This window comes from Xenopus laevis, chromosome 4L (genome assembly GCF_017654675.1).
Source record: "Xenopus laevis strain J_2021 chromosome 4L, Xenopus_laevis_v10.1, whole genome shotgun sequence".
Classification (NCBI taxonomy): domain Eukaryota; kingdom Metazoa; phylum Chordata; class Amphibia; order Anura; family Pipidae; genus Xenopus; species Xenopus laevis.
In genome coordinates this window covers 132,073,623-132,145,003 of record NC_054377.1, presented here as the reverse complement: position 1 = coordinate 132,145,003, position 71,381 = coordinate 132,073,623, and the positions used below count along the sequence as shown (strand labels likewise).

Genomic DNA, 71,381 nt, shown 5'->3' with positions numbered 1-71,381 from the left:
ATCAACGTTGTATTAGGCTGTTTATCTGGACACTTTCTATAGCATCCAGGCAGAGGTTAAAATGATATACTACATTATTTACTGTAAAGGAGAGGCTGTGAATAGAAATAGAAAAGTAATAAAAATACTATTAGCATTATTAATGTAGCCCAGTGTTTTCCAGTGGTGGGCTCAAACTGAAGGTTAATTCAGGTAAGATCTTGGAATAATGCAAGATAGATCAGAAGATCAGAATCCCCTTGACAAAGGCTTACGCCGAAACGTTGGGGCCATTCTCATACTGGTGGTAGGTGTATCTGCTCCTTGCTGTATAATTGTAATACTTACTGTTTACTGTTATGTAATTGTGGCTATGTTTAAACGTTAGGTATATACCATGTAAGCTTATGTATTGTATTATACAGGCCTACTATTGTGGCTTTGTGTGTATTATTTGCATAAACAAGTAAAACTTTATTTTAAATATACCATACTTGCCTTCTTTTGAGTGTGCATACCTATCTATATATTGTTACGTTGTGGGGTACCCATTGTAGGGGTACCCTTTTGATGTTTGCACCTCTTGCACTGTTTACCTACAGCATTTGCTGAATTGGTGTGCCCTCCACCCATTACTAAATAATGCAAGATACACCTGAAAGCCCAGCTTGAAGGTCAGTTAGGGTGACATTTTGGTAAAAATGTATTTGTTGTTCTAGATATCCTTGTAATTATGGCTTGGAATTATTGGAAATATATGGAAACACCAATATTTTCCTCAGTAGCGTTCCTAGAGGGGGCGGACCCTGGTGCGTGACACGCAGCCAGGCCCCACCCCCTCGGTACGGCCGAATTTTAGTGGGGATTTCAGTGGAGTGCGGCGCTGCTGGGGGGCCCTGAGGGGGTGCGGGCCCTGGCCTGTTCGCACCCCCTGCTCCCCCGGTAGTTCCGCCACGGATTTTACTGTATCTATAGCTGTGTTATGCGCTATGAGGATTGCTGACCTTGTGAGGGGCTTAAACTGAAAGGGGAAAATGTAATATTGGTGACTAATGCAAAAAACTATCACAATTCGCAATGAAAATTAATGTTCACAAAGTGAAAAATGTTGCCTTTGCGAACACTTTGCCCCTCATGCAATAGTAGGGTAGCAAATGCGAATTCTATAGCTTGCGATACTGCACGGTGTATGCCATAAAATTTTGCATTCGCAAACCGCTCTTTGCATCAAAATATTTAATAAACTCCAAAGCCAGGATTCGGTTTTGGATTCCGCCTTTTTCAGAAGGAATAGGATTCGGCCGAATTTATCTGGCCAGACTTTTTTGGGGCAAAAACTCAAATTTTTTCATGGAAAAAAACTCAATTTTTTCAATACACCGATGCTGCAAAAAGCCCAGATCCGAAAATCTGCCATCTCATCATGTCTAAGTCAATGGATGATGTCCCTATCCTAATTGGAAGATATTGTGGTTTGCACTGGGTTTAGCCAGATATTCTAAAAAAAAATGGAGCAATTCTGAGTAAAATCTGAAAAAATCCTACAATATGGTTTTTCGCTTGATTTTATCGAGGTTTTTACCAGTTTCTTATTTTATTAATAAATAAGGCAAAATCGGGGATGTGAGTTTGGTCAAGCTTTTACATTAATTTATGAGGTTTTTCTTATTCTTTTTAATTTGCCTTTCCAGCCATACTCTCCCTATATGGTTGTCGGGGTTAGCAATGCTTAGCAACCAGAAAGTAAGTCTGCTAAATGTTAACCTTCCAATCTTGAGTACTGTAGAAAAGAACTAGTTAAAACATCACAAACACAGAGGAATACTATTGGCATCTAGATATCAAAAGCATTTTATTTTAAGTTAACTTTGGTGAGTATGTTATAGAATGGACAATTCGAAGCAACTTTTAAATTGGTCTTCATTATTTATTTTTTATAGTTTTGTAATTATTTGCCTACTTCTGCCGACTCTTTCCAGCTTTCAAATAGCCTCATCTAAAAACAAATGCTCTGTAAGGCTACCAACATATTGTTATTGCTATTTTTATTACTCATCCTTCTATTCAGACCCTGTCCTATTCATATCCAAGCCTCTTATTCAAGTCAACGCAAGGTTGCTAGGGTCGGGTAGGGTAGGACCCTGGACTGCTGAAATTGCAAACTGGAGAGCTGCTGAACAAAAAACGAAATAACTCAAAAACCACAAATAGTAAATGAAAGCCGATTGCAAATTGTCTCAGAATATCACTCTCTACATCATACTAAAAGTTAACTCAAAGGTGAACAACCCCTTCAAAATAAGCACCCCATGAAACAAATAAGCAGCCTCCACAATGACAGGGACATTAGTTTCCATGATGTGTCCCACAATCAACCGCAGAGATCCATGGACTGTATTGTATGTTGTCAGTATTTTATGAAATCCAAAGTATATATAACAAATTCCTCTACAAAACAAACTGTACAACCCAGTTACCAAGCCAGTATTAACACAATGCACAATGTGCCCTTTCGCTTGGCAGCCAGACAGATCATTAATACAATATAATATCATGTATAATATCACATCATTAGCAGACTGCAGATTGAATGACCCACAGAATGGCGTGTGAAATGGGAAAGTTGTGTAAGGGACAAGTGATGATCATGTTGAAAATGATGATATTTTGCAAGGCCAAAAGAGCAGGATGAGATAATTGCATTTTGTGCAAGTGGAATGTGGTGAGTGTTGTAGAGCAGACTCTGGGGAATGGGCGACACGTTGGAATAGCAAGACTGCATGGGAAAAGTCAGAATGGGGCAGATACTCTGGAATGGGTTTAAGCAAAAAGGTAAGCCAGTGTCTTAGATAGTCAAGGGGCAACTTTAACACACCATAGCAGAAGAAGAGATGGACGATTGAATTGCGTGCATTAAAGGGATGGTTCCGTTTTAGATTAAATTTTAGTATGTTATAGAATGGTTAAGTCTAAGAAACTTTTCATTAGGTCTTCATTACTTATATTTTATAGGTTTTTAATTATTCTCCTTCTTCTGACTCTTTCCCGGTCAGTCGCCGGGGTCACTGACCTCATCTTAAAATCAAATTCTCTCTAAGGCTGCACATTTATTATTATTGCTACTTTTTATTACTTATCTTTCTATTCAGGCCTCTCCCATTCATATGCCAGTTTGTTATGCAAGTCAGTGCATGGTTGTAAGGGTAATTGGGACCCTAGTAAGCAGACTGCTGAAATGGCAAACTGGAGAGCTGCTGAAAATAAAAGCTGAATAAATCAAAAACCACGTGTAATAAAAAATGAAAACCAATTGCATATAGTCTCAGAATTTCACTCTCTACATCATACTAAAAGTAAACGCTAAGGTGAACAACTCCTTTAAAGGAACAGTTCGATGTAAAAATAAAAACCAGGTAAATAGACAGGCTGGGCAAAATAAAAAATGTTTCTAATACAGTTAGTTAGCCAAAAATGTCATCTATAAAGGCTGGAGTGACTGGATGTCTAATATAATAGCCAGAACCCAACTTCCTGCTTTTCAGCTCTATAACTCTGAGTTTATCAGCGACTTTAAGGGGGGGGCACATGGGACATAACTGTTCAGTGAGTTTGCAACTGATCCTTAGTATGAAGCTCAGATTTAAAAGCAACAGATATGACCCATGTGTCCCCCCCCCTCATGTCACTGATTAGTTACTGCCTGGTAATCAATCAGTGGAAACCAAGATTTACTAAAGTGCGAATTGTCGCCACTTTCGCCAGGTGCAAGTTCGCTACCACTATGCTGATTCACTAATATGCGAAGTTGTACCCTGGACGACGAATGCTGGCGAATTTTCACTAGTGTTACTTCGGCATTGTGAGCATTTCATAGCGAAGATTCGCTAGCGTTCGTTTGTGCCTATCGAAAATTCGCTGGTTATCTTGCTCTTAGGTCAACTTGCATTCGGAGGGTAATTTAAAGTTGTATGGACGTCTTTATTATAAATGTTGGTGCAAATGCTTTAAGTTACCACTTTTTATTACAAATGTCCAGGGAACCTTTATAAATACAAGAGATTTATATAATGCCCTACACATGAGCCCACTGTAAAATGAATGTTCCATATGAAATGTCTGGAGAAAACCAGTTACCCAAAAAAGGACTTTTGCAGGCAATCCTGATTTAAAAAAAGGAAAAGTCGCCAGCGTTTTTTTGAACTTTAATGCATTTTCGACACACAGGATATGATGTAAGTGACTGAAGATTGAAGAAGATCCAGCTGCTTTTAAGCACTTCGCTTGGTCTGAGGTGGCGAAATCAAATCTGGCAATAGAGGTAACGTTCAGTAAAATCCGTACTGAATTTGCGGAGTAACGACCATTCGCCAGAGCGAAAAGTCGCCTGGCGATAGGGTGCGAAGAACGCTAGCAACAGTTTCTTTCACTAGCAAATTGGCGCCTGCACCTGTGAAATGGCAATGTCCCTGCGGATGTGATTTCTGGTGAAAAATGACGCTAGCGTTAGCCACTTCGTCCTTTATTAAATCTGCCCCCAAGAGAACTGCAAACTATGAAGTAGTGTTCTGTTTTGTTATGTTACACATCCAGTCACCCCAGCATTTGTAGCTTACATTTTTGGCTAACTAAATATATTAGAAACATTTTTTATTTTGCACGGGCTATCTATTTGCCCAATTTTTATTTTTATGCTGAACAATTCCTTTAATTCAGAAGAGAAGACACAAAGATGAGGATGTAAATGAGGACATAATGGATGAGCCCTGGAGATGAAACATAGGGCAGCTAGTTGAATAGAAGTTCAATAAGGAGGGTGTGATACAGACAGTAGACTCCTTGGATGCTCAGAAACTATATAAGCTTGCAACATTTTAACTGCAAAATAGGCAGTATAGTTTAGCCATGTGCTCTAGAAAGTATTCAGGTGGTTCCAACAAGAAGCCAGACCACTATCTCATTCTCAGATACAAAAAACATTGACATATTTGTCACCATTCTAGAGCATCCTAAATATATCATTATTATCCTTAAAATGCACCTAGAAGGTGTCTGCAGCTATGGAGCTTTGCTATGCTTGGCACATAGGCCTCCTGTTGATGCACACTGCTCTTGCACAAAGCATGATTTTGCTACCAGTGTGTAGTGGAACACAGATACGTGGGATTTAGCCGGCACTATGAATACAGATGGACAAATCACACAACTGCTGTACTGTCATATTGCTTTCAGATCAATACCTGATGGAGAAAACTGTACCTACGTATAGACAAGCATTGTACATACTGTAGTTGGCTCTCTAAGCTCTGGCATAGTAGGAAAATGATGGTCATATAAGGACGGCCAGCAGCAAGATGGATATCAGGTGAGATAACTACATGTGTCATAGAAAAATCACATGTGTAATAGCAACACAGTTTCCCAGACACTATCCAACTGTTGCTGAACTAACACTTGCCCAGGATCGTTAGCTGTTGGGGGGATGCTGGAAGTTATACTTTAATATATAAACTAAAAGGTAAGCAGTGTCCAAGGACCAACTAAAATCCTGTCCCCGACATCCCTGATATAAAAGGTTGTCCAAAGACCTGCTAATATCCTTTCCCTCTTTTCAAAGTAAAATCAGTATATCATAAAACACAATCACTGTATTTACTGGTTCATTATAATGTAAAACTAGAAAATGCTTAAAAGAAACAATCCAGGGCACAACTCACAGCTAAACAGACACATGCTCATTGGCAGGAGAAGCATGAAGGCTTCCTAGCATCACAAGAGAACGCAGAGAATTCCCAAACAGGCCTTCCATGCTTGAACTGGTTAACTCACCCAATGCCCTCCCACCTTCACACCTGATCATACAGACATGCACACTGGCACAAGCCTGAATACCATTCAGTATAATGCTCAGCAAATATAATTGTCTTACCATCATCCTGCATTCTCTGCAGACAAAGTGAGAGGTTTCTCCTCCAGCCTGGCATCTTGGCACGGCTTGGCACATGTGCTGGGCACAGGCACTATTCACTGAAGCTCAGGGTTGTGCTTGTGCAGTGGGTAGACGGGAGTTCCTTATTAGTGGGCTAAGCATGACCCATCAGTGCAAAGGTTGGCCGGCAGGGTCTGATCCTTGGTTGTTATTCTAGCTGAGAGATCTTCTATCTGTCAGTTTCCCCCACGAGTGCTTCTTTGTGCACAACTGTAATGCCCTTTGCCTTAAGCTCCAGGGTCTGTAACTGTCAGTGCACACTCCAGTGGATCAGATGTCTTCTCATGTAATGCTTGTACTGCCCAGCCGTGCTATTCCCAATGGATTTTTATGTACCTACCAGGCACCCTTTCCCCAAGACCTGGGCTCTGTGTGTATTCTCCCCTTGTCTTGTTCAGTAGCCACCTGAACTGCACATCCCAGACACAGAGGACTGTACTACATGGCAGAGACCTGAGGGGAGTCTGGCAGGGGAAGCCTACAGATATTCCAAGACAGAGATCCAGGGCTAGCTAATGAGATGGAAATTGCATGCTGTTATTTCTCGCTTCATATGAACCCATTCAGAAACAAAGAAGCAGGTGGTAGGGGGTCTGGCTTTTCTTAAGGGTAGGGGGTCTTTTTGCCCTTCGCACAGCAATAGTACAGTCCGCTTCCCAGGAACAGATAGCATTCCTTCTTATTATCTGAGTAGTCAGTGTCAGGAGCTTTCACGTTTACTATAGCGCTGCCGTACACACAGCTCAATGCTTGTGAGAAGGAACAAGCCCAAAGGATACAGTATATGCACAAAGAGCTTACAGTCGATTCTTAGTCTATAGTCGAGAGGGCTATCATTAAAGGGGGGTCAGATGAAATGGATGTGTAGTGTGTAAGCCAAAATATTGTCAGAGAATGGATCATAACTGAAGAATCGTGTGTATGATAAAGCTAGATAGGGGAGGAGGAGGCTATTACTGTGATGCAGCGTGCATAATAAGGCTTTTACCCTGGCATAGTGTGCATAATAAGAAGCAGTAATGCTAGTAACATTATTTAGTACAGCCCTGAGTCCTGCTCTCCCAGAGCATTAACAACTGGATATATAAGTTAATAAAATGAGCTTTAAGTATGATGTAGAGAGTGAAATTCTGAGACAATTCGCAATTGTTATTTAGCTTTTTATTCAGCAACTCTGCAGTTTGCAATTTCAGCAATATGGTTGCTTGGGTCCAAATTAACCTAGCAACCATGCATTGATTTGAATAAGAGACTGGACTATGAATAGGAGAGGGACCAAATGAAAAGATGTGTAATAAAAAAAAGTAGCAATAACTATAAATGTGTAGCTTTATAGAGCATTTGATTTTAAGATGAGGTCAGCAGCCCCCATTTGAAAGCTGGAAAGAATCAGAAGCAAATAATTCAAAAACTATATAAAAAACAAACAATGAAGACCAATTGAAAAGATGCTTAGTATAAGCCATTCTATAACATACTAAAAGCTAATGTAAAGGTGTACCACCTCTGCTGACCCACACAGACTGTTTTCCAGGTCCATGGAGTCAATTAGACTGCTTATGCTTTTAATAAAAGAAGATAATCTCAATATGTGATTAATTATAAACCTGCCATTTGAGTAGCATTGGTTGAAACACCAAAAGGGAGCCCCTGATTCCACAGAAAATGTATGGAAACTCAGTGGGCACCAATGGTAGGATAAAATCAATAGACAGTCCCAGTGAAGACCCCTACTTGCCATTATTTGTAGGCCTAGAAAGAGCCCCTCAAGATCCCAGAGCCCTAAAACTGACAGCACTGTGAATAGTTACACCCATTAGAACTCAGTAGCACTGCACCTGGCACACTGGCTACTTTTGCCCTAGCAATAAAAGGAGCATGCATTTTCTGATTCAATCGAGCTGCATTTCCAGCTTCAGTAAAAAGAACAGGGGCGTAACTACAGATGAAGCAGACCCTGCGGCTGCAGGGGGCCCAGGAGGTTTGGGGGGCTCCATGAGGCCCTACTTAATGAGCAATTTCAATATACTGTATATTGGTAAAACAGGATATTGATATTTTGGGGACCCTAAAATAAATTTGCTGTGGGGACCAGTAACATCTAGTTACGCCACAGTGTGTGAGCCACAATGAGCTAAATGCTTCACTACAAATAACACCTTAAACCAAACTGTTACAAAGATTTTGTCTATAAAGCGTCAGCATTCCATTTTCAATCTGAGATCCTCCCTTGGCTTCTGATCCAGCGCCTACTCACATTTCCTCACTTGATGACTAAGCCCCAAATACTGTTGCTATTACTGGATCTCAGGATCAGATCCAACCATAAGGCTGACTGTGTGTTTTCCAGCATGCTAAGTGCAGCACACACAATGCTGAGTTCTGCTAGTCAAAGAGCTGAAAGATTGGGACATTTAATTGCCTTGATGCAACTGGACTCATCTAAAGGTGCGGGAGGTTTTCCAGCCTGAGTTGTATTTTCTGCCATTGGGTTGTTTTTTCCAATACACTGGACAGAAAAGAGATTAATAGGTAGAAGTTATAGGAGCGCTATGCTGCTTTTGACTAGATATACAGCCTCTTCTAACCTTGGTAAGTAGGGTGTGTGTGTACAAAAGCGTATGATAAGTGTCTGATGGACACGAAACACGTAAGGCTAGAGATGATTGTTTAAATAAAGATTTACTCTACTTTTTAACAAACAATTTTTGTTCTGATCTGCATGTGATTTCGGCCATACGGCCAAACGTTCGAATTACCCCCGATATAGCCATGCCATTAGTGGCATATCGGGGAAAGATCCGCTCATTTGGCGATGTCGCCAAACGAGCGAATCTTTGAGTCTATGGCCACCTTTAGTCAGCAACATATTGGTAAGGGGCAGGAGAGATGTAGGCCTACCCCACCTGCCTTTTAAATTCCACACTGTTCAGATATAGTCCCAGGTATGCAGTATTTGCAACATGAATTCCTTCCTAACACCCCCTCTGCCATACCTGCTTTTAGGGGTCTCTTGGAATCCAGTGAGTCAAAATCTATGTCCTGCCCCATGTAACACACATCCTTTTCAGCTACAAACCAAGTGACAGCGAAAATAGGAAAAGTCAATTTAAAAAAAGTTGAACAAAAATTACAGCAAATGGAAAAAACATCATAAGACAGATATGTCCTTGTAGTTTCCATGACTGCAGGAGCTTGTTTTAAGGGCCTGTGTAACTTAATTGAATATCTTGACATTTTGTACCTTCCTGTAGAATCAAGCTCAACAGAATGGGAAGTACTAATAGGTAAATGGAATGAACTTACTGGCGGTTTAAAACGAATGACCCCAATAGCAAGGAACATCCTCATTATAATCGGAACTACAGAGGCTGGGGCATAGAAAAAGAAGGCATTTCTCATTGAGCAAAGTTCAAGGTAAATTATAAGCACAACCACCAAGACAGTTACTTAATTCCATCTTCAGTCAGTTGGTGTGTCACGGAGGACAAATATCTGTGTCCACTTTCAGAATAAAATGTTTATCCTATCTTGGGTGGCATTTGTATTTTCTGAGCAGTCTAGAATTGGTCAGGTGAACAAACTACCAAGACAAGGTGAAACAAATTAATGTAAAATCACTCAGAATGCTCTTCCAAGTTTTTCCCATAGTTTTGAAGATATTAGCATTATTTTTTACTGGACACAGTTGGTAGAATTTTAGAGGTATACTGTAATGGGAAAACATGTTTTTTTCACAATAGTGCTGCTCCAGCAGACTTCTGTACTGAAATCCATTGTTTTTAATAGAGCAAATAGATTTCTATGTATTTCATTTTGAAATCTGACATGGGGTTAGACATGTTATCAGTTTCCAGGTGCCCTCAGTCATGTGAGGTGCCTTCTGTCAGTCATGTGTTCTAATAAACGTACATCACACTTTACTGCTGCACTGAAAGTTGGAGTAATATAACCCCCCCACCCATCATGCTAACAACAGAACAATAGGAAGATATCAGGATAACAGCTCCCTGGTAGAATCCCTTTAAAATAATGAGAGGAAAGTGATGTTATTCTGCTCAGAATATGTATCCAACAGAAAAGAGTATTCAAGAGTATTTTGAAAACTAGAAAAATAATAATTTTACATGAACTTGTTTCAAGACATTACATTTTCTTTTCAAAGGTTGGAGAATATACCAATGACTAGGGTTATTTTAACCTTTATCTCTGGTGACTCACATTGCTTGGCCAATTTTAGCAAGCTCTAATAGTTAACACTCTGTAAAACTACTGAGACTTTTAGATTCAACCTTTTGGCTGACACAGAGGAATGGTTTGCTCCAAAGTGTAATGTAAGTGCTAAAATCCTTTCTCAACACCAAGGAGCAAGAATAAGAATAAGTGCTGCTGCAAAGAAGTCCTGCCCTGCACTAGATGTAGGGGTACCATTATTTTTGGTGCAGGCTTTCTGCTATTATTATAGGGTAATATACAAACTCAGTGACATATGCAAAGTGCTATTTTTTGGTTGCCAATGAGCCAGGACTTACACAATAGCGCTTAGTGCACTTAAGGGCAGAAGTGCAAGGAGCATGTTTGGACACAAGTTGTGGTGTTCATACAAATGGCCTGTGCACAAGAGTTATACTCTAGCACACACTAAACTAGGGTTGCCAACTTTTATGGAAAAAAACACCAGCCTTCCTACCATCAGACAGCCTAAGATATCTGTCTTGACCAAACAGTAATCAGAGTCACAGTTTGGCTTCAGTGGGGTGTGAGAGTTGTAGCTCAGCAACGTCTGGAGGGAGGCAATTCAGCCACCCCAGTCATAAGACTGGCTAGATTGACTACAAGATGAATGAGAATACAAATAAAAGAGCTAGAGTCCTGGGCTGCCGGTAGCGATGTCACGGGCACTAATATAATTTAGGAGGTCACTGGTGGTGGTCAGGGAAGCACTTGGGATTCACAGGTATCATTGATCTTTATGCTTCATTAAGATTCACAGTAAATAAAAAATAAATCACATCAGGGCATCACACAGAAGGGTACAGCTATACACTGACACCGGCAGCTACCATTCCCAAGGGGCTTAGCTGCAGTTAATATTATTGCTCCATAAGCGGTATTAGGATATTGCATGGGGAGGATTTATGAGTTCGAGATAAACTGTAGCAAACCATAATTTTAGAAGTCTGAACTCTATTTACCCATTGCTGGTAGTTTTTGAAGAAAATGTTTAAATAAAGAGGACATAGGCTTTAGAGGAAGAATCAATGTGTCATATTTTAGTCACAGGGCCAGGGGTCACAACTATTCCCTAAACCTATAACCTTTAGGGTTAAGGTTAATTTGACATTAAAGTACTTAAGGGCCTATGGAGACCTGCCAAGAAAAGGACCAAATCAATGGGATTTGGAGGTATGTATATATATATATATATATATATATATATATATATATATATATATATATATATATATATATATACAGTATCATTTTCTTTATAAAGTGCATGAATATGCAGCACTGTACAATTTTACAAAGTACCCATAGAGAGAACAAAAATAATAATATATACTAAATAAGTAAAAAACATAATAATAATTATAAATATATACAAAATTATAAATGATAAATATACAGAGATGAAGTGCCACTTGCTAAAAGACACAGTAAGAAGAAGGTCCCTGTGCCATAGAGCTTACAATCTAAGCGAGTGGATAAGATAAAGACACAAATTGAAGGGAAAAGTGTAGAGAGGTCATTGGTCCGTAGAGGCCAGGAGTGGAATAGACTAGATAAGATAAGAGAGAGAGACACTGAGAGAATGTTCCCTTTGGAGGAATTCAGTGATAGAAATTTAGAGGTAAGGCAAAATGAGATAGAAATGTATTAGACAAGAGATGGCAGTGGGTGTGGATGGTGTGGAAAGACAGTAGCTTTGAGAGAAGTGGATGTGATGGCCAGGAACATTGTGAGACAGTGAGACAAGCAAAGAGATGTAGCGAGGAGAAGAGGAGGGAAGGGCTTTGAGTGAAGGATTTTATATGCTATCCTTTGATTATCAGGCAGCCATGACAATGGGTGAACAAGTTCCCTCAAGAGCAGGAGGATCGATAAAACTGATTGCAGGGGGGTGGCCATACATGCCATACATACTTCCCAATTTGCCCCCTTGAGGTGGGTGATATCAGGCCGATCCAATCATGGGCCCTAGGGACAATTTTCAGACAGATATCTATTGGGGGAAGCCCCAAAAAGCTGCTGGCTTAGTCTTTTGAAAGGTGGGAAGACCAGTTAGTACGAGATTGCAGTAGTGTATACAGGAAAGAATAAGGGCATGGATTTGTTCCTTTAGAAAGGAAAAAGCAGCAGGTTTTGGCTGTGACATTATTATGGTTAGGAAAGGGACTTGGAATAGTAAAAGGAAAAGGGTCCAAGATGACCACCAGGCAACATGTCTAACTAGCAGGAATAAAGGTGAAGAGTCATGTTTGGTTGGGAAGACCATGATCTCATTTTAGCTAGCTTCACTTTGAGGTGCTGGTGGTTAATGATGGGGTGAATAGATACACTTGGTGTCATCTGCATATATGTGGTTTAAGGCCAAATAAAGAAATAAGGTTTCCTAGAGATAGAGAGTGTGTACAAGGAGAACATTAGAGGCCCGAGTACAGAGCCCTGATGCACCCAATCCCAATATTAAACTGAACCAGAGAAGAAGATTTCTTAGCAAGAGCAACAGAGGAGGATCGTAGGAAAACCAGAAATCAGTGCCCTTGGCCGGTCCCTTGCCACATTATCAGCCATGGTTAACATTTTTTCATATGGTCAACAAAACATGACTACTACAGAGAGGCCAACATTTATACAACAAATTATGGTAAATGTATTGGCCACCACTGAGCGTGCACCATTATGCCCAGTAAAACCCAAGATCCGCCCTAAGTGCAAAGATTATCCAGATGTAGCATGCTAATAGGTTGCTATGGGTTACTAGACCTGAAGCAAACTTTGTACCTTTTATTCCTTTACACCAAATAATGCTGTGAGCATATGCTATACCCACATGTTTTACAGGCTATTACTTCAACCAGAATAAGCTGCGCCTCTATAGCCAGTGTAACAAAATGTACCTATGACCAACAGCCATCAGTAGACTTAGCTGAAAATAAAAATATTTGCTTCTTCACAGACCAGACATAGCTAAAACCAGAGCACTGTAACTGAGGCCAGTTCCACAGACACAGTAGTCTATTGCCGCCCTCTAGTGGAAACCTCAAACAAAGCTTTCCTTGTCTTACCCACTACAGTTTGTGCAGTAAGATGTGATCAGGGTACAGTGTTGACAAAAAACAAAGGGTTTCTTAATATAACACAGAGCCTACAAAGGGCTGAGAGCCTGGTACTAGCAGTCTACAACGGCTAATATCTAAGAAACAAGTAAAACTAGAAACTAGACCTAGAAAATGAATATACAATCTAAGTAATATTGAATAAACGAAGGTGTATGTATTCTGCCCAAATAATGCTGAAATATATCCCATTATTTCCCACCACTCTAGACCAGGCAAACCTTAGAGGGGTCAATAAGACAAATTCAGGCAAAAATAATTACTGGCTTACCCTAACATGAAAGTGGTAGTCCACCTAAGTTTATTTTTTGTATGGTTCATTAGATGGCCTAGTCTTCATTTTAGTTTTTATATAGTTTTTCCACTATTTGCCTGTCTATTTTCTTACTTTTTCCTTCCTTATTTATTTATCATTCTATGCAGGCCACTCCTATTCATTGTCCATTCATATTCCAGTCTCCCAATTCCAGTGTCTCATTCATCATCCAGTCTTCATCCAATATCTTCAGGCCCGGATTTGCGGCAAGGCCGCATAGGGCGGCAAAAAAATAGGGGTGGCATGCCGCCCAGCCGCATTATGGGGACGCGTGCGTCCCCATTCATTTACAGCAGCTGCGCCGGCGTTTTTTCGCCGGCGCGCTGGGAAGGGGAGGTGAGGTGGGCGCTAGGACCGCGCGGCCGCCTGGTCGGACCGCGCGGCCTAGGGTTGCGCCTCATTAAAATCCGGCGCTGAATATCTTATTACCCCCACTACCTGGTTGCTAGGGCAAATTGGACCATTTCATAGTGGAAACTGTCCCTTTAAATACTAGGGACCCAAAGCAAAACAAGCTTAGAGGTCTCAATTGTTTGGTAAAAGAAGATAATCTAATTGATGGCTCTTTAGCTGTTGCTGAGATGCAACTCCCAGCACCATCCAATAACTGAAAGGAGGGATCCCTGAAAATTAACTATTTCAGACCCCCTATGATAGATTTTTTCTTTAAAACCGGATTGCTGTGTTCCTCCAGAAACAAAGTTTCATGAGGATGGGGAAAAGATTATATAGTGTAGTATCTCAGTGTAAACGTATCTCTCCCTTTGTGAGTTAAGTGCCTTAATTATTTAACACCTTGTGAAAAAACACTCCACACCTCTCAATTAACCTCTGGCATGCACGTGTTACACAGACCTCAATATCTATACGTGTTGCCTATTTATAGTGTGGTTACATTTACCACATACTCCAATTGTCCAAAGTCCCCAAATGCAAAACTTCTTTAGACACGTAACTTGTGAATGGGTAAAAGGGAAAATAACATCAAACCGCTGAATTCCTAATGTCTCCAGTGGTATAGAATACTCACAAGACGTGAGTTGAAAGAGGCATAAATAAATGTGAACTCCTTTCCGTACTTGAACTCCTCCTTCTTTACTTGGGTGAAGAGAAAAACAGCGTGTGCAGAAACGCTTAAAAACTTTTTAATAAATAAATAATAAAACACACTCAAAAACGAGTTCTTGATAGATCGCATAAAAAGTTTCAGTGTAAGTCCCCAATGTCGCTATGGCTCCTCGGCGTCCCTCAGAGCTCTATCCGTCTTGCCAAAGGGTGCTTCTGCAACTCACAAGTGTGGTCTCGCTAACGCGTTTCGCCTGAATGGCTATGCCTATTTCAACTCACGTCTTGTGAGTATTCTAAACCACTGGAGACATTAGGGGGCAATTCACTAAGATTCGTAGTTGCGCCAGGCACAACTTCGCCGCACTTCGCCACACTTCGCCAGGCGTAGTTTCGCCAGCGCTCCGCAAATTCACTAAAATCCGAAGTTGCGCACAGGGGTAGCGTAAGATTGCGAAGTTGCGCTAGCGTTGATTCGCTAAGTGAAGTGAAGTTACGCTAGCGAAGGTTAATTTGCATACGGAGCCAAATTCAAATTTCAATGGAGGAATACGTATCAGCACTACAAACGCCTAGAAAACCTTCAAAACATCAAATAAAATTTTCATTTTGCCCTACACATGTGCCCACTGTATAGGTAAGTTGCCATGAGTCAGGAAATATAGGGGGGAAGGAGGGGAGCCCCAAAAAAATTTTCAATCTTTTTCAGCCTATCACCCATAATGTAGAAAACACGCCAGCGTTTTTTGGAACTTAGAAAAAATTTTGACTTTTTTTGAAGCAATCCCTATCTACTCTATTGCGCTTCGCCTGGTCTGAGGTGGCGAAGGAAGTCTAGCGTAAAAGGTAGCGTTCAGTACACTGCGCGCGTTAGTGAATTTGCGTAGATACGTCCGTAGCGAAAATTCGCCAGGCATAAGGGTGCTAAGTAACACTAGCGAATCTACGCCAGCGTTCGTTAGTGAATTTGCGCAGTAACGAAAATGCCAAACGCTAGCGAATTAACGCTAGCGTTCGGCGCTTAGTGAATTTGCCCCTAGGAATTCAGCGGTTTGATGCTATTTTCCCTTTTACCCATTCACATGTTCCATGTCTAAGGAAGTTTTGCATTTGGGGACTTTGGACAATTGGAGTATGTGGTAAATGTAACCACACTATAAATAGGCAACACGTATAGATATTGAGGTCTGTGTAACACGGGCATGCCAGAGGTTAATTGAGAGGTGTGGAGTGTTTTTTCACAATAATTAAGGCACTTAACTCGCAAAGGGTGAGATACTTTTCCACTGAGATACTACACTATATAATCTTTTCTGTTTTCCCCGTCCTCGTGAAACTTTGTTTCTGGAGGAACACAGCAATCCAGATTTAAAGAAAAGAATTTTGATCAGGCAGAGGAGAGCCTAAGATTTGCTGGACTTTGGGGATACCTAATCTTCCTGGGACTCAAACTTATATATTTGGACTTTTATTTCCTTTTCTCCTCGGAATCCTTGGAATTTGTTAACAAACAGAATGTTTTCATTTAGATCACATACAAATTATGATTTCTATGATAGATCCAAGAATATATAGGACAGCAAAAGATTTGACCCTCAATCTCTTATAAAAGGCTTATTGTCCTTCAGGCTGGGACTGTACAGGTATAGGATCTGTTATCTGGATGCCTGTTATTCAGAAAGGTCCGAATTACAGGAAGGCTGTCCCCTATAGACTCCATTTTAATGAAATAATTCAAAATTTTAAAACATATTTCCATTTTCTCTGTAATAATAAAACAGTACCTTGTATTTGATCCCAACTAAGACAGAATTAATCCTTATCGGCGGCAAAACAATTTTAATGTTTTTTTTAAGTGACTTAAAGAAGACTTAGGGGCAAATGTATCAAGGGTCAAATATCGAGGGTTAATTAACCCTCGATATTCGACTGAGGAATTAAAATCCTTCGACTTCGAATATCGAAGTCGAAGGATTTTGCGCAAATAGTTCGATCGAACGATTAAATCCTTCGAATCGAACGATTCGAAGGATTTTAATCCATCGACCAAAAAAAGATAGCCAAGCCTTCCCCATAGGCTAACATTGACTTCGGTAGCTTTTAGGGGGTGAACTAGGGGGTCGAAGTTTTTTCGACAGTACTACGACTATCGAATGGTCGAATAGTGGAACGATTTTTAGTTCGAATTGTTCGATTCGATGTCGAAGTCGTAGTCGAAGGTCGAAGTAGCCCATTCGATGGTCGAAGTAGCCAAAAAAAAACTTCGAAATTGAAGTATTTTTTCTTCTATTCCTTCACTCGAACTTAATGAATGGGCCCCTTAAAGTATTGGACCTAAAGTATGGACATCCAAATTGCGGAAAGACAGATTATCTGGAAAACCCAAGGTTCCCAGCATTCTGGATAACAGACGCAATGCCTGTAACAGTGTAATAGAACCAGAGTTGGGCAAAGTAGCAAATTTTGCCGAAGGCAATCTGCTGTCCTCTAATCCAGACACCCGCAGTCCTGATCCATGCCAACGCTGCCTGATTTCTGCTACACCACACCCTTTCTGGCAGGGACGTGACATGCCACTGAAGATGCCACTGAATATGCCATAGATATCACCAGGCTCTGCAATGGGAATTTCACAGAGGCTGCCAGCAATGTGTGAGATGATTGTAGTTGGCTCTGAAGGAACCAGCTGATCTTATATTTTGCTTTGTTTACTTTTAAAATAATTAGGAAATTGTATTAATTACAGGCTGGGGCTGTTTGTCTTTTTAAAGGCGGAGGAAACTCTGCAATTACATTGTATTTCATTGAGGTGTAAGGCAGAGTGTTCTTCCAACTTGCCTTTTATTTTCATACAGAAAGGCAGTTTTTGAAATATTACATTTTAGAAAGGGAAATCTCCAGAAACAAAGTCCACCAGGCATTTGTCAGAGTCTATAAATTGCTGCTCTGGGCCTGACTTTTATAGTCTGCATATACTGTATATTGTGAGTGGGTCCCTAAGCTCAGTAAGTGACAGCAGCACAGAGCATGTGCAGTGAATCAGCAGAAAAGAAGATAAGGAGCTACTGGGGCATCTTCAGAGGAGCATATAGTCAGTGCTAAAGGGATGTAGTGGCCTTGGGCTCATACATAAGTGCAGTGACATACCTAGACTACATTGGGCCCAAACGGCAAAGGAAGTTCAGAGGGGCCAGGTGTGCACTTCACCATTACAGTCACAGCCACCTTCTCGCCAGCCCATCCTCCCTTCCTCTCAGACCCCCACCCTCTCTGCACCACTTCTGCCTTTTCTACAGCACTTCTGCCCAGTGTCGGACTGGTCCACCGGGATACCAGCATAACTTCTTGCTTCTAACTATTTAGCCTATTTCATGGTCATTCCCTATTTCGTTATGGGGAAAAATACTTAATAATGGTAGAATATACTAAATATATATAAAAGACTAGGAGAATAAAGAGGTAGAGTGTGGAGAGGAGGAATAAGAGTTTGGAAAGTGAGCCTACAGTCTTAGGTTTTTTGGTGGGCCCCTGGCATCCCAGTCCGACACTGCTTCTGCCCTCCCTCTCACCATCCGCCCACCACTCATCCACCCAAGCAAGGCCACAAAGGCCCAGACCTAGGGCAGCGAATTTTAGCGTTCCCCAGCGGGGAAATTTACTAAAGGGCGAAGTGGCTAACGATTGCGAAAATTCGCCAGCGTGATGTCATTTTGGCATTTCACCAATTTACTAATGGTCGGTAGCGTTTTTTCCTATTTAAAGGGTGATAGACTAAAAAAGATCTGAATTTTTTTTGGGGGTACCCTCCTTCTCGCCTACATTTGCTAACATATGGCACCTAAACTATACTGTGGGCACATGTGTAGGGCATTATAACAACTTTATATCATTTTATTAAGGTTCCCTGGGATTGTGTAGTGTAATGTATTTGCTGCAGCATATACGGCCATTGTACTTTAACTGCATGCTGTATGCTAATCAGCCAACGTTAGCGTAACTTCGAACTGCTGAGCGTAATTTCGCCAGATCGTCAGATCTTTGTGAATTAGCGTTGTCCAGGCGAATTTACGCCTGGCAAAGTGCTGCATCCACCCACTGGTAGAAGACCTAGAGGGTGTCACACACCCCAGTCCAATCCTGCACATTACCAGAGCTGTCAACCCCTCCTCTGGAATTACCAGATTTTGGTAACTCCCGAGTGTCCCATCACTCCCATCACAACATTCCCCTGATTTCTGATGATTCTTCACGATTTAGATCGATTTGTGGAGAAAAATGTGCGCATTTCAGTGACGTCAGCAAAAGCAATGTGTGTTTAACACAGAATCTTTGGCTTCTTTGGAAAGTACAGCACATGTGTGTGACAGCACTTTCACCTATGTCACTTCTGGGTAGGGAACATTTTCACATCCACCTAGAAATGCGCAATCAAAGTTGACAGCTCTGATTACACTGGTCTAATATTTAGGCTATGGGCACACAGCGGCTGTTGTTAGCCTGCATATTTTGCAGACTGAGAGAAGCAGATCTGCTCAGTGCCCCTGCTCCTTTGATTTGAATTAGATCAGACTTTGTGCAGTTATACACTGACCTCAGCTTCAGCTCCGCTGTGTGTGACGCACACAGGCTGACCGGATTCAAATCAATGGAGCAGATCTGCTTTTCTCAGCCTGCAAAACATACGCAGGCAAACAACAGACGCTAACAACAGCCTGTGTGCCCATAGCCTTACAGCAGGGAAACCCTCATTTTATTTTGTTTAAATTCAGTTTCTAATACTAACATTACATTCTGACCCAATGTGCACTTTGCAAATAGCCAAGGGGAAGGCAGATGCTAAATATCCTGTGTATTTGTTCACATGTGACTTACGGCTTATGTGAATATGTATGTGGAAGCATTCTATTAAATTAGGTCATTGTGCATTTTTGGGCATTAATCATAGAACTAAAAAGTGGTCTTTGGATAAGGCTGTGCCACATGAAGCTTTTCTCCACTAGTGGAAATAAGCTGATGGAGCAAATGCCATTCACCTCTCAGACTGCCTGCCATAGACTTGAATAGCAACTGCCTGTCATCAGCAATCCTCAAATGCACGATTTCTGGCCAAAATTCATGTTTACAGCTGTCTTTTTCATTCACGTTTACGGCAGACAGCAATGACATATGTTTCTCCACCAAGTAAACCTTATTACAAAAATCCTTTATCTGTTAAAGGGATTGTTCACCTTTGAGTTAACTTTTAGTATGATGTAGAGTGTGATATTCAGAGACAAATTGCAAGTGGTTTTCATTTTATATCATTTGTGCTTTTTATTATTTTATCCAGCAGTTCTCCAGTTTGCAATTTCAGCAATCTGGTACTTAGGGAGCCAATTCCCCTAACAACCATGTACTGATTTGAATAAGAGACTGGAATATGAATGGGACAGGCCTGAAGAGAAACATGAGTAATAAAAAGTAGCAATAACTATAAACTTGAAGCTTTACAGAACAATTGTTTTTCTAGATGGGATCAGTGACCCCCCCCCCCAGTGGAATGCTGAAGTCAGAAGAAGCAGCAAACAATAAAAAAAAACTATAAAAAAAAGTAGACCAATTGAAAAGTTGCTTAGAATTTTTCATTCTATAACATATTAAGGATCTGACCACACGAGCAGATTCGGGGAGATTAGTCGCTAGGTGACAAATCTCCTCTTTTTCACGGTGACTAATCTCCCAGATCTGCCTTCCCCTGCCTTCCGCCGGATAAAATGTAAATCAACTGGGGGCAGGCACACGGAGCGCTTCGTTTTCCAAAGTCTCCCGAAGTTTCCTCATGCCGGCAGAAGGCAGGGGAAGGCAGATCCGGGAGATTAGTCACCGCGACGGAGAGGAGATTTGTCACCTGGCAACTAATTTCCCCAAATCTGCTGTGTGGTCAGACCCTATGGGGTCAAATTCACTAACCTGCGGAGTTGCGCTAGCACAGGCTTCGCCGCACTTCGCCAGGTGAAGTTTCTCCAGAGCGTCGCTAATTCACTAAAATCCGAAGTTGCGCTCAGGGAGCAGAACAGTAGCGAAGTTGCGCTAGCAATAATTCATCAAGCAAAGCGAAGTTACGCTAGCGAAGCCTAATTTGCATACAGCGCCACGTTTAAGTACAATGGACGTATATGTAGCAGCAAGTACATTACACTACACAAGCCTGGGAAAGCTTCATAAAATAAAATAGATTTGTTATTTTTCCATATACATGTGCCCACTGTATAATTTAGGTGCCATATGTTAGGAAATGTAGGGGGGAAGGAGGGTACCCCAAAAAAATTTACGATCTTTTTCAGCCTATCACCCTTAAAAAAAGACACCAGCGATTTTTGGAACTTAGAAAAAAATTCATCTTTTTTTGAAGCAATCCCTATCTGCACTTCGCCTGGTCTGAGGTGGCGAAGGCAAGTCTGGCGCAAGAGGTAACGTTCAGTAAAATGTGTAAGTTAGTGAATTAGCGTAGTTACGTCGTCCCTTCGCCATAGCGCAACTTTGCCTGGCGTAAGGGTGCGAAGTAGTCCTAGAGTAGGTCAACTTCGCTAGCGAATTTACGCCAGCGCCCGTTAGTAAGTCGGCGAAGTAACAAAATGACGTCACACTGGCGAATTTGCGCTAGCGTTAGCCGCTTCGCGCTTTAGTAAATTTGCCCCTAAGAGTTAACTTAAAGGTGAACCATCCCTTTAAATAAACGTAAATTAAAGTAATCCATCTGATACTAGTGATGGGTGAATTTATTCGACAGGCGCAAATTCGCGACGAATTCGTGAAAATTTTGCAGCGTTTTGATCATTTTTTGCCTTTTTGCAAAATTCTGACAAATTCGCCCTTCACTATTTGATACAACATCCCACTGAGCAACATGGGAGAGCCTGGTTCTTCATGCCAACCATATTTACTATACTAATACTGTACCACTTCCATGTACGAAAATGCCCATTAATATCAATGCAGTGAAAAACAAGCTGTTGGATTTAAGTCTAAGTTTCAACTGTGGGAAGCCCAAGCCCAAGCAGCCCAAGGGGAAACTTCAATTCCTGTTTACCAGTAAGTATCTTTGAGTTATACTGTTTTGCTGTTATTAAGGCAAATTACTCAAGTTGTTTATGAAGGTGGATTTATCCTTTTATTCCGGACATGCACAGTCAAGCTGCATGGCCTGTGTTATCTTAAAGCCTGTGGAGTGTGCAATAAATAGTGCATCTACATCACTATACAGTAAAAGAGCTATTGTTGCACAATGAATGTTGACTTTTTACGCTGTCTCTATCTTTCCTTCCATTGATTGAGCATGAATTATTGATACAAGGCAATTACATTATCTATCTGTTTGTACCAATGCTTTAATGTCTTTGATCAGTTTCAGGTAGGAAGAGAAATGCCTGTCCTTGGTGATGGTTACAACTATAAAAATATAAAAGTTGATGCCATATTTACATCTCACACTCATGTCATATTAAGGCTAAGGGGCACGTCACTTTCACAATATCTTTATAACTGGTATATACCCATACTGTATCTGAGTTTCATATGCAGGTATGGGATCTGTTATCCAGAATGCTCGGGACCTGGGGTTTTTCCAATAATGGATCTTTCCGTAATTTGGATCTTCATATCTTAAGTCTACTAGAAAATCATGCAAACATTAAATTAACCCAATGGGCAGATTTTGCTTCCAATAAGGATAAATTATATCTGAGTTTGGATCAAGTACAAGATACTGTTTATTATTACAGAGAAAAAGGAAATCATTTTTAAAAAAATTGGATTATTTGGCTAAAATTAATCTTTCTGAATAACGAGTTTCCAGATTACAAATCCCATACCTGTACCTTAAATCTACTAGAAAATCATGTAAACATAAAATAATCCCAATAGGCTGGTTTTGCTTCCAATAAAGATTAATTCTATATTAGTTTGGATCAATTACAAGTTACTGTTTTATTATTACAGAGAAAAAGGAAATCATTTTTAAAAAAAATTGGATTATTTGGATAAAATGAAGCTTTCTGAATAACGAGTTTCCAGATAACAGATCCCATACCTGTACCTTAAATCTACTAGAAAATCATGTAAACATTAAATAAACCCAATAGTCTGGTTTTGCTTCCAATAAGGATAAATTCTATCTTAGTTTGGATCAAGTACAAGCTACTGTTTTATTATTACAGAGAAAAAGGAAATCATTTTTTTTTTAAAAAATAGATTATTTGGATAAAATGAAGCTTTCTGTATAACTAGTTTCCAGATAACAGATCCCATACCTGTACCTTAAATCTACTAGAAAATCATGTAAACATTAAATAAACCCAAAAGGCTGATTTTGCTTCCAATAAGGATAAAAAAAATCTGGATAATTTGGATAAAATTGAGTCTATGGGAGATGGCGTTCTGTAATTTGGAGCTTTCTGCATAACAGGTTTATGGATAACAGATCCCATACCTGTACTCATAATATCTTCATTCCAGATGTCAAAAATGATGCCAATATTTATAAAAGACAGAAAGACAGAAAATTAATCGTCAAAATGCTTTTTTTTTTTGTTTTGTTTTTTTTGATCTATAAAAATGCTCAATCATTTGAGATGCAATGATTTCTCTGAATGTGTCTGGCCTGACAGTATCATTATACAGCTGACAGAATAATTACACCCTGACAACAGAATCCTTCCTATGAGTGAATAGAAACTCAGTGTGACTGCACATTACCGTAGCCTCATTTTCTTTGTGTGGTTCCACAGCTTCCATATACACTACAGGCACATTGGGAACCACAGGACACTGCAATCATAAGCACACAATTCATTCCAAAACATAATGATTGAAAGGCTAGTACCATGAGTGTCTGCAGAAAATTTTCCGGGGTGGGGAAGGAGGAAGCTAATATGACATAGGGTAGCATCCCACTGAAGATGAACCAATTCATGACAATGCAGAAGATAAGCTAATTAATGCTTTCCTTGGGGTGGGAAGTTTAAAATATGGTTTGTGTTGCTGGGAATTAAATGTATAAAATATTTCTTGGAACTAGCTGGCAACTGCCCCCTCGTGTCCCCTTCTGCAGACACCCATGGCTGACACTCAATGGCCTCAGTGTTTACAGATACTAATTAAGTGGGCGATGATTGGAGCTACACTGCGGGGTCCTGGCTGCCTGTTGATTCCCATAATAACTGGTGGTCATATTCACCTAAAGGAACTCCATAAATATAGCTTAGCTATGCTAAACACGTCTTTCCCTTCCTTACTTATAACAGTCAATCAACATGGAAAATGGCAAGAACCTAAACATAGTGATGGGCAAATTTATTCGACAGGCATGGATTGGCGTTAAATTTCCACTTTTCGTGAAACGGCGGCGAAAATTTGCCGTGGAAAACCCGCTGTGAAAAAAAATTGTTGCACTTAAAAATTGTTGTGCGCATAAAAATTGTCGCGTGTCAACAGTTTCCAGACACCCATTGACTTTAATGCATTTGGACAAAAGAGTTGCATGGGAAAAAATTTAGATTGTGTCAAAATTGTCGCACATCATAATTATTTCAATGCGGTTACTGGATTTTTCGTCGTTTCGGCGAATCGAAGCGGGACAGATTCGCCCATCACTGCTGATAAACTCTACTGCAGGCCTGGCACTTTCCACAGCCCAGGGAAGGTAACAATGGGAATGTGCATGGGAATTAGCTGTTACTCATAAAAACAGCACAAATAACCAGTAAAGAACTATGGTTTTCTCTGCATTAAAGGCATTTCTGGCCTAAATATGGCCATACACTGGCTAATAAAAGCTGCCGACAGACGGAGTAGGCAGCTTATTGGCCCATGTGTGGTGCCCTCCGATGAAAATCAGATCTCAATCAGGGAGGGTTAAAAATCCCGTTGGATCGCGGCCGCATGTGGTTGTTGATGTTCCCGCGATCCGACCACCTGTAGTGCATACATTATGATCTGATCGTTGGGGCCTAGGGCCCCTGATTGGATCAGACCGATATCGCCCCCTCAATGTGGGCATATCGTTGAGAGATCTGCTCGGTTGGCTAAATCGCCAGATGTGGATCGGGCAGGGTTAAAATTCCTGTCGGATCACGGCCCCATCTGGTCGTTGATGCGACCTCCCATAGTGCATACATTATGATCCGATCATTGGGCCCCAAGGGCCCACGATTGGATCAGCCAGATATCACCCATTTCGCCAAACGAGTGGATCTGTATGGGTATGGCCACCTCAAAGTGTCAATGCAGGTGTTAAATTGCTCCAGTAGAGATAAAGGAACAGTAACACTAAAAAATTAAATGTCAGTTGAAGTCAGAGAATGGCATTTTCGGTGCTAATCTGATTTCTACCCACAGAGAAAATGCTATGTGTGCCATAAGCTTAAAGCTATATTAAAACTTCCTTGGCAGACATAACAGTTACTTATAAAAGAGATTAATGCCAATTATGCAATATTCTCTGCTCATTAAAGACAACTCGTTGTCTTTATTTTTAAATGTTCTGGTCTGATGTACCAGTGATGGATAAACATGAACGTCGTGACAAATCCAATTTACTGGGCTGTGTTCAATCAATGTAAATTGTGGAGAATGTTGCTGCTAGGCTGGCACAGTATTTCAGGTTATGTTACTGTGTGCCAGGCTTGGTGGGTCTGCTGGGGAGCCTGATAAACATCAAAATGTTGATTTAATTAGTCTTAAAGGGGAATTTCATCTTTACAAAATGTATTTCAGATAATACTTCACAACTAATAAGCCATTTGGCCTCCATGGGCTATTTCATTCTACTGCGCATGCGTCTACCCTGGGAAATTTGAAAAGCGAAGAAGCGATGAAGAACCCTCCATTGTGCTCGCTGGCAGAACCCTGGGCGGGTGCAGTTTTCTGCTGATAGGAGCACCGGCCGTGTCAGGTAAGTAAATAGTGAAAAGTTAGGCACCCCCAAATATAAATTACGCTCCTTCTTCTTTAAGGAAGCTGAAAACGTTGAAAACTTTATCGCACAGTTCATTCTTCCCAACCCTGATTAGCCTATGTAAATGAGTGTTTGGATTTAGTTCTAGATTCAGCAGAGTCTGTCATAAAAGATTCAGGATTTGGCCAAATCTCGAAATAGTGGATTTGGAGCATCCCTACTGCCATTGTCGGACTGAGGTGTTTGGGGCCCCCCGGGAGCCACAACTTAAGGTTAAGGTCACACTGGGCGTTTTGGGGAGATTTAGTCGCCTAGCGACTAATCACCTCATCTTAGCAGCAACCAATCACCCCAAATACCTTCTCTCACTCTGCACTGGCTAAAATGAAAAATCGCCGGCACTAATCACACGCGGCGACCAATCTCGTCTTTACGGGGACCAATCTCCCCAAACACCTTCCCTCACTCTGCGCTGGCTAAAATGAAAAATCGCCGGCGCTAATCACACACGGCGACCAATCTCCTCTTTGCGGCGACCAATCTCCCCAAGTCGGGTGACTTTGGAAAACGAATCGTCGCGTGTGATTTGCGCCGGAGATTTTTCATTTTAGCCAGCGCAGAGTGAGGGAAGGCGTTTAGGGAGTTTGGGGAGATGGGTCGCCGCAAAGACGAGGCGATTAGTCGCCGACGAAATCTCTCCAAAACGCCCAATGTGACCTTACCCTTAGGGTCTCCTACCTCAGCTGCAAAGGACACTCTCTCACACACCTAGGGGCAAATTTACTTAAGGTCGAATATCGAGGGTTAATTAACCCTCGATATTCAACTGTCGAAGTTAAATCCTTCGACTTCGAATATTGAAGTCAAAGGATTTAGTGCTATTCGTTCGATCGAACGATCGACCGAAAAATCGTTCGATCGAACGATCGACCGAAAAATCGTTCGATTGAACGATTAAATCCTTCGAATCGTTCGATTCAAAGGATTTTAATCCATCGATTGAACGATTTTTGTTCGACCAAAAAAACATTAGAAAGCCTATGGGGACCTTCCTTTGACTTTGGTAGCTTTTAGGTGGCGAACTAGGGGGTCGAATTTTTCTTAAAGAGACAGTACTTCGACTATCGAATGGTCGAATGGTCGAATAGTCGAACGATTTTTAGTTCGAATCAATCGATTCGAAGTCGAAGGTCGAAGTAGCCCATTCGATGGTGGAAGTAGCCAAAAAAAACATTCGGAATTCAAAGTTTTTTTTCTTCTATTCCTTCACTCGAACTAAGTAAATGGGCCCCCTAATCTTTCATGCTGGGGAAAACTTGCAGCTGCCACAAATAAATCCCTGGCCTTGGCCAGGCTTCAGGCCTGGGGAGGAGGGGCCCATCAGCTCAGTCAGACCCTGGTCAGTGCTGAGAAATATTTGTAACTAATGTATTAAATTGCAGCCATTTAAAAAAGTCATCAAACTATCTTACTAAACTGCTCACAGTATAGGGGGGAAACACAAGAGGAAGGGAAGTGACACATTCATTTTAAACCATACATTTTAGAATTTATATTTTTTTATCAGTAATATATCAGCAGGGCAGATAGAAAGGTGACAATCACTGTTATTAATCTCTTTCACTCCTTTATTGATCTATCACTTTCATTTCTCCTCTTTTATCATATGTTCTCAGGCTTTTTCACTGGCTTTCCAACACCCATTGTCCATTGTTCTCTCTCTTCTTTTCTGCCATACTTCTCTTCTGAAAAAAAATCAATTCCCTTGATGCTACTAAAAGCTCAGCTCTATATATATACTGTATAGCACACCGATTAAATGAAACCTTACTGGCTCCCCAGTTTATTTGAACATCAAGCGCTTCTGTGCAAAAGTTAGAATAATTTACTGATTTACAACATTTATCAATTTATTTTGATTTTCATTGAAGTACTAGAATAAGCATTAGTACTTAATTGTTTACACAATATTCAGGCTGACAATATTGGTGCCAGTGGCGTTACTATAGAGGAAGCAGACCCACAGCCTAGGCCCCCTATCTATCACACTACTGTCTATCTAAGACCAGTCACACTACTATTTATCTAGGATCAGTAAGTCTACTTACTATCTAGGACCAGTAATACTACTATCTATCTTGGACCAGTAACACTACTATCTATCTTGAACCAGTCACACTAAGACACTAAGACCATTCACTATTATCTATTTAGGATCAGTCATACTACTATATATCTAGGACCAGTAACACTACTATCTATCTAGGATTTATCACACTACTATCTATCTAGGACCAGTCATACTATTATCTATCTAGGATCAGTCACACTACTATCTATCTAGGACCAGTAACACTACTATCTATCAAGGATTTATCACACTACTATCTATCTAGGACCAGTCACACTACTATATATCTAGGACCAGCAACACTACTATCTATCTAGGACCAGTAACACTACTATCTATTTAGGGTCAGTCATACTACTATCTATCTAGGACCAGTCACACTACTATATATCTAGGATGAGTAACACTACTATCTATCTAGGATTTATCACACTACAATCTATCTAGGACCAGTCACACTACTATCTATCTAGGACCAGACACACTACTATCTATCTAGGATGAGTAACACTACTATCTATCTAGGATTTATCACACTACAATCTATCTAGGACCAGTCACACTATTATCTATCTAGGACCAGTCACATTACTATCTATCTATCTATCTATCTATCTATCTATCATCTATCTATCTATCTATCTATCTATCTATCTATCTATCTATCATCTATCTATCTATCTATCTATCTATCTATCTATCTATCTATCTATCTATCATCTATCTATCTATCTATCTATCTATCATCTATCTATCTATCTATCTAGGATTTATCACACTATATGCACCTAGAATATCTGAGAACTTTTAGAATCTTGACAGAGGATCCCACAATACTATTAATAGCAGTCAGGCTGTAAATAAATGAAAATTGTATCTGCCAATGCCCAAGGATGTGACATCAGTAAGCGTCACAGAGAAAGGAGCTTTGTTCTGGGTCTCAGCATGAGCAAATGGTATTTGGATATCATCATGGATAAACAAAATCCAACTGTTAGGCTACTTGCCAGCTGGCTGGATAAACGTAAGGTTGACCAATGTATGGCACTAGTAATTTTCCGCATTTGTGCTTGTGCATTTCTATGACTGCAGCTGCCATTTGTAGCTCTGCTGCCAGAATGTTTGTCCAGTAGGCTAAAAATAAGAAATATAATACCCAAAGGCTAAATCATAACAAAAACTAAAGCATGTTTAGCTGGAATACAATAAAGTGGTCAAGCAGATCTTTCCTTTCCTGCTCATGGGTTGTGGGCTTGTGTGGTTTCTTTATAATGCATCTAACACCAGCCTTCGTCAATAGGGCCAGCTGTGATGCATTTGGTGCCCACAATGTGAGACAAGAGCAATTTTGTACAGGCTGACATTTCTCTGCAATCTGGGGAAATTTAAAATGCAGTTGCTTCAATCATACGGGGGACATAGGCATTGCTCAGTGGACAGGCTTTGTGCTCTTCTTTTACTGACTTTATAAGCCCCAACAGTTTACTATCTACAATAAAGACAGGGCTGACCAATCCTGAAACCCATTATCCAGAAAGCTTTAAATTACGGGAAGGGCATCTCTCATAGGGGCAAATTTACTAAGCAGTGGAAATTTGCCAGAGACAGCTTCGCAGGCAGTGCAACACTTCGCCAGACGAAAATTCGCTCAGACAACGCTAATTCACTAACATGCGAAGTTGCGTCCAGGGCGCAGAACGTTAGCGAAGTTGCGCTAGCGTAAATTCAGCAAGCAGAGCAATGTTGCGCTAGCATTGGCTAATTTACATACGGCAGGAAGTTAAAGTTGAATGGACGTATATGTTGCAGCAAATACAAATACCGAAATGACATTTTTTCAAATTTTCGCCAGCGTTAATCACTTCGCCCTTTAGTGAATTTGCCCGTTAGACTTCTGTTTAAATAAAATAACTCACATCTTTAAAAATAATTTCTGTTTTCTCTATAATAATAATAAAACAGACCTTGTACGTGATCCTAAATAAGATATAGTTAATCCTTATTGGATACAAAAAAATTCATGTTTAAATGATTTAAAATAAGGAGATCCAAATTAAGGAAAGATCCCTTATCCAGAAAACTCAAGGTCTTGAGCATTCTGGATAATAGGTCCCATACTACGTACAGGTATGGGACCTGTTATCCAGAATGCTTATATCAAATAAATACCGGAGTGCTGCTGCTTTATTTGATATATGCATATTTTGCCCTGGCAGGGGGGTACGGCTTGAACCCGGGGCTGAAATGAGCCTAATCCGCTTTTGAAGCACACTTCAACTACATTTGTTATCCAGAATGCTTGGGACCTGGGAATTTCTGGTTAACAGATCTTTACGTAACTTGGATCCTCATACCATAAGTCTACTAGAAAATCAAGTAAATATTAAATAAACCCAACAGGCTGATTTTGCTTCCAATAAGGATTAATTTATGTTTTATTATTACAGAGAAAAAGGAAATCATTGTTAATTTGGATTATTTGAATAAATTGGCCTTTCCGTAATTCTGAGCTTTCTGGATAAAGGGTTTCCAGATAATGAATCCGATACCTGAGCTTAGATATGAATATAATCAGATTTGTATGCATTTGTTAGATTTAGACGAAACAATCAACATGGACTTGAGCTTCTAAGCACCTCAAAATGCAATATTATGTAATATTTTGTAAATAAAATCTGTTTTCAACACACGTTCAAAGGGCTATAGCCCACACATCATTTTCAATCATCAGTACTAATTCTGCTAATAAAAAGCAATAAGGGGCCACTATTGATCACATCACATTGATAAAGAAGTGTCAGTTTCAGGATATAATCAGAGGTTTAGTAGTGGTTGGAAGTAATCTGAACCATTTTCTCCACTCTCTATAACAGGCATTGACTTCTGGCAACTGTTAAGTCTTTGTGGGTCTTCCAGTATTGAAACAAGCCCTTGTGGGCCAAGGTGGAATAGAAACCAGTTGCCCGATATACATTTACAATTACATACAGTCCCGTGAAAAGCATTGTATTGGCAGCTCCCCAAACAAAAATATTATCCTTCTCCTCCGTTTGTGAGCCATATCCTCAAGGGAAGGGCAAAGACTTTCAGAAATACAGGGAATTTCCCACAATTTAATAACTTCAGACAGAACTCTATAATGATTGTATAGGGGATGAGCCTTCTAAGAGACTTGGCAAGATTTGGAAGAACCACACCAGCACTGAATTACCAAAATGGACAACCACAGAGGGTCACGGGTAACAAACTAAGGTTGCTTTGATCCAAACCTTCCCATAATAATCTCTCAGTTCAAAGGCAAATCATCCAGATCACTGGAGTATCAGTACAGTTCTTGTACTACATAAACAGCAATCTCATTACAAATAAATACAATGAATTACACTTTTAGTTCAAATACCTGTAGCAAGGAATTATCCCTGTTGATCCAGGTTGGGAGAACTACTGTTGTTATGGCGCTACAGCTCCCAGCATTCCCTGACAACCTTTTACTTAAAGTTACACGCCAGCTAGAGTGCCACATTCCAGGCTACTACATACAAATGGCAGTTGCCGTTTACAATACAGTAGAGACCCACAATCTGTGAAATATTCCCCTGGGGATTATAAATAGGAGAAAAGGAATTCTGTAATTTAAACAGTTTAAAAGAGTGTTGAGTGCAACGGATTGTAAATTCCTACAAATCGACAGTAATATTTACCTTTGACTGCCTCTGACAATATATTTAAGTTACTGTACTTTCATTTCTGTCATTTTATTTCTCTCCAGAAATAGACCATATCAAAGCTAGCATCCCTGCTCCAGAAAGGCATTTTTTTGGGATTCCCTGGGCAGTATAAGAACGTACACAGCTAGGTATCTGTCATTAGCCTATATAAAGAAATAGGGAAATCTGTCCTTACCTGCTTCTTCCAGTCTCCGCAAGCAGAGCATCAGACTCCTCCACCAGCTTGGCATGGCAGTGACCAGAGGAGAGCTGTGCAGATGTGCAGCTCAGGGATAGTGGCACGGCAAAGGAGGACGGTGTTAGGCTTCCAGCGTACAGCCCATCTCCTGTCTGCACTGCTAAAGGAGCCCAGACTCACTACTGCACAGCACAAGGGTCTCGCATTTGAACCAGATCTCAGGCACGCAGCCTCCATACATGCTTCCCTGCAGTAAAAGTGCACGGAGGGAGCACACAGATGGCTCTGCTCAGGCCTGTGTGTAGGGTGACTTAATGCTGCATGACAGGAGCACCATTTTCTGTCTGCAAGAAAGAAACCTATTACTATGGATAACCCTTTCCTGCTTGAACCACTACAATAAATGGGTTTTCTTAGGAATTCTACATGGCTGTATAATCTGTAAGTTCTCAGGGCAAGGGACCCCTACATTTCTTTATACCCCCCTCCAAAGAGCACTGGTCTCTATTTTATTATTTGTGCCCAGGAAGGCCACTTACGCAGCCCAAAGACTTGCTGGGTTAGAAGGGGTTTATTCAGCTTGTGTATACAGTTTTCATTTTTCTAGCTTCCCTATTACTCCAGAAAAAGGCAATTACTTTGTGAGTATCACCAATATTTGCATGGGCAAAGATACTCGGGTGTAATTGTGCCACGGCAAAACTCTGAGCGTGCCAATGCATTATTTCTTAAAATGTCATCTTGAAGGTCCAGGTTGATGAGCTTCTATTATAAATATACAGCACTTTAGCATCTCATTATCTATGTCATTTCCTCCATACTAATAGCCAACATGCACCATTGCTTCATGGTTTTTTTTTTTTTTCTCACATATCTATGGATAAAATGCACTGGTGTCATTAAGTATTGACATCAGAAAGATTTCAGCACATTAAGCTTGAAATGCTGTAATCACGATTTTCAGTGTATATGCACCCCCAAAAATACCCCTGACGTATGGAAGCATCAGTTAGAAGAATTAGATGTGACAAATATTCACACTTAATTGTAGTAATTATGCCCTATTGTTGGGGGTTGCACTTCATTTAAAGGGAATAAATATCCTGCTGCTGAAGAGTGACAAGCTGTATGTAGTGCGATAGCTGGGCACACCATTATGTGAACTGAGATTATTAGTGATGGGCGAATACATTATTAGTGATGGCAGACGCAAATTCACTGCAAATTTCCACATTTCACCACCGGCGAATGAATTTGCGAAACTGCAGCGAAAATTCGACAAGGTCAAAAAAAGTATGATGCACGTTGGAAAAGTCGCTTGCGTCAAACCGGTGTGTGTCAACATTATTCGGACAGAATTGACGTAGGCGCCAAAATTTGCGTTTCGCTATTTTTTTGCCCTTTTTTCAGCGAAGCGGGACAAATTTGCCCATCACTAATTATTCCACAGCCGTTTACAGAGATTCTGCACTATTTACTGCTCACAATCCAAGTCTCCCACACTCACATTCACACACTCTGTGGTCTTTTTTTTATTTTTTATTAGGAAGCAATTTAAATGCCTGTATGATTTTGGAGTGTAGGCAGTGTCGGACTGGCCCACTGGGATACCAGGAAAACTCCCGGTGGGCCCAGGTGTCAGGGGGCCCTCGTGCTGCTAAACATTTGACCTATTTCATGGCCATTTCCTATTTCTTTGAGAACAAAGAGGCTAAATAGATGGAAGAATAGATTATAGTATGTAAAGAATAGAGACTAGGAGAATAGAGGTTGAGTGAGGAGAGAAATAATAATAGTACAGAGAGTGGGCCCCTGGTCTATGGTTCTTTGGTAGCCCCTGGTCTAAGGTTTTTGGGTGGGCCCCTGGGGTCCCAGTCCGACATTGAGTGTAGGAGGAAACCTGCATAGAAACAGAAAGGTTTCCGGATACTTCTCTGGCTGGTATTGAACTAGGACCTCAAGGCAGCAGCAGAGGGTCAGACTGGGCCAGTGGGACCCCCTAAGGCAGCAGCCCCAGACCCCACAGTACAATGCTGCAGCAGTGCTAACCAGTGGTGTCAGTGGCGTAACTACCCGGGGTGCGATTGGGCCAGGGCCCGCACCCCCTCAGTGCCCCCCGGCAGCTTGCACGCTACTTATTCCAGTCGGTTCCGGGCATACGGGGGGGGGGCGGCTGCGTGCCCCGTGCCAGGACCTGCCCCCTGTAGTTACGTTGCTAAGTGTAACTATAGAGGAAGCAAACCCAATGGTATTGGGGGGAGTGGAAGACAGGGCAGCCTCGACCATGGGGTTGCCTTCCTCTATAGTCTCCAGCCGCTCTTCTACTTTAAAACTTTACACACGAGAAGGTGTTGGGGGTAGTGTCCAGGTTGGGGGGGTGTGCATTGAAGCTGATGTGTGTGTCGGGCCCCTCCAAAGAGGCAAGGTGTGCTCTTGTTATGCACTGGTGCTAACCTTTGTACCACAATACCGCTGTTTACTTTGAAAATACTTTCTGCCCAAAAGGAGCAATAGTTGGGCACGACCAGCAACTATATATCAGCAACCCTAGCTTCTCTTCCTTGCAAACATGGGAGGGGTAGGGGGGGGGCTTGCAGAGGGCTGTGAGGCACCATCCGTAGATAATATTTCTGTGTTTCCATATGATTGATACATGTAGAGACCTTTATTACTCTGTTGAAAGAAAAAAGTGGTGCTCGGGTAACTGAACCCCTTAATAAAAGCAGAACTATAAGAGAAGCCATTTCATTGTGTGCACAAATAGGATGTAAATAGTGGACACAATTATGAAGAACAGTATAAATGATAGCCCCCCCCCCAATCCTATAGTCTTAACATTTTTTATAAAGATATAATGAAACAGCTTCAGCGTCCCTTTATACCTTCAGCCCCACCCACAGCTGCAGGGTCTGCACATCTCTGGTTAAGGGTTTAGCAGAAGGAATAAAAAAGTTTGTTAATATCAGTATTAAGCACTGTTGCATGCCTCTATTTACAGAATATCTTGGCAAGTGTTTTAGTGCTTGTCAGACTCTCCTGGATTACACCAACATGCTGTAAGGGCTCTTACACACGGCCGTTCCGACCTGCGCTCCCCTGCGTTCCGTTTTTTGGCGTTCAGCCGCAGGGGAGCGCAGGAATAGACGCAAGTCATTATTTGAAATGGGCCTGTACTCGCTAAGGCGCGTGTAGGCGCCGAACGCAGGAAAAATGCAGCATGTTGCGTCTGAACCTGCGTTCGGCGCCTACACGCGCCTTAGTGAGTACAGCCCCATTTGAAATAATGACTTGCGTCTATTCCTGAGCTCCCCTGCGGCTGAACGCCAAAAAACGGAACGCAGGGGAGCGCAGGTCGGAACGGCCGTGTGTAAGAGCCCTAAACCTCTCCTCGCACCCCTCACCGAGTGCCTCCAACCATTTTATCGCTGCTCCTTGTGTCAAATACTATCTCTTCTCTGTATGAAAATGCAAAAGAAAAAAAACACAGAAATGAAAGGGCTGCGTGCTTGTTTCTCCAGCTCAGTGGAAGCAAATGTGATTTCATCTTTTCTGCTTTAATGAACAGCATACTAATGAGCCCTGTACCACTGAATCAATTATTCTCACTCCATTCCCTCCTAACAATGCCGGGCCATGATTATAATCCTGTTTATTTAAACCTTTACTAATTCCTTTGTTGATGTATTAGGCTTCGTGGCACTCTACACAAGAAATACTGAGCACAGACACTGAGAGGAGTGGACGGTACAGGCGCAGGTACTGACAGCGATTAAAGGGTAATTGGAATTGAAAATCGAATTTAAACTGAATTAAAGCCTGTGTTTAACCAGTGTTTGGTTTGTAATGGTGACAATTAACACACACAGATTCTTAAATAAACAAGCTTGCCTACGTGATCCATTGATAACAGCCGGATCAGGATTATTGGTGTATAATGATCAGTGGCGTGACTTGCCGACACTGGGTCCAAAAGCAAAAATATTTTCAGAGGGAATCCCTTTTCCAAGCCCCCCCCTTCCTCTATAGTTACACCAGTGCTAAGTATTGAGAATGTCCCTCTGCTGTCCAAAGGAAACAACTAAAGCCTCTAAAGAGTAAATTAGTGATGTGCAGGACCTTGAAGTCACATATGCAAAAGCAGCCCTTCCCGCTCATTTGGGGAGAATTTGTGCAACCGCCCAACCCCCCCCCCCAACACAAGTGCTGAGGTCAACAACGGCTCTCATAATGCCCCACCTGTGGTCAAAGTGCAAAAAATACCTTTTTTTTCCACACCGAGTGGGGCAACGCACATAACTCTTGGTGATGTAAGGGCTCTTACGGACGAGCGGTTGTAGCTGCGCTTCCCTGAGTTCCATCTTTCTGCGTTCAGCCGCAGGGGAGAGCGCAGGAATAGACGCATTACATTTTTTCCAATGGGGCTGTACTCACACAGGCGCGTGTAGGCGCCGACCGCAGGTTGAGACGCAACATGCTGCATTTTTCCTACGTTTGACGCCTACACGCGCCTGTGTGAGTACAGCCCCATTGGAAAAAATGTAATGCGTCTATTCCTGCGCTCCCCTGCGGCTGAACGCAGAAAAACGGAACGCAGGAGAGCGCAGCTACAACCGCTCGTCAGTAAGAGCCCTTAAAGAGGGGGAACGACCTGCCAATCACCATCAATCAAGGCTCACTGGAAATTCCCACTCATGGGCTCAAGGGAGCTGGTTGGGCAATAATAAAAGCTTGACCCACCTCCACTGAAACCCACACCAGCAGGGTCAGACGAGGCCGGCGGGACACTGGGAACAAATCCAGCTCTCATGGGCCCAGTCGGCCTAGTCCAGCTTTCTGCCTGAATCCATTGTCACTGCCCCTGACCTCCCTCTCTGGTCCAGGTTGCGGCAAGGGCGGCTGGAGTTCATTTGTGGCTGGGGCAGGGGGCCCAGAATGGGCTTTGCAGCAGGGGTGCTGTGTGAAGAAAATGGTGGGGGCACCTGAGACAGCAGCCCTGATGCCAAACACAATTATCCAGTAGTGATGGGCGAATTAATTTGAGAATTTGCAGCGAATTTCACAGCGGGCAAATAAATTCGTGAAATTGCAGCGAAAATTCTGACGTCCTCGACAATTCCAACGCCGGTGTAAAAATTTGTGTTTCGTGAATTTTTCGACCGTTTCAAATAGTAGCATTGGAACTGTCGATGGAGTCAGAATTTTTGAAGCATTTTCGCCAATTTATTTGCCAATTGCAAAACACGGAAATTTGCAGCGAATTCGCACCTGGCGAATAAATTCACCCATCACTACTGGATAGTTGTGTTTGGCAAAGAACAGAGTTGTGTTTGCTCTGTGATGAGTGGTTATATCCAATGGCAGTGAGTTGGATCACAAAGTGGGGTTGCTGATGGGCCATCTTGAACTGAGGCCTGGGCTCATCGGGGCTGCTGTCTCAGGGGCCCCCCACCATTTTCTGCACCCCTGCTGCAAAGCCCACTCTGGGCCCCCCAGCCTTTTTCGCTTTTCATCCGAATTTCGAGGCGAATCGAAACAGGACAAATTCACCAATCACTACTATACAGTGCATGTAATTTACTAAGCACAGACTCAGACAATGGAACTGGACATTTTCAGGAACAACTGTAAGGTAAGTGGATAAATAAACCCTATGGGGCAAATTCACTAAGCGCCGAAGCGCCTAACGCTAGCGTCAATTCGCTAGCGTTGGGCATTTTCGTTACTTCGCAAATTCACTAACGAACGTTGGCGTAACTTCGCTAGTGTTACTTCGCACCCTTACGCCTGGCAAATTTGCGCAACGGACGTAACTATGCAAATTCACTAACACGCGCATTGTACTGAACGCTACCTTTTACGCTAGACTTCCTTCGCCACCTCAGACCAGGCGAAGCGCAATAGAGTAGATAGGGATTGCTTCAAAAAAAGTTCCAATTTTTTCTAAGTCCCAAAAAACGCTGGCGTTTTTTCTATATTATGGGTGATAGGCTGAAAAAAGGGCTCCCCTCCTTCCCCCCTACATTTCCAGACTCATGGCAACTTAACTATACAGTGGGCACATGTGTAGGGCAAAATAAAAATTTTATTTGATGTTTTGAAGGTTTACCAGGCATTTGTAGTGCTGCTACATATTCCTCCATTGAAATTTGGCGCCGTATGCAAATGTACCATCGCTAGCGTAACTTCACTTTGCTTAGCGAATCAACGCTAGCGCAACTTCGCAACCTTACGCTACCCCTGAGCGCAACTTCGGATTTTAGTGAATTTGCGGAGCGCTGTCGAAACTACGCCTGGCGAAGTGTGGCGAAGTGCAGCAACGTGCGGCGGAGTTACGCCTGGCGCAACTATGAATCTTAGTGAATTTGCCCCCATGTGTTCCTTTCCAGAATGGTGGCTTCCATGTCCCCTTACCCTGCAGTGGGGCATCAGCAGCTTGAAGTCATTCTACGTCAGGAAAAAAAATTGTAATACTATCTAATGAAGCTTTAAGCATGGCTCTGACTTCTGAGATGATCCAGTGCAATTGCTTTAGTTCTACTTTCATACATGAATAAGAATGCAAATATTCTCCCACTGGCGGCATTAGCAGAGATAAGGAGTCATTAATAATCTGCTGTGTGCAGAAAATGAAACTTTAGGCTTGGTGACGTACGGATGATTTACACGTGGTATAAATTACTGTGTGCCCCAATAAAGTGAATTAACATTCAGTGGATGTACCATATCCTACAGCAAAGAAGATCATTTTTGCTATGTACAAATACACATTTTGACACTTCATGGAACCAGGGTTCTTCTTTTCTGGGAAGGGCTCACAGGATAATGATCAGAGTTAGGTAAGATGTTGTCATGTTTATGTTAACATATTTTTGTGTGTAAAAATATGATAAATGACGCATATCCGTTTTTAGGGCCGTAATTACGTTGCATATTGACGATCATTCCTTCTCCATTTTGCATGTAAATACTTGTTCTATTCCTAAATAGCTTTTCAATTTTCTATTTCCAGCCAGCCGAATTATGGGGAACGAGAACAATGAGAAGTGCATGTTGGGAAAAGAAACCTACATGCTGAAAAACGCATGTTGACAGTCGCGTATTGTATTGTATCAGTTCTAACAGCTGAATGAAACTCAGGGATTCTGCTCAGCAGGGACAGGGATAAGAAATGTATCAACTAATGAATGAATTTAAATCAGTTTACAGAGACCATAAACCCCTCCCAGAGCTGCTTTAGAAAAACATAAGAAGCTGAAAAAGAAAAAGTTAAACTTCAGTATAAGAAAAACAATCACAAATAGAAAGCAATTGAAAAAAAGTAATTATTTCTGGTGAGCTATCTGAAATCAACTGAACTGAAAAAAACATTGGAAGGTGAATGATGGTGAATTAAAAATTTCAGAATTCTACAGAAAGTCTTGATCAGTGGAGCTCAAGAACATCTAGAAAACCACCCTGACCTAAACTTATGAATGAGCTTTTCTGCTCACAAATCTTTAGGAAACCCTGGGAGTTTTGACCATTATCGCACTCTGCACTCACCCCATTATCAATATATTTAGGACATTGAGACATTTTGTGCCGTAAGCTACTAAAAAACCCTTTAAACAAAACAGGGTTTGTTTGTCCTTATATTGCAATTTAAGCTGGCCAACTACGTCAAAGTCATCACCAGTGTGACGAGTCCAACACTGAACTTTCATCTAGAATTCAATTGTTTCAATGTAAATTTGACAAAGGGACTAAGTTTTACCCACAACTTACTTGCTGCTTTTAAAATAAAACTCCCAAATTTGGTTGCCCTTATATTGGCCACCAGTGGGATCACCTGACTATAGCTGGAAAGGGTGGGAGCTACAACCTGTTAAGGTGGCCATAGATGCAAAGATCCGCTCGTTTGGCGATGTTGCCAAACGAGCGGATCTTTCCCCGATATGCCATTAACAGGCATGGCTATATCGGGGGTAATCTGATTGTTCGGCCGTATGGCCGAACGATCAGATTACGATGTGCCATGAGCTCCGGCGGGATCGGTCGGGTCAAAATCAAACCTGACCGATCGACCAAACGACCGATCTCCGCCGGGCGAAAGATGTCGGCACACGCCACACACGATCCGAAAATCGTACGAATCCTCGATTCGTACGATCCGATCTGTGTGTCTATGGCCACCTTTACCAGTCAGTAACCAATCTGTGACTTGAAGGGGGGCCACATGGGACATAACTGTTCAGTTAAATTGCTTTTGAATTTGACCTGCGTGCTGAGGATCAAAAGCAATCTCACTGAACCGTTATGTCCCATGTGGCCCCCCTTCAAGTCGCTGACTAACTAAGATGTTAGAGAGCTGCAAAGCAGGAAGTTGTGTTACAGCTCTAACGTTAGACATCTGTTCACTCCAACTTTTATAGATTACATTGTTGGCTAACTAATTATACTGAATATACTATACAGGAATTGTGGAGAATAAGTCCAAACAGACTGCACTTCCTAAATGCTTTGTACGTGTCCATCTCCAGGAGTGAATGATCCTGATCACAAGCTAGCTACCTCGGAATGGTTGTCAGGCTGAATGGTCGGCCCCCACACATTTTCACCTCACCAAATCTGGCCCTCATTGCAAAATGTTTGGACACCCCTGCATTACGCGTTGTTATCTGTTGACAATTGCAGAGCTTACTAAAATCTCTGACTCTCCAAACTTTGGACTGTCACTCAACAACCATGGCAACTGAGTCTGCATCTGAAAATAAAGCTAATTGATGTCTACAAAGCAGTGGAAGGCTATAAAAAGATTGCAAAACACTTTCAGCTCACAATTTCCACTGCCTGTAATTAACAACTGGCAGTTTAAGAGAAAATGTGGATGTGAAGGCAAGATGTGGAAGAGCAAGAACACTTTCAGAGAGAATGGCTTGTATGTTGTCCAGAAAGGCAAAGCCTCATAGTGCAGATAAGGACCTTCAGGATGGTTTGTATGACACAGGGGAGGTAAAAGACGTTGCTAGTATAAATATAGTCTGCTTGACAGAATCATCAGGAGGAAGCTTTACATCTACAGGGAAAAATGGATTCCACTTAATATAAGCAAATTCTGGGTGCCAATGTAAAACAGTCAGCTAAGGAGGGATCCATCTCCTGTAACAGGATAATGATCCTAAACACACCTCAAACGCCCCCATGAGTAACTTGAAGAAAAGCAAGCTGATTTGGAATGGACCTCACAGTCTCCTGATCTAAAAAAGTATGGCAGAAATGTTGTACATTATGCTTTGGGCTTCTATATCAGCCCAATGAATCCACAGACCTTTAGCAGTAATGATTTGTGCCTCTAAAGATGCCCCAGTAGCCCCACATCTTATTTTCTGTTGATTCACTGCACATGCTCTGTGCTGCTGTCAGTTACTGAGCTTAGGAACTGACACACAAGATACTGAATATATATAATATAAATGTTACAATATAAGGCTGATGCAAATAATTCATATTATTGATACATAGCAGCTCAGAAACCAACACAATTATCATCAGAATTTAATAATCAGCCCTGTACCATCAGCCTATATGACTGGGAAACCTCATTTTCTGCTTGATGATTTGTGTTGACCTCTAAGCTTAGCTTCTCAACAGTTGTTCAAAACACACTGAGCATGTGCAGTGTCACGGACACTCCTAACATAATCCAAGATGGGAAGCTCCTGTGACAACTCTGAAGGCCTGGATCATTACTTCTATAAAAAATGCTGAACCGTTAGGCTGGTCCAATAAATTCAATTTATAAAATATGGCATTTCTAGCCATTTTCATTTCTAGGGTTTAGTTCTACTTTTAACATGCAATAGGGCCCAAGAAAAGTGATCTGCAAGGGTATGCTCCACTTTGCAACTTCAGCCCTTCAGCAATACAGTGCTTACGAACACAGTCAGTGCTATATTTTTGGGGAAAGCCTTTCGGAATGCAGAGACCAGTAGCAATTTGCACAGAGCCAAATGCATTGTGAAAAGTGCAAAAAATGTACCATAGAGCACATGCTGGGAAAGAGAGCTGGTGTGAGAAGATGGTGCGGACCCTTGGACTCAGCATTGAATTCTCTTCTTTATCATTACTGGAATTCATGATCCAGCACTATTTTTAAAAATACTAAGCTAAGTTGGCTAAATGGGGTGGAATGGAAAAAAAGGTGTTACTGGTTCTTTAAGTTTTGCAAATGACTGTCTTCTTTGTAGTTGTCTGGCAAAGAGCTAGACCAGAAGTTAAAAACAACAAAAACAAGGTTGTTTTAAAGATAATTACACATTGGTACATGGCTATTCTAATGTACATTGTTCCTAAGGAATAAGTTTGCCTCCCCTGTTGAAATATCAGAGCAACTTTGAGCTCCGTTTGGAAATATTGAGAAACTGTATGTTGAGGTCAGCAATCCCCGAATAAAAAAATCATGAAGCAATGGCCAGGGATCTTGCTCTGCCTGGGGACTTCTGATAACATGATTCTCTTAATGACATTGGGTATTGGACAAGAATTCTGGGCTGTAAGGCTGTGTTGGGAATACAGTTATTTGCACAGGAAATTGCTCTAAAAATCAGTTCAGCATTTCAGATGCAATTACAGCTGTGCGGTTCAAACAGCGATCCAGTGAAAGCTATTAACTTGTACAAACATTTTAATGGTTATATAATAGCCCAATAATGTCCACAATCACTGATTTATGTCCTGAACTCTTTGGTGCCTAGAGCCGGAATCAAAGACTTACATTACTTGAGGGCAAGACAAATGGCATCTATGCAATATAAGCTTAACTAGTTAAAGGTAAAGTAGAAATGAAAATAGCTGATTCTTAAAGTAACATTTAAAAGTTTATGATGTTTTGCTGACATATATATATTCTTTCTAATTAAAATTAATTAGACATCTACACTGCTGGCCTACCAGAGGAAAAGCAGGAAAAATACCATAGTTGTACGCTGTATATTGGCAATAAACACTTTTTCTCATGCTCATCGTGGCAGCGGTTCATAAACTGATGGTGTTCTCTATGCATGTGAGGTTTGCACAGATTCTTTAGGAGTAAGTGTGCTGTGTTGACAAAGGGCAAGAAGGGAACCTTGGAGCTACCGCCTGGTCAGGAGGTGATGGTAGCTCCAGCCTTTCCTGGATCAATAGGTGAAGCAGTGCCGGTTTTGCAATGGAAGACAGGACTCAATGGCTTGAGGCACAACTATACATAAGTGCAAGGAGTGCATTTTGCTCCTACTTTGCAGCCAGCAAGCTACGATGGTGTCTATGATCGTGCCTGTCAACCATGCTGCGCAACCACAAGCAGGGAGGGGTGCAAATTATGGGTAGGAGGTGAAGGAATACCATTTTCTACTTGAGGTTGCCAGACACCCCGGACCGGTGCTCCCATCAGCTGAAACCCACACCGGCCCATGGTTCTTCCTGCTTCTTCTTTCTTCGTGCGGGTGTGCATGAGTAGTAGAGTGCAAAGCCAAACTTTGATGAAAGAGCTAGCTATTTTGCTTTGCTGCACATGCGCCTGCCCCGGATTGAAAAACTGAAGGAGCCGGAAGAGGATCACTCCATGGTGCTCGCTAGAAGAACCCCGGGCTGGTGCAGTTTTCTGCATTTATAAATGAAATTATTTTTCTACCGAGCAGTAACAATGGCTCGAGATACAAACTTGCTACTCTAAATGGAAGTAACACAGAAAAGAATTACAGGCAGTCCCTGGGTTACGTACGCGATAGAGACTGTAGGTTTGTTCTTAAGTTGAATTTGTATGTAAGTTGAAACATATACATTTACTTATTAAATGCAACTTAGACAGATGTTTGTCTTAATATAGTATTTATTTTTACCTTTCTGTGCGCAACAGTAGACAACACACACCAGAGGTGATTGGGGCAGGTGGTTTATTAAAGCTAAATGCTAATAAAAGTCAAGCTAACTATAGTATTTTACTGTAATAGGCCCAGATTTGTGGAGAGGCCTCCAAGGCCCGGGCCTAGGGCAGCAGGATTTTAGGGGCGGCATGGTGCCCAACCACACCCACATTGGTTCAGAAATGAGGCGGATGCGCAGGAGATATTTGCACCAATCCACAATGCTCTGGTCCCAATGAAAATTTGATCAAAGAAAAGGGAGGGGACGGGGGCAGCAAGCGACAGCTGGCCTAGGGGTGTCTACTATGTAAATCCGGCCCTGAGTGTGCGTTGTATGTACAGTGTGTTGGGTGCATGTAACTCGAGGATTCCCCATAAAGCAAATTGAAAACTCGTCCATAGACTTCACCTGTGTTAAAATGACTGCAATGCTCTTTTTTCTGCATACTTTTGATTTCTTCCTTGTTTCTTAACCTTGGGTCCCCCATAATTCTTCAACAAGCTGGAAATAATAAAGCTTTTGTTATTCCTCTTTACACAGTCACAGACGACATACAGAGATATTAAAAAGTGTGTTACTTAGAGCAAGTTATGGCACATCCACATGTCTACGTGATTAAATGATATCAAATAAAAAATGATAGTGAAAGTGATAAAAAACAAAAGTGGTCAGATAACTTATTTTTACTGGTGAAATGGTTAAGATTGCAAAATCTTTACCTTCCCATCACTTGGGCAATTGTCATCACATTTTATTCTGTTGCAAGATTAGATATTGAATAACTCGTTATCTTCATCTGCAGCTTGAAAGGATTTACCCAGAAGTTGGATTGTCATAAGGGAAGCGCTGTCCATCAAAGTTGGTGCTGAAACTAACAGCTACAATGCACATGGCAATTAAGCCAGAGACTCAGGGGCAAATTCACTAAGGCGCGAAGCGCCGAACGCTAGCGTTAATTCGCTAGCGTTTGGCATTTTTGCTACTGTGCAAATTCACTAACGAACGCTGGCGTAGTTTCGCTAGTGTTACTTCGCAACCTTACGCCAGGCGAATCTTCGCTAGCGACGAAACTACGCAAATTCACTAACTTGCGCAGTGTACTGAACGCTACCTTTTACGCTAGACTTCCTTCGCCACCTCAGACCTGGCGAAGCACAATAGAGTAGATAGGGATTGTTTAAAAAAAAGTCAAAATTTTTTCTAAGTCCCAAAAAACACTGGCGTGTTTTCTACATTATGGGTGATAGGCTGAAAAAGATCGAAAAAATTTTTGGGGCTCCCCTCCTTCCCCCCTACATTTCCTGACTCATGGCAACTTACCTAGACAGTGGGCACATGTGTAGGGCAAAATAAAATTTTTATTTGCAGATTTGAAGGTTTTCTAGCCATTTGTAGTGCAGATACGTGTTCCTCCATTGAAATTTGAATTTCGCGCCGTATGCAAATTAGCCTTCGCTAGCGCAACTTCGCTTTATATAGCGAAACAACGCTAGCGCAACTCCGCAACCTTACGCTACCCCTGTGCGCAACTTTGGATTTTAGTGAATTAGCGAAGCGCTGGCGAAACTACGCCTGGCGAAGTGCGGCGAAGTGCGGCGAAGTTGCACCTGGCGCAACTTCGCATCTTAGTGAATTTGCCCCTCAGACTCCATTTACTGCTGCATACCCCATACCCCTTTTATCGTCTTTTATAATTTCTTTATACCCATCATTTCCTGTCATACAGTATCAGATTTTCAACTTATATCTATACTGAACAATGTCACATAACACAAAATTTGATATAAAGACCTGTTACAATGGATTATTCATGTTTTCAAGACCCTTTGCCTACATTTACAGAGTACTCCATCCATATCATGTGGTGGAGCACCTAAGATGGAATTCTGTAGATTCTGACAAATGCCAGAGGGGCTGCTGTAAGATGTCATAGACAGTCACTATTTATTGGGGCTGTTTGGGCCTCTGTGCATTTCAAATGCCAGGGTCTGTTTTAAATCTCAGTCTGGACTTGGATCTGACATCCCTTTTCAGACCAAAGGGCAAATTTACTAACCTCCGAAAATTCGCCAGCAGCGGCTATGATCACATCGCAACACTTTGCCATGTGTAGATTCGCCAGGACAACGCTAATTCACTAAAATCCGAAGTTGCGTCCAGGTCGCCGACTGCTGGCGAAGTTGCGCTAGCGTTACTGCTCGAAGTGAGGCACGGATTTGTGGAAAGGCCACCTAGGCCCGGGCCTAGGGCGGGAGGATATTAGGGGGGCGGCATGCTGCCAACCACACCCACAGTGGTTCAAAAACACTGGGGATGTGCTGGAGATCACACATTTTTTTTTAAAATCTCCCGTGTGCCAATCCCCATTGGTCCAGTCCAGATGATTTTGAAATTTGCACGAATAAAGGGGACAGGGGCGACAAAGGGCTGTGGGCCTAGGGGCGCCCACTTTGTAAATCCTTGGGCTCACCTTTTTATTTTAATTATGTTTTGTATATTATTTTTACTTATTTTTTCTTCTTTTTTGTAATAAATTAATTTTGCTTTTCAAATCGGGTGTGCTATCCATTATCTTTAATATTTGCAATTCGTTATGGAGACCCTTATGGGGAGTCACCTATGGATTAGCACCCCATAGCTTGGTTTAAAGGTGTGCGCCTTCTCCCTTTATTCTCCCTTTGCAAATCTGGCCCTGCTAGCGTTGCCTAATTTGCATACAGCGGGAAGTTAAAGTTGAATGACGTATATGGTGCAGCAAATACATTACACTACACAAGCCCAATAAACCTTATATAGTAAAATAAAGTTGTTATATTGCCCTACACATGAGCCCGGTGTATAGTTTATGTGCCATATGTTAGGAAATGTAGGGGGAAGCCGGTTACATCCAAACAAAATTTACGCTATTTTTCAGCCTATCACCCTGAAAAAGGAAAAGACGTTAGCGTTTTTTTCAACTATTTTTTTAGGAACTCCTATCTACTCTATTGCACTTCGACTGGTCTGAGGTGGCGAAGGCAAGACTGGATCAAGAGGTAGCATTCCTTAAAACCTGAATCTTAGTGAATTTGCGTAGTTAGGTCCATTCGCGAGAGCGCAAATTCGCCAGGCATTAGGGAGCGAAGTACCACTAGAGTCTATCTCCTTCGCTAGTGAAGTTACACCGGCGACCGTTAGTAAATTGGCGAAGTACCAAAATGACATCACGCTGGCAAATTTTTGCCCACGTTAGTCACTTCGCTTAGCTTATTGCCTAGTGTATGGGGACAAGCTGATGGTCATGATCTAAAGTGCCCCCATTTTTTCCTTGTTAACAACATTTGGCAGGCACGAATTTGCGGCAAATTTTTGCGTTTTGCAGCTACTTATAAATTCACGCAACTGCTGTGAAAATTTATGTCAAAGTTATTCGGACGTCCATTGACTTTAATGCATTTGGACAAAATAGTCGTGCGGATAAAAATTGTCGCTCACTTCAAATTTTTGCGTTTTGCAGCTACTTATAAATTCACGCAACTGCTGTGAAAATTTATGTCAAAATTATTTTGACGCCCATTGACTTCAATGCATTTTCGGAAATTTTGCAGTAAATTCACAAATTTTTCGGCAAAGTGAAATGGCACAGATTGACCCATCACTAAATAGCAACAAGCATCACTTTTACTAAATCAGTGGAAATGAGCCTTGTGACAACACTCCACAAGTTAAAAAGGGTGGTTTACTTTTACATTATAGTTTAGTATGTTATAGAATGCCCTATTCCTAGCAACTTTGCAATTGGTCTTTATGATGTATAGTTTCTGAATTCTTTGCCTTCCTCTCACACCTATTTTCAGCTTTCGAATTGGGGTCACTGACCCCAGCAGACAAAATCTATTGCTCTGCGAGGCTACAGTTTAATTGTTGGTGTCATTTTTTTGGGTTTTTGAATTGTTTTTGACTGTATTATAAACAGATGTTACTAAAATACAACACCTGGGTAGCCATAAGGAGATGACTTCTGAAGATGACAATATTCAGTAATATTAGAAGGAGGTGATTATAATGTTTATGGGTAGATTCAATTAAGGTTTGGGAGTGAATCAGATGTCGTAAGGTTGCTGCATTATATTTGCACTGATAGCTTCCTCTGAAAGTTATGAAGACGCATGTATAGATGCTGCAACACTCCAGATAACCTTGCGAAATGCTGCGGCTCTGGTGGACATAGTGCCAGCCTTTCAGTTTGTATTGAGCAGCAATTGTTAATTCAGAGCCAAACGAGACGAGTGTGGAGAAGGTTAGGGCTAAACTGATGCACATAATTCATTTTTGTACCATTTACGTTCTGTGGGAAAGTGATAATTCCAAGTCTCTTTACAGCCTAGGCAGCCAACTAACCTTTCACAAATCTTCAAGTTGCGCAGCCGTGGTACAAAATAGCCAATCCGTTCTCTACTTGCTCAGTTTCCTTTGTCGTTTCCCTATCCATTAATTATTAGGCAGCGACTGGGCAGACAATGAATGCTCTATCACTGAAAGTAAAAGAAAAAATGCAACTTGCAACAAACAAAAAAAGCCGTCAGTGTAAATAACAGAGCACTCATAAGGATTCTGTTAGCCCTTAAATGGTATATAAACCTATAATAAAAATGTCTAATGCAAGAAATTGTAAATCTAAGCAACTTTCCAGCAGAGTCGTAAGGAATTTTGGGTATCTGGAGTCGGAGTCGCCAAAAATGTACCAACTCCGACTCCTAATAACTTTAAATACAAGCACTGAAAATAAGCTTTTATGAAGGAGGACATGGCAGAAGCAATTCTGTTTCAAAGAACAATACTTTAATTAATTTGGATTGTATTTAACAAGCTATATGCCAGGTTCAGTTAATATATCAGTTGTTTTAGGTTTTCCAGTTTTTGGTTTATGAAGTTTTACTTTGATTTTGGTTTAGAATTACCAAATGATGCTGTTTATATTTTTGAGCTTTGACAGTGATAAAATGCCTTGTATGTTGTGTACTTAACATAGAGAATACATTAGTATATTAAAGGAACAGTAACACCAAAAAATGAAAGCTTTTTAAAGTAATTAAGATAGATTTTACCAGTGCATGCTAACAGTATATTATGTGTGTTTGCACAGGTTACATAACAACAGATAAAACACCATTGTATTGGACAGGGCTTATCTGTTATCTGCTGTGTAACCTGCACCTTTTCTCCTTTTTTTCCAGCATTGAATGGCTGCCCCCATGGTTACACAGCAGCTTGATTATATAAACTATAGTAATCTTTCAGAAGCAAACATGCTAGTTTTACCACTAAAGTACATTCTATTTTAATTACTTCGATACACTTTGTTTTTGGTGTTACTGTTCCTTTAAAAGCAAAGAAGTTGGAGGTGCCATAAAATGAGGAGTCGGAGTCAAAGGATTTATATACCGATCCACAGCCTTGCTTTCCAGTATGCATTCATTACATATGTCCAATTATTTGTAATTTGTAAACATAATTGATATTGACTTTTTAGACAAAGTAGAAGCAGAGAACTATTGAAGGAAAAAAGTTTCACATGACTAGAAGTCTCAAGGAACATTGTAGGTCTATAAAAGAATGTAAAGGCTAATGAAATGCGGATTTGTTGGATGACTGCTGTGATGATTGCTTAGCAGTTATTGGTGAATATTTGGAGATTTGCACATATCAGGCAGTGCCGTTTGAGAGACAGTATGGCCGCTTTGATTTGAAAATGTATTTGATCAGATTCAAGGGGGACTGTTGTGGACATTAGTGATGCACAGGTCTGGAAAAACTCAACCCACAACCGACCCTAACCCAAAAATGTTTCCGTTGTAGGACCCGCACCCACAGATCAGTGTTGCAAATCACAAAAAAACATATCTCCGAAAACACAGTCACTACAGTATTGTAGCACCCACGCCTGACTCACACCCGCATGGACATCCAAAATTCAGTCTAAACCCCGGGTATCGGGTCAGCCCGCATATGACTAGTGGACAAAGAGATGAAAATTTGGGGCTTTATATAGTAAATAAAGTACCCCCTCTTGTAGCGATAAGGATATTATAATTTACCGAGGAGTTTCATGACCATATAAAAACATTTTTTATACAGGTCATGGAACTCCAAGGTAAATTCTAATATCCTCATATTTTACAACTGGGGGTACTTTATTTATTATAATACACAAATTTCAATGAGTCATGTGACTGAAATGACATCAGAACGCACCGTTTATAACTGATGACATCAGAACTCACCATTTATAAGGATAGAATTTACAAGATATTCATGGCTTTTGTGTATTATATATTTCTAAACACTGGGCACATATGCACATGGGTAATAACCCAATCAAAGATTAGCTTTTTTCATCCAGCTGCAGGTTGAATAATGAAATTTCGCCCAGGTGCAAATTTGCCCAATGTTAGGGTGGCCATAGACGCACCGATAATATTGTATGAAAATGTTTTCAGTGTGTGTATGGTTGGAGACAAGCCAACAAATTCTGATCGGGGCCTTTGAAGGCACCCAAACATCGGCTATTGTTAGTGTTGAATCGTCCGATACAATTTCTATATGGATATCTGACGATTCAGCTCCACACATGGATTTGAAACAAATGTGTATTGAAACAAATGAAAGATCTTTTCCAGGAAAGATCGTAATTGTTGGTCTATGTCCACCTTTAGAGAACTGGTTACAGTGATGATGTCACGACCGGCACCCAATACCAGAACAGATGCCAAGTACCCTGGTCTCGGCTTCACCAGTAGTGTGACCACCGTTGGGCTTTGGGAGGAGCCCTCAGCTTACTTGGGTGCCACCTGGACTTAACGAGGCAACAAGGCGAGATGTTCTGGCTGGCATAGGGGCACGGCTGTTAGCAGAGTCTTTTGGGCCGAAGGTCACAGTACAAATGGAGCAGGCAAAGGAATCGTCAAAACAGGCTGGGTCGAGGCAGGCAGATATCAAGAATTGTCAGGCAGGCAAGGGTCAAAGCCGGGTAATCAAACAGATGGGGTCAGGCAGAAAGAGAAGTCGAGATGCAGGCAAAGGTCAGGATTCGGATATCAGAATTGTCAGGAACAGGCAGGGATCAAAACCAGAATAACAGACACAAGTTTCACAGGAACAGACAGCACAAGGCAACCACAGAATCAAGATTCTATCACGGGCAAGGGGCTGTACACAGAATGGCCCTTAGATAGTTTCAAATTTCGCGCAACATGCTTGCCCAAGAGTATTTGTATTTGTATACACCCTGTCTAACGCCTCGCCTAGGCACCACGGCTGGACACATGTTGACAGCACTTTAGACTTCTCATGGCATTCATTCTGCATCTGATTTTGCAAAGCAGATTTTCCATAAGTGGTTATGCTGCTGTGTTCTAGAATGCTCCCAATACTCTTTTATGTATGATTATACGAGGGTGGGCAAATTGCTTATATGCCCTAAACCATAATTAGGAGCTATTACATTGTATTACTGTTGGGAAAGATATAAGCTAGGATAACCACTCTCTGGTACCCAGTACAAAGAATTCGAAATGATGGACTCCGTTACTCTCAGTGACTTATTTGTATCAGTATAGAATATGTGAACTTCATTTCTTCTTGGTTGTCCATGTGTATTTGCCATTTCTATTAAAGGGGTTGTTCACCATTAAATTAACTTGTAGTAGGGCACAGAGAGTGATATTTTGAGACAATTAGCAATTGGTTTTCATTTTTTATAATTTGTGTTTTTTCTTTAGTTATTTAGCTTTTTATTCAGCAGCTTTGCAGTTTGCAATTTCAGCAATCTGGTTGTGAGGGTCCAAATTACCCTAGCAACCATGCACTGATTTGAATAAGAGGCTGGAATATGAATAGGAGAGGCCTGAATAGAAAGATGACTAATAAAAAGTAGCAATAATAATACATTTATAGCCTTCTAGAACAGTTTTTGTGACCCCCATTTGAAAGAGTAAGGCAAATAATTCAGAAACTGTAAAAGAAGAAAAAATGAAGGCCAACTGAAAAGTTGCTTTAGAATTAGCCATTCTATAACATACTATAAGGTGAACCACCCCTTAAAAATAATTGACAGGCAGCAAAATTATTTATTTTTGTTCCTGGCAAAACAATGCCAACAAAGTAATCGCATTAGCCTTACAATCTATTGTTGATTTTAACCTGTTAAATCCTAGTGTTTTGCATTCATGCTTTAAAGGAATACAAACTGGCAATTTAATTAAATACTGTTTGTTGCATTTACTGGTGCTTTATGGTATCATAGTTTGCTGGGGCCTCACTCAGGGTCGGACTGGGGGGCCCAGGGCCCACCGGAACTAATGTCCAGGGCCCCCTCCGACCCCCCTTGCCCCTATATGACGCACCAAGCGCGCATGGATGCAGGTGCCGCTCGTCGTGCCTGCGTGAAGTCCGACACTGCTCCAGTGTGGATGATAAACGTACAAACCAAGGGAATTCACTGGACTCCCTTCTTTAGGCTACTGGGAAGTCCTGCAAGCTTGAAAGTCCCTGTTGAATTTGTTGCTCTAACCAGACACTGATGTATAATATGAATATCACGTTTTTATTTATCTTTAGCTGGTGGATCTGAAGGCTGAACTTTTTAGAAAGCATGAGGAATTCAAGCAAGAGAAACTTTCTAAAGATGCTGGCATATCATTAAAGCCAAGAGCGGGCAGCAAGGTTACTGCTTTTAATAAAAATAAGTGCTGCTGTCTATCCAGTGCAGACCAGAGGAAAGGCTCCTTCTGTGGTCCTGTTGTATCTCTCATTAACAGAGTATAGTAGATAGAGTAGATAGATAGATAGATAGATAGATAGATAGATAGATAGATAGATAGATAGATAGATAGATAGATAGATAGATAGATAGATAGATAGATAGATAGATAGATAGATAGATAGATAGATATGTGTATATATATATATGTTTATGTATATATATATATATATATATCACAGTGTGTGTGTACACATATTTTTTGTACTCCAAATCCATAACCTTGCATTTATCTACACCAATGGGCCAATTTATGCTTGTTAGAGCCTTTTGGCTTGAGTAATCATTAAAGGAAAAGTAACAACAAAATGGTTTAAAGTAATGAAAACATTGTTTAGTGTTGCCCTGCACTGGTAAAACTGTTGTGTTTGCTTCAGAAACACTACTATAGTTCATATAAATAAGCTGCTGTGTAGCAATAGTGGAAATTGAAAAAAGTCTATATGGCACAGGTTAAATAGTGGATAACAGATAACACAATTATGTTCTACAGAGCTTATCCGATGTGTAACCTGAGCTTTTTCTCCTTTGAATGGCTGCCCCCATTGCAGCACACAGTTGCTGCTGCCCCCCTCCCCCAGAAATTTGCTCTTAAAGTACAAGGAGCAGCATATTTGCTGCCCCTGGTACCTAGTGGGGCGCTGCCTCCTCATTGGCGAAGCACCCCTGGCTACACAGCAGCTTATTTATGTAAACAATAGTAGTGTTTCTGAAGCAGCTGTTTTATATATATTGTATATGAACCTGTGAATAAAGACACCTTTATTTCACTAATATGAACGAGTGCGGGTCCATTTACTGGATTATATATATATATATTTATTTATATACACACACACATAATTACCTCAGGTATTATTCTCTACATCAGTGTTTTGTTTTGGTTTTTTCTTACAAGACCCCCAATAAAATCATGAGTTATTTTAGATAATTTTCTATTCTACAAGAATATTTTAATACAATAATGGCGGTCATGGAGAACCACCAAACAAAGCCATTTTTACATGTCCTGGCCCATAGGTTAAAGTGGACCTGTCACCTACACATAAAAAGCTACATAATGAAAGTCCTTTGCAAATTAAACATGAAACACAGATTATTTTTTTCATTAAAACATCCATACCTGTTATAAAGGTGTTTAAATATCTGAGCTGTCAATCAAATATTATCTGCCTGCCTCTATGCCTGAGGCATAAAGGTGGGGCAATTAATTACTTTCACTTTCCATTCAGCACTTCCTACATGTCACTGCACATCGTAATTTGCCCCTTCCCTCCACAGGCCCATAATTATGTAGGACACTGTGTATGGGCATTCTCGTGCTTACACAAGATTTTGGGGTGATACACAATTTATCTAAATAACAGTGTCCACAAAATGGCTGCTGCCTGCTTGGTGTCACAGTGTAATTCCAAGAGTAAAGATATAAAATAAATATAGTGTAAGTAAAGTTTATTTTGCTCAACAAACCTAATAGAAAATAATTTGGAATTGTTTCTTAGGGTGACAGGTTACCTTTAAGGATCCCTGTCGTATATATAGTTTTTATTGAAGTCATTTAACCCCCAGGTTAGACATTTATATTCCAGATGATATAGCTGTGAGAAAAGTACAGAAGCCTTTTTCTCTGTACATTTATTTAGTTAGGGAACTGATTCACTGACAATATGTTTGTGTTTGTCTGTTTGTAAGAAGACTTCCAAGACAAGACACTTTACCTTTCCCTTGAATTTATTTAGCTATGGGCTAGCCTTCATGTTCTTCTCGGCTCAGGTGTCTTCAGATGAAGATAAAGAACCTTTTTTTCTTTTTCAGAAACCCAACATATTTAGTAAGCAGAATGCTGGACTCGCTGCACGAGCAGAAAGAGATGTAGAAGAGAAGACTGAAGAGGAAAATACATTGGATAAATCCAGGTCAGAATCCACATGTAACAGACGTAAAACTGCTTTGTTTATCATATGGGAATATTGTTTCTTATTTTATCTTTTATATAACACCAACACATTTTATGCAGCACTTGCACATCATTCACATCAGTCCCTGCCCCATTGCAGCTTGCATGTTTAAAGGACCAGTAACGCCAAATTTTTTTAAAACTTCTTTCCCCCCAAAATAACTATAATGATAGGTAAGGCTTACGTCCCCTTGGATTTTCGCAACTCTTTAGCTTGAATTTGACTTTCAAAGCGCCTCATAGGAAAAAGGCGAAACAGCAATTCGGCAGCTTTTAGGTGGCAAATAGTAAAAATTTGAGTTCTTAAAGGGCCAGAGTATGATAAATCTCAAAAATAAAATTCAAATGTTTTTTAAAAAAACTTAAATCGAATTTGGATAACTCCCTAGTCGAATTTGACAGTTTTGACCATAAAAAAAGTTGAAAATTTTTGAATTTTTAATTCGATCCTTGATAAATCTGCCCCTTAGTGTTAGTGGGTGCAGCGTCTTTGCCTTTGATAGATAAAGGGTTAAGTATTTGCAGTTTGGAAATGTTATACCTGTAGCATGTGTATGTAAAATTTTACAAGCAAGATTTGCTTTGCAAAATGACTGAAAGCATTGCTGCCAACAGGTGCTTCTTTATAAACTTTTTCAAACATAATATTAAGGGGCCGATTCACCAAGGGTCAAAATCGAGGGTTAATTAACCCTCGATATTCGACTGGGAATTAAAATCCTTCGAGTTCGAATATCGAAGTCGAAGGATTTTAGCGCAAATAGTGCGATCAAACGATCGAAGGATTATTCATTCGATCGAACGATAAAATCCTTCGAATCGAACGTTTCGAAGGATTTAAATCCAACGATCGAAGGATTATCCTTCGATCAAAAAAACTTAGGAAAGCCGATGGGGACCTTCCCCATAGGCTAACACTGAGTTCGGTAGCTTTTAGATGGCGAACTAGGGGGTCGAAGTTCTTTCTTAAAGAGACAGTACTTCGACTATCGAATGGTCGAATAGTCGAACGATTTTTAGTACGAATCCTTCGATTCAAAGTCGTAGTCGAAGGTCGTAGTAGCCCATTCGATGGTCGAAGTAGCCCAAAAAACACTTTGAAATTCAAAGTTTTTTTACTTCGAATCCTTCACTCGAAGTTAGTGAATCGGCCCCTTAGTGTAAGGAGCAGGTAGTTTCCCCTGCTGTGTGCCTAATGGAGGCCATTCTGTAGTGTGGTTAGTAGTCCTAGTTAGCGCTGAGGTTTTCTTGGAAGTGAACAAACCTGTGCTCAGCCTGTTCTGTGTTGAGATCTCTTCCCATAATAGGGGGTGCCCAGTCCAATTTTGAACATCAGAGGAGCGAGTGAATAATGTAATACTTACGAAGTAACATTCTGAGGAGCCTAGTTTTATTCTCACAGATACAGCATTTGAATTTCAAACAAAAAGAACGGAGTTGTCAGTGTTTAGGACGAGAGAAATCAGAGATGAAGGAGGAAATTATGGCAGCGAAAGTCATTCAGCCATCAGACGTCACTGCGTTTCCTTGTGGCTGGGAGCTATGTTGTTCATTTAACGCTATTAGGGAACGGATGCTTTAAGCACACGCAGCTGCTCCTTTTATATGTGTGATGGGAGCCTATCATACTCTATTCATCCCTTTGCTCTGCCCCTCAAGAAGAACATCAAAGCTTATGCTTAAATTCTGTTATTTCTTCTACTACTGATGTACGTTATGCACTTGGAATTCAGAAACATGCTGGATACTTATTTTCCCTATTAGGAATAAGATAGGTGACGTCTTGATGAAGAAGGCTTTGTAGTAGGGATGCACCGAATCCACTATTTTCGACTCGGCCGAACCCCGAATCCTTCGCGAAAGATTCGGCCGAATACCGAACCAAATCCTAATTTGCGTATGCAAATTAGGGGTGGGAATGGGGAAAACGTTTTTTACTTCCTTAACAAATAAGAGTCTTGTGACAGAAATGGGAAAGTTATTATACTGGTCAAGACTGCCCTATTGGGGATAACATTCAATATACAAAAAAACAGATAGGTGGATTGCGAAACCAATATATTAAAAGTAGAATTTATTATATAATCTCTAGAACACCGGCCGGCCAGGAAGCACCATGAATAATTTAAGAATAAATATACATAAAATCAATAATATATTCAATCCAGGTGGGTAATTACTTTTCCTGTAAAGAAAATTCAAATAACTGTTCCTTGGTTGTGGTGTATGCTTGTACTTTAAAGTACAAGAAAAAGGTAGTGAGTTGTAGTTCAGCAAGACGGAAAAGTTATTTCAATTGGGATTATGGCCAAGATTTTCCCAATATTGTGCAGCAGTAAAGTATGCAGAGTGCTTTACTGAGTAAATCTAACAGGCAGATCGATGAGTGGCTAAATATTGAGAGCAGATTTATTCAAAGGGATGTATTGGGGCATCCCCCACTCCCTCCTTTTTTACTTCCTTGTTTTGTAACTAAAAGTCACGCGATTTTCCGCCCGCCCTTAATTTGAATATGCAAATTCGGTTCGGCCAGGCAGAAGGATTCGGCCAAAACCTGCTGAAAAAGGCTGAAGCCTGAACTGAATCCTGGATTCGGTGCATGCCTAGTTTGTAGGGTATTTGGGATGATAAATGTAGCTGTAGCAATCAATGCCAGTCATTAGCAGGAGCAGGCCAGGGAGATATTGTCCTGTATTAAAAGGGGTATTGATGCACAAGAGAAGAGGGTCATTCTTGATCTTTTCAATGCACTGGTAAGGGCCCATCTAGAATATCTGCTCCAGTGATCACAATGGACATTACAAGTCCAGATAAAAGCAGCAGATTTAATAGAAGAGACAAAGGATCTCCTTTATGAGCAAAGACTGTCGATTGCAGGTGTTTGCATTGAATAAAAGAGTTGCTCAGGCAAAAAAATGTCATATAACGAGAGGTGTGAAGTTGTGGCATTGCCTTCCTGAAGAGGTGTCACTGGCTGATGCATTAGATGGCTTCATGAAAGGATTATATGTTTTTTTTAGCAAGTGACGAGTATAAGGTTACTGATATTAATACTCTTAGTAAATTGTTGATCCAGGGTCCAAGTGTGATTTTCGGGGCCAGGAAGGAATGTGTCTACTCTTCTTAGGCTAATTGCAGTTGAACGGGTTCTTCACCTTCCAAACACTTTTTTTTTTCAGTTCAGTTGATTTCAGGTTATTCATCAGAAATAATTACTTTTTTTCATTTGCTTTCCTTTTTTTTACAGCCCACATACCACAGAAACCCCTAATATATCCATCACAGTTACCTGTTTGTTCAAAAAGTATGAATAAATGCCATTTTCTATGCTGCAATCCAGCTGGTTAACAGTTCTTCTCTTTCTGCATCATTTGAAATCCTGGCAGGGAAGGAGGGACTAAACACTGATGTAACAACTACTCCACAGCTTACAGACAGCATGCAGGAACTACATAACCCACAATGCATTGCACTGGGATGTTCCTTATTGAAATCATGTGTGCAGGGAATTGTGGGGTTTGGAGGATGCAGGCTAAGGACATCTGGCTGTTGATACAAAGTAACAGTAGTCAGCCAGCTCAGCAAAGTAGTCAGACAGATCAGCAGGGGGCTAGGGCTTAGGGAACTGTTCCAAACCATCAAAAATCATGAAACGTCTGCATATTTTTTAATTGATGTATATTGCAAAGTTGCTTGAAATTGTTTACTCAAAAAGCTTATGTTTTTGTGGAATTCCCCTTTAAGTGTTCCTGTCTCTGGTTTTTCAGTCTGGCAGCTCAGTAATTCAGCTGCAGATTCTGAACTGTTAACATTTTCTCCATTAGTTGATACCTTTCTCAGCAGCATCTGTGGAATATTATGAACTATTGTGTCAATTCTAACAGTTGCCTTTAAAGGAGAAGGAAAGCTCCAAGACAGTTTATTGCCAATAGATTAGCCACAATAGTGCAAGCTAGAACGCTATATTTATTCTGCAGAATGCTTTACCATGCCTGAGTAAACAGCACTAGACATTGTCTATGTTTGTTTAGGATACAAGCTGCCATATAAACTTGGTGTGACATCACTTCCTGCCTGAGTCTCTCCCTGCTCACTTAGAGCTCTGGGCTCAGATTACAGCAGGGATGGGAGGTGGGAGGGGGAGAAAAGCAAACTGAGCATGCCCAAGCCCTGCCCTGGAGGTTTATGCCGAAAACAGGAAGTCTGATAAAGAAGCCCATGTATACACAATAGAAGAAAAGAAATGCTGTGTTTCTTTTGACAGAGGACTCAGAGCAGAATTACTTTGAGGGTTTACTGGTGTATTTATATAGACCTTTCTGATAAAGCTAACTTCATTTTCGCCTTTGTTTTGACCAGAAGGGCAAAAGATAAGAAATTAATCATCTTCTGTATCAATTTAGAACAGTCGGTGACCCCCCTCGCAGAGCTGCTTTAGAAAGAAATAAGAAGGTGAAATATGAAACTTTATGGGCAAGTCAACCCCAAAATAAAAATTTGCCACATAAACGTAAACGTGATTTTAGGCAACTTTCCAATATACATTTATTAGAAATGTTCAGTGCTTTTAAAGTTATTTCTAAAAACAATTGCTTTACAAAGCAGCTCTTAAATCCTGGTTGTTACTTTTTAAACAATGTTGCAAAAGTTTTAGTTCCCCAGCAAAGACAGGTCTGTTAAAGGACCAGTAACATCACATTTTTTTTTTAATTCGTTAGTATACGATGAAAAAAAAACTAAACTAAAAAACTAATTAAAGGAAAACTATACCCCTCAAACAATGTAGGTCTCTATAAAAATATATTGCATAAAACAGCTCATATGTAAAACCTTGCTTCATGTAAATAAACCGTTTTCATAATAATATACTTTTTTTGTAGTATGTGCCATTGGGTAATCATAAATAGAAAATTGTCATTTTAAAAAATAAGGGCAGCCCTCTAGGATCGTATGATTCACTGTGCACACAAACTTACCAAACAAACCATACATGTTAGGTCACATGAGCCAATTAACAGACAGAGTTGCCTCTTTTGCTTCCACACTTCTTCCTGTTACAGTTAGTGTTGAAGTATTTCTGGTCAGGTGATCTCTGAGGCAGCACACAGACCATCACGAAATAGTCGTTCAAGGCAAAATATGTAAAAGGGCAATATTTATATTTATATATATATATATCAATATGACAAGTTTCTTTAATATGCCACTTAATTTGATATAAACTGTCTGCTGCTCAAGTATTCATTTTAGGGGGTATAGTTTTCCTTTAAACGTTGAATTCTCTAAGTCTTTATCAAGAAATAACTTACCAAAACTCCGCTTGCGCTCCCCTTCATAAAAGGCGACGCTACATGTTGCGGTGCTCGATTTCTCCTCTCTGGCTATCTCCTATAAGGAAGGCAGGGAGGAGAAATCGAGCGCTGCACGATGGATCGCCTTTTCTCAAGAGGATCGCAAGCGGAGTTTCGGTAAGTTATTTCAAAGTTTCATTTGTCAAAAAAATTGATGTTACTGGTCCTTTAATCTGCTGCCTTGTCTTACATTGTATCAACAGTCTGAGCCACCAGGGCAGAGAATATAAAAGGTATAAACACTGATTTTAATAGTAATACATTTACAAATAATTTAAAAACCATAGTCAATTTCGAATTGAATGCACATTGTAAAGTTGATTAGAATTTGGTTTTCTTTTATTGGGCAAAAAAATATTTTTTGGGTTCAATATTAGAATAATGAGCACAAAAAAAAGTGTTGGAACCCCTTTAACCAGCGCCAGAACTAGGGGTAGGCAGAAGAGGCATGTGCCTAGGGGAAAAAAGTTAAAGGGCACGTACTTCTTCCATCCACTTCCATGAAGTGCAAGCTTTATTACAGAAGGTGAAGGAAGCTTGTGGGGAAGAAGAGGATGGGATCTCCATACCTCCCAACATTTTGGAAGTAAAAAGAGGGACAAAGTTTTTTTTTCCTGCATGTAGCGCAGCAATTTTTTGACCACACCCCTTTATGTGGCCACACCCCCTAATTACCATGTTCGTTTTACAAAATTTGGCAGGTTATGAAAGTTTGAAAATATTTCTCCTTATCTAAACTGTGTTTTTGTGTCTCAAAATTGTTACAAAGAATCTTATTTGCACCTGTTAGCTGTTCTGGGCTCTCTGCTAAAAGCCAATTAAGTGAGAAACTTTGTTTATTTTTCTGGCTGTTCAGTGCAGAGAAAAGAGGGACTTTCCAGTACAAATGAGGGACTGCGGGTTGAGCTGTCAAAAGAGGGACTGTCCCTCCGAAAAAGGGACAGTTGGGAGGTATGGATCTCTGATCTGCCAATCCCAGCTGCACAGGATCCCAGTGAGGAATGGTTAGTTTATGTAGTGTAGCTCTTGGCTCTGTCAGATACTGATGCATTGCTAGGCCTTTTAACTGATGATGAGCAATAAGGCAGCCCATGAATAGCCAAACTGTATCATCTCCCTGCCTACACACATCCATTCAGCTTAATTATATGTTCTTTACAAATTACACTGTTGCTTCAGGTTCAACTGTAAGTAACTTGTCATTTAAGATTTGCCAATATTTTTTTTTTATTGGTTTGGATTCATTACCATTGTTAAATCTATTCTCATGCATCAGAGCAGCCCTTATATCTTGTATATAGTTCAAATAAAATAACATGTCAATTAACAGAATGCATGAAATCTGCACTAACTGAAATAATCAGAGGCGCGCCAGTATTCATGATAAAGTACCAATTAAGTAAGGCATTGAACCTAAGAAGGGAAAATGGTAGGAAAAAACTAAACCTATATCTTCAGACCAAAAAGTAAAAGCCGAAGTAAAATGTATTTTTTTTTTCACATCATTTGAAAATGTTTCTTTGGTACTTTCATTAATACCCTGATTAATAGATAATCCTGAAAGTACACTATATGGCCAAAAGCACCCAGATATCTGCTTCCCAAACCAAGGCTATTACAGGTATAGGATCTATTATCCTGAATGCTCAGGGGTTTTCTGGATAAGGGATTTTCCCCTGATTTGGATCACCCTACCCTATGTCTGCTAAAATCATTTGAACATTAAATCAACTCATTAGGATTGTTTTTCCACCAATATGTATTCATACAATTTAGTAAAGTACAAGGTACAGTTTTATTATTAGGGACATTTTCATTAGGGATGCACCGAATCCAGGATTCGCTTCGGGATTTGGCCCTTTTCAGCAGGATTCGGATTCGGCAGGGAAGGGAATTTTTGTCACAAAACAAGGAAGTAAAAAAGGTTTTCCCCTTCCCATCCCTAATTTGCATATGCAAATTAGTATTCAGTTGGTATTCTGCCGAATTGCTCACGAACGATTCTGGGGTTCAGCCAAAATAGTGGATTCCGTGCATCCCTAATTTTCAGCAAATACATTATATTACACAAGTCCAGGGAACATTAATAAAGAAAATAGAGTTGTTATCATGCCCTACACATGAGCCCAGTGTATAGTTTATGTTCCATATTTTAGAAAATGTATGGGGGAACCTGAAAAAAAATGTATGGACTTTTGCAGGCTATCACTCAGAGAAAAGACGCCAGGGTTTTTTGGATTTAGGAAGTCCTATGCACTCCATTGCAATTCACCTGGTCTGAGATGGCGAAGGCAAGTCTGGTGAATGAGGTAACGTTCAGGTATATCCACATCTTAGTGAATTTGCTGATTTAAGTCCGTTCGCCAGAGCCAAAATTCGACTTGCGTTCGAGTTCGAACCATCGCTAGTGTCTATCTCCTTCACTAGCGAAGTGACGCCTGCGGCCGTTAGGACATTGGTGAAGTTCCGAAATGAAGTCATGCTGGTGAGTTTCGCCCATTAGGGAATCTGCCCCTATGGGAGATGACTTTTCCATAATTCTGGGGCTCTCTGAATAACAGGTTTCCGGGATCTCATACCTGTAAAATGAAGTTTGTCCTCCCTTTGCTGCTATAACAGCATCTACTCTAGTGGCAAGGCTTCCCATTATATGTTGAAGCACTGATGAGCCCTGATGTTCTTCCACTCAGTAAACCCATTCTGTATGGGCCTCACTTTGCCCATGGGTCTTTAATGTGTCCCGTTTTACTGCCAATCTTGATTGCTGTAAATGGCATGGCTATTTCTTTTAATTATATGAATTATTATACACAATAGCTGTGGCTTAAATGCCAGTGGCACTAGGCCAGAATTAGTGCACTGAGAAGCAGCAGAAAACAAGTGGTAGCTGTATACACTCTTAACTTTATGTAAATTATTCCTATGTCTTCATCATTGGATCCTTCAGGCACTGGTTCTGCCTTTTGTAGGGTTGCCACCGAATGTCAAACTGGTTTATTTTTATTAGACGGAGGATCAGAGTTTGAAACGGGAGAGGTTGAAAGCAAAGCGCAAGACCATGCTACAAGCAAGACTCTCTAAACTCAAACAGAGAAAGCTGAAGAACCTGAAAGTGGAGGGGGCAGAAGAAGAAACGGTACCAGGTGAGTGGGCACGAGCTTTATTTTGTGCCGGGTTGTCTTTAAAAGCTGAAATCGCAAAATCTTTTGTTTTTCTCAATTTGTTTGACATGTTAGGTTTAAATGCTTATTATTAATCTCCAGTGACTTGTTTAGACACCCCTATCCTTGAAGAGTTCCCAGCCTTGTCATTGATGGGTTTTTTTTCTGTTATTTTTTGCCATTAATATAATCAGCAGTACAGTGTATTAGTATTGCAGTAGAAATGTGGGCTTCATCATTATTAGACACATTGCTGCCCACCAGCTTTTCTGAGCACCCATCATGCTCATATATAATTTTAGTATCAGTAGCATCAACAGGAACAAGTGCCATCATTCAGTCTATTGTGTCCATGCCATTTTATGTATCTTTTCATCCTCACTGATTACAGAAGAAGAGGACAATTTTATTGGACCAGAACTCCCAGGCAGAAGAACCTGTTGGGCCTGAGAAAAAGGTGGAGGTTGTTGTCCAGGACAGAAGAGTCACGAAAACAGGAGTGCCCCATGTTCTTGAGTGGGACAGAGGCAAAGGTAAGAGGTTTTGGTGACACTCACTGTGTGCACCTGTTGGAAAGGATAAGGATACCAAACATTATTATTATAATGATCATCATTCTGTCTTCACACCAACATTATTGCCATCAATAAAATAAGAAGCAATTCAGATATTTATATTACATTAGCTTGACACCTAGTACTACTGGGCTATAGTTTCCACCTTCAGCACAGAGAACCCTGCAATTTATAAATAGTTAAATAGTTTATCTCAGCTTTACTTCACACTGCTCCAGATAGCTCCATTCTTAGCCTCGCATTCCTCCTGAGACATGAAATAAGCCTTAAAGGAACAGTTCAGTGTAAAAATAAAAACTGGGTAAATAGATAGGCTGTGCAAAATAAAAAAATGTTTTCAATATAGTTAGTTAGCCAAAAATGTAATGTATAAAGGCTGGAGTGACTGGATGTCTAACGTAATAGCCAGAACACTACTTCCTGCTTTTCAGCTCTCTTGGTTTCCACTGATTGGTTACCAGGCAGTAACCAATCAGTGACTTGAGGGGGGGCCTCATGGGTCATTACTGTTGCTTTTGAATCTGAGCTGAATGCTGAGGGTCAATTGCAAACTCACTGAACAGTTATGTCCAATGTGACCCCCTTAAAGTCACTGAGAGCTGAAAAATAGGAAGTAGTGTTCTGTTATGTTAGACGTCTAGTCACTCCAGCCTTTATACATTACATTTTTTCTAACTATATTAGAAACATTTTTCTGCAGGTGAGGGTCAGTATTCCTAAAGGGGACACATAATCTGCTGTAGCACTGTGCAGGGTGGAGGCAGGGAGGGGGGGCAGTGGAGACTTTTGCTAAAGGGGGTTTAGTTCTCCTTTAAGGCCAGGGTTAGACAACCGCGAATCTCAGGCCTGCGTTTCTCCACAGACTGAGAATCCATCCCCGCTGCCACCCACTCCTGCTCTGCAAGCACCCAGAAGCATTGTATCGACTCGGGTGCAGGCAAACACAGTGGATTTCTGCTTTGAAATAAAAAATTTTGCATTTCACACCAAAATCCGCCAGCAGTTCAAATGAAAAGGGGCAGCAGAGAATCCGCAATCGAGTCCATCATCTGGCCCTAGCCTAAGGCAGCCATTACAAGATGGACAGGCATTGATTTTCCTGCTATATAAAAATAAAATTTTCCCTTCCATTTATTAAAAAAAAAAAAGACTAAAAAAATATAAAAATAAAAAGCAAAAAAACCAGAATATACAATAATATATGTATACACAGTCTAGTACCCCAGACAGTCTATTGGCTATTATAATCATAATTCATAATGATGAAAAAACACAATAGAAAGACAAAATTCCACCCTACTTAAAGAGGTGGTTCACCTTTAAGTTAACTTTCAGTATGTTATAGATTGGCTAGTTCTAAGCAATTTTTCAGTTGGCCTTTATTTCTTCTTTTTTTTTTTTTATAGTTTATGAATTATTTGCCTTCTTCTGACTATTTCCCCCAGACACAGCCTATTGGCTATTTTAATCATAATTCATAATGATGGAAAAACACAATAAAAAAACAAAATTCCACACTACTTATAGAGGTGGTTCATCTTTAAGTTAACTTTCAGTATGTTATAGATTGGCTAGTTCTATCATTTTTTCAGTTGGCTTTTACTACTTCTTTTTTTATAGTTTATGAATTATTTGCCTTCTTCTGACTATTTCCATGGGGTCACTGACCCAATTTAAAAAAAAACAAATGCTCTGTAAAGCTACAAATGTATTGTTATTGCTAATTTTAATTACTTGTCTTTCTATCCAAGCCCTGTCCTATTCATATTTTAGTCTCCTTATTCAAATCAATGCATGGTTGATACGGTAATTTGGACCCTAGCAACCAGATGGCTGAAATTGCAAACTGCTAAATAACACAAAACTCACGAAAAAAATAAATATCACTCTGTACATCATACTAAAAGTTAATTTAAAGGGGAACAATCCCTTTAAATTTGAAGAAACCAAATACCCAATGTATAACTTCTCTTTTGGATAATTACAATTTACTATTTTTTATTCGTTAGCATTCATGATATCAACAGTTGTTTACGCTGCTAATAACATGAATGTGTAACCTGAGCGCCCCTACTGATTGGCCCAGGATAGGGCCTGGCAGAACTGCACCAATCAAATTTACTGATCGACCAAACAACCGATCTCCGTCGGACGAAAAATGTCGGGACTCTCCACACACGGTCCGAAACTCGTACGAATCTTCAATTCGTACGATCAGATCTTTGCGTCTATGGCCAGCTTTAGGGCATGAGACAAGTAAATACCTTCTGATTTCAGAACGCTTCACTTTGCCTTTCACTAGTAATGCTAATGTGTCATTTCTTACAAAATTGACAAAATGCTGCCATCTTGTGGTCCAAGATAGATATTATTGCACTGCCCATAGTTATTATAGTTTAACAGATTTGCTTCTCTACAAACTTAAAAGCTCCAGAGCCTCTGTCTAAAAATAGAATCAAATCCAAGGTATTTCATTTTTTACAACATGTTTATTGTTTTTCATAAACAAGCCAGCAATGGAACAGTACATGGACAAAATTCCAACACATTGAATGAAGAAGTACAAAGATACAGTAAACAATGATGATCTAACAAAAATCCTGAAAATAAATCTGAACAAAATAAAAATAAAATTTACAAAATTTTATAAAATTTTATTTCTACATGGAAGAAATAAAAACATTAGAGCACTTCGAGGATTAAATGGGAAATAATCAGATAACTTCCAGGAAATATTTCCCTTATTTAGATGACCTTATGAATCCCAATTTAGTCAGCAATTCCTTCTTGGGTTTATCAAATAAATGCAGATATCTGGACCATGTACAATAAAAAGAATAGGCCGACTTTTCTTTCTCAAAATTGTATCTAAACGCTTCTTGTAAGAATAACTGGCTTATAGGAAAAAAGGACTTCCTTTAAGGTGGGGATTTCTTTCAGATCCAAGGTATTAGCCTGAGGCTTACACTTTCCTGTTAAAGGTGGTTTGAAATCAAATAGAAAATTAAAGGGGTTGTTGACCTTTGAATTAACTTTTAGGGGCCCATTTACTTAGCTCGAGTGAAGGAATAGAATAAAAAAAACTTCGAATTTCGAATGATTTTTTTTGGCTTCTTTGACCATCGAATTGGCTACTTCGACCTTCGAATCGAATGATTCGAACTAAAAATCGTTCGAATATTCGACCATTTGATAATCAAAGTACTGTCTCTTTAAAAAAAACTTCGACCCCCTACTTCGCCACCTAAAACCTACCAAGGTGCAATGTTAGCCTATGGGGAAGGTCCCCATAGGCTTTCTAATGTTTTTTTGGGCGAAGAAAAATTGTTCGATCGATGGATTAAAATTCTTCGAATCAAACGATTTGAAGGATTTAATCGTTCGATCGAACGATTTTTCATTCGATCGAACTATTTGCGGTAAATCTTTTGACTTCGATATTCGAAGTCGAAGGATTTACATTCGGCAGTCGAATATCGAGGGTTAATTAACCCTCGATATTCGACCCTATGTAAATCTGCCCCTTAGTATGATATTATTTGTGGTTTTTGAGTTCTTTACCTTGTTATACAGCAGCTCTCAATTTCAGCAATCTAGTTGCTAAAGTACAAATTCCCCTAGCAACCGTGCATTAATTCGAATAAGAGACTGGAATATGAATAGAAGAGGGACTGAATAGAAATATCAGTAATAAAAAATAGCAACAACAATACATTTGTAGCCTTGCAGAGCATTTGTTTTTTCTTAGATTGGGTCAGTGACCCCCAGTTGAAAGGGTTTTTTTTTTGTGGGTTTTCAGTCAGTAGTTCTCTAGTTTGGTATTTCAGCAGCTTTCTGGTTGCTAGAGTCTTATGTACCCTAGCAACCAGGCAGTGGTTTGAACAAAATACAGGAATATAAATAGGAAAGGGCCTATGTAGAAAGATAAGTAATTAATAAAAAGTAACACTAAAACTGTAGCCTCCCAGAGCAATAGATTTTGTCAGAAGGCAAATCATTTTAAAAAAAAAAAAACTATAAAAATAAAATAATAAAGACCAATTGAATAGTTGCTTAGAATTCCTTTTTCTATAAAATACTAAAATGGATTCCTTTAAAGTGAACTCACTTCTGAGCACTTTAGCAGACCTGTCATATGACATAATGTCAAGGCTGAAACTGGGCTAGAAATGAGACTCAGAGACATATACTATGAAAGTTCCCCTTTAGGCTCCCAATAAAACACACAACACATTACCCCTTTGAGGCCCTCCTCCACCTTCAAGCCCATCATGTAAGGTGTCGAGTGAATTTAGGGTACCCTGCACTCTGAGCTCTGGGGGGGGGGGTTTGCTGGTGTTTTTGATGGTGGTGTAGAGTTGCTGTCCATGGGTAGTCACCCACCATCCCTATGCCAAATTGGTATATTTTTCTAGGATGAATTTGCTCTGCATCACCCACATTTTCCTTGTAATGATTCTGCAGCACCCATTTTATTCTTCACCTATTTTAATGGGTTGATTCTTCACTCTTGCAATCTAAGATTTAAAAATTCTAAAGATGCAACACCAGACACAGGTTAATAAGCCAACGATTTCTAGTGCTGATGACACAGGGCGCCCCAAATGAGTTGTTTGGACCATTGTCTGACAGTTGCCCTGTGAGTGAGGCTGTTGTCTGACAGTTCCAAGCTTCCATCGTGTTGTCACCTCATTCTGCACTTAAAGGGGTCGTTCGCCTTCCAACACTTTTTTCCATTCAGTTAATTTCAGATTCTTCACCAGAAGATTTTCTATGTGTGACTGTTTTTCTAATGTTAAACTGTAAGCTGTCATTTTTCTCCTTCTAAAGCACCTCTGGGAGGGGGGTCGCCGACCCTGTAATCCATTTTAAATGTATACATTTAGTTGATACTTTTCTTATCTTTGTCGCTGCTGAGCAGAATCTCTGACTTCCATTAAAGGGCATCTGTTGAGTAAAAATGTTATCCCCAACCAAAGGTGTGGGCTAATACAGACCGCATTCTGGTTGGGGACAACAGTATTTTTTTTTTTTTTAAATGCCCCCTGCCAGTGCTAGGCTGCCTGGACCGGGACCATGTTTGGTCACTCGCATGCACACAACGCGCATGTGACGTCACTCGCATGTGCATAATGAGCAATTCGGGCAGCTTTTCATTATGCGCATGCATTTTTTTAAAAAAACTACTGTTATCCCCAACCGGAATGCGGCCTGAATTAGCCCACACCTTTGGTTGTGGATCACATTTTTACAGGTGCCCTTTAAAGGCAATTGATACAATGTTGAAAAATTGTAACAGATCAGAGTCTGCACCTGAATTATTGAGCTGCCAGACTCAAACACCAGAGACAGAGACTGGTGATTTGCGGGTGGTCTGGGTCAAGCTCTTCTTCCTGCTCTCCCTGCCCACCACCTTACACTGACGGCTTCCGGGTTTCGGTTTTGTAGTCGTCGCAGAGCTATCAAACAAACCCAGAAGTCGGGCTTGGACTGGCACGGGTGGTGGGAGGTCGGATATCGGGAGAGTGCGGGTCTGGAAAAACCCGACCCACACATCACTAACAGGGACTTTAAACTTGGATTTCGGAAAAAAGGTTAAAAACTAAGAAAATGGAAAGTAATTGAAAAAAGTCTTTATTTCTGGAGAACAATCTGAAAACAATTGAACTGAAAAAAGGGTTTAGAAGGGGAACAACCCCTTTAATTGCTCTAGACTGAAAATCCTGTGGCTTGACACCCCCCATTGTTGCACGTTTGCACCCAGTGCAGTTTTATTTGGGCTGTTAATCAAGTGTTTTATTCTTTTTAGAGTTCACATTCGGACACTGGTCTAAACCACGGACAGATCATAGAGACGAGCGAGACCCTGAATTTGCACCACCGCCATTCTACGCTTCAGAGCCGAAAAAATCTGCTGGGCCTCAGTCGCAGCCTTGGAAGCAGCCTGGTTCCTCCAGTGGAAAACTGAAGTTTGGCTTTAAACAGAATTCATGTGCTGAGCAGTCTCAGCCCGGCCTCAGCAGAGAGTCCAAGCCGGAAGAGAAGAGTTTAGAGGATATGATTTCTTACTATAGGAAAGTGTCCTGATGTGGGAGGGGACAGGCTAGGACTATTAACTGTCTGTATAACCGGAATTAATATTTAACAGGAGAAAACAGGAGAAAATGCATCCTTTTATAGTTTCACCATTCCCTTCGCAAATAACATTTAGTTTGTATTCCGAAAAGTGGATCCATTGCGATATAAAGCTATTGCTTTTGGAAAGAAATGTCTGTACACTGTTCTCTGGTATCCTCCCTAAACAGTGAAATACAATGATGTAACACTGGTAAAATCATATGTAACAAAGGAAGCTAAAACCAAACAGGGTAAGTGCTCACAATTTTCAGGGAAGCATGAAGCTTTTTGGTTGTGGAACCAATTGTGGTGAGTGACCATGATCTAACTTAGTGATATAATGCAGAATATCTTGTAAGGTGGTTATTACAAAAATTACTAAATATTACAAAATTGCTAATTTCTCTCTCTCTCTGCAAACCCTGATTATTTGCTCTGAGGGGATGCTAGGAGTTGATCTATCTTGAAATTAAAAAATAAATAAATAATAAATGTACGTTGCAAAAGTCCTTAGAATAGCACTCTCATCATTTTTACATTCACTCATTTTAATAGTTAACTTATCCTTTAAAAGCCTCAACATCAGGAACACCATCCTCCAATAAAGCCTGATGTTTCCAAGTTCGGCTAACTCCATGTTCTAATTGTATTATACCCAGAGCCAAAGGGAATGCTATCACCTGTGTATGAAGTGTATTTGGTCCATTCTTGTCAGACGCGAATGCGTGATGTCACAATGCCGGGTTTTGGCGACAAAAATTCGAAATAAAAGGACGCCCAGGACGCTAGTTCAATGCCCGATTATAGGATTTGTTTCAAGCATTCCTGGGTGTTCCTAAATTCATGTTTATTGTATTCCTGGACTTTTGACCCTGCCTGAACTTTGACTTTGCTAATTATCTGCCCTGCCTATTGAACTACTGCCTGGATTTGACTACGCTTATTCCTGATCCCTCGTCTGTTACAGTGAACTTGGACTTTACCCGAAGCTTCCTCCTTGGTCCGGACCTCCCCCGCTGGGAGCCGATAGGCCCCTGACAATTCTTTCCTGGAGTGCATTATCCTCAGACACCACCAAATTGACCCTACCAAATTGTGATCTAGGGAAGGACATTTTCTCCTGAAAGAATGCAAAATGGAACAAGTGTTGATGTCTGGATACATAACATAAAGGTCTGAGGGCCTGTCACTTACTAATTGTAGTATCCAAAAAGGGAATATTTCATATGCATAGTAAATGTAATGTGTAATGAATTTTGTTACAACAGGGCCACCTGCTGGTTATATTCTGATTACCAAATAGTCAAGGAAATTGTAAGGAGAAAAAAGAAGGCTGCTCTGATGTTCAGAGCAGCCTCTTTCTTTCTCCTGACAGCTTCCTTGACAACTTGGTGGTCAGAATGGTCAGAAAATGACCAGCAGGTGTCGCTGTTGTGACAAAATGAATTCATGTTAACAGTACATTTATCCTATAATATCCTGGAATTAAAAAATGATGTAAAGTTCTTGGAATAGCACCCTCATCAATTTTACATTCACTTGTTTTGAAGGTTTACTTATCCTTTAATAGAATAGGGCTACGTTGCTGTACACTGGGACTGCAGGAAAATGAAAAATGTAACCAATCCAACTATAACAGTGGAGAACAAATGCTACCTTGATTGTTTTCCCAGGAAGGTCTGTGTTGATTGAAGATACTTCAGTTCTCTGTTGTAATGACTCTTCCTATGTGAAATATTAGCACTTAGAATTCAGAAGGCACTAGTGCAAATATACTCTCTCCCACCCTGTATCTGTGTCCTATTCACCAATCCCCCCAGTAACCATCTGGCCCAACTTTTCTCACTACCTCTTCACATTGGTGACTTCACTAGAGCT

The 71,381-nt window shown here is 40.6% G+C and overlaps 1 pseudogene; it reads left to right on the top strand.

The window, feature by feature from the left end:
• Positions 1-51,935: 51,935 nt before the first annotated feature.
• Positions 51,936-69,607, top strand: LOC108713578 (annotated as a pseudogene).
• Positions 69,608-71,381: the final 1,774 nt, after the last annotated feature.